The sequence below is a fragment of the Hydractinia symbiolongicarpus genome, chromosome 10 (genome assembly GCF_029227915.1).
Source record: "Hydractinia symbiolongicarpus strain clone_291-10 chromosome 10, HSymV2.1, whole genome shotgun sequence".
Lineage (NCBI taxonomy): Eukaryota > Metazoa > Cnidaria > Hydrozoa > Anthoathecata > Hydractiniidae > Hydractinia > Hydractinia symbiolongicarpus.
In genome coordinates, this window is record NC_079884.1 from 17,550,426 (window position 1) to 17,605,590 (window position 55,165).

General features: G+C 36.7%; 3 protein-coding genes and 1 long non-coding RNA gene across 4 annotated transcripts; 2 read left to right on the forward strand and 2 right to left on the reverse strand.

Moving 5' to 3' along the window:
- Window positions 1-4,262: 4,262 nt before the first annotated feature.
- Window positions 4,263-6,168, reverse strand: LOC130612918 (uncharacterized). Its single transcript, XM_057434250.1, has 2 exons — window positions 5,010-6,168; window positions 4,263-4,900 (listed from the first exon to the last, which is right to left on the reverse strand). Exons 1-2 carry the CDS (start codon window positions 6,166-6,168, stop codon window positions 4,263-4,265), a joined length of 1,797 nt encoding a protein of 598 aa, XP_057290233.1.
- A 16,876-nt stretch (window positions 6,169-23,044) lies between these two features.
- Window positions 23,045-24,547, reverse strand: LOC130612919 (uncharacterized). The gene has a single exon (XM_057434251.1). It carries the CDS (start codon window positions 24,545-24,547, stop codon window positions 23,045-23,047), a length of 1,503 nt encoding a protein of 500 aa, XP_057290234.1.
- A 6,444-nt stretch (window positions 24,548-30,991) lies between these two features.
- LOC130662746 (peptidyl-prolyl cis-trans isomerase-like 1) lies at window positions 30,992-46,545 on the forward strand. The gene is made up of 8 exons (XM_057461669.1): window positions 30,992-31,148; window positions 45,111-45,176; window positions 45,366-45,413; window positions 45,489-45,550; window positions 45,628-45,699; window positions 45,964-46,025; window positions 46,109-46,196; window positions 46,270-46,545. The coding sequence occupies exons 1-8, from the start codon at window positions 31,092-31,094 to the stop codon at window positions 46,319-46,321; spliced, it is 507 nt and encodes a 168-aa protein (XP_057317652.1). The 5' UTR covers window positions 30,992-31,091; the 3' UTR covers window positions 46,322-46,545.
- A 2,489-nt stretch (window positions 46,546-49,034) lies between these two features.
- On the forward strand, window positions 49,035-52,228 carry LOC130613069 (uncharacterized). The gene is made up of 2 exons (XR_008975588.1): window positions 49,035-49,536; window positions 50,432-52,228. It is a non-coding gene; the product is annotated as an uncharacterized LOC130613069 (long non-coding RNA).
- The last annotated feature ends 2,937 nt before the right edge of the window (window positions 52,229-55,165 follow it).

Sequence of the window (55,165 nt, forward strand, 5' to 3'; positions counted from 1 at the left end):
GAAGGGTAGCACGTCTGCCAAGTTGTACTCAGCCAGCCAGTCCAGCATAGTGACACAGCCGCGCTTGTAGAACTCCTCCCGGTATGCTTGGTACTCTTCAGGCGAGAGTGTGTTTTTCCCGTTGAGACTGCTATAAAAGTCTTCGTGTTCGACGGGGCCGACATGGTTCAGCTTGTTATGGACCGTTAACCACTCGTATGAGAACACGAGCTTTTATAGTCTACATTGCAGGGACTTGGACCAGCCATCATTACTTATGCCGTGGGCGAGACAGTTTTTGATGTCAAGAAATTTGAACTTTGATGTCGTGAGGAACATGTAGTCGTTATCCTTTTTAGCCACAGTGATCCTCTCGTTATCACCTTTGGCAATTCGCTCGACAAAATACCGCTTAATCAAGTTGATATCGTACTTGCCGCTTTTGAAGCCTGTCACAGCCACTTGGTTCACCCACTCGTTCCAGGTTTGTTGGGATTGGTTGGAGAGCATTTCAAAATCCTCTGGTTTCGGGTACAGTCTTTCGACTTCTTCGACGATGAGAGCTTGCCTCTGTTCTAGTTGTTCAACAAATTTCTCAACCAAGGTTTTCGGATATTCGTGCATAATGAACGTAGGATGTTCATTAAGACTATCGTTGATGGCGACACTCACTGGGATATGCTTTGAAAGGTATGTTAGATCGGCTGTTTGCTGTTAAGGTGCTAGGAGCGCCTCGAAGTCAAAAACAATAAAGTGGGGGTATGGCCGAAATTCCTTCCTGAAGAGCCTCTTGACTTTTGGTGGGTTCTCGCACTCCCAAGTGGTGACGAGGTTGTACCCCAGTTTTTGGATGTAGTCCTCCTTGAATCTGGTGAACTTGAAATTATTCATGTCCACGTTGGTCCGATGTGGTTGACGGAGGCATCCATGCCACTTGCAGCCGTGGTACTCATAAACTGTCTCTTCTGAGGTCCATAACCGTCGATCTTGTAGACCTCCTTACTACCCTCACGTATCACACGCTCTCCTCCATGCCCGCAGATTGCGTGATGTATGTGCCTTCCGGTTTGTTTAGACATTGCTTCTATCCATTGACACGCCGCGTAACTAAAGCCCTTATCAGGATAGAAAACCTTTTCCTATTTGGTCGATCTTTTTGTCTTTGCAAATGATTGTCGTCTTGACACCTTCGCGCTCGTTCTGCTTGTGCCGCGTGAGGTTGCAAGATTTTGTGAACCGTTGATTACACGCCTTGCATTCCCAATGTTGTGTCAAAATCTTCTTATGAAAAAACAGTGGTCATCCAACATACCAAGGTTGATCGTGTCTAACCCCTTCTTGTACTGATTCTGACCGTAAACGAGCCGCCATGGGGCCTTTTCTGAGTTCATCTTGGGTTCAAGGACTTTGATGTTGATCTTGAAGTGCTTAGCTATACCCTAGAGGTCCACCAGTTTTGTAGGGAGTACATTTTCACGCTTTACATTGGGGTCCTCGTAGTTCTCACGAGCCAGGGCAAGGAATTCTTGTGTGGTGCGCTTTTCACGCTACTTGCGCTCTCCTCTGTAGTGCACGGCTAGGCATCTCCAAAAGCACAAGCTGTCGGTTCTTTCATCTTTCTTGTCAAAGCTGTAGACGCACCTTTGCCGCACAACCAGTCTGGAAGAGGCCCACATCCAAGTAAAGGCTCCCTCGTAGAGATTAGCTTGAACACGATTTTGCCTTCATACGATCCTGGGGTCTCGATGGTTCTGTCGGGTGGTAGATAGCCTTTGGTCCAAAACTCCGCATCTTCCAGATCCAAACACTTCATCTTGCATTGATCTATGAAGGCTTCGATTTCTGCAATGCTCGATAACGACTTGGCGCTCTTGGAGTTGTGGTAATCGGACACGTCGCCACCACCTTTGTGAATATCACAGTTGAAACTGTAGACTACCGTGACTCTCATATCGATATGAGACGTGAATTTTTGCATGATCGCATCTGTCAGTGATTGGTTTAGATTCTTATTGAGCCGCCATGTCTTGACACGATTTCCGTCTTCTAACATCTGCGTGTCATGTTCATCGAATATGTGCTGAATATCTTAGACACCTTCTGGTTGGTTTCTCTCTTGCGGGAACAGGTGCTTGATATCTTCGATTCCCTGGTAATCCTCCCGTGCCTCTTGTTCTACAACATCATGAAGCGTTGCTGAAATTTGCTCCTTGAGGTTGTTATAATAAAAAGTAACAGTATCCCTCACAATCTTCAATCGATCGGCAAGAGCGTCGCGGGTAGCTGCTACTTGAGCTGATATGGTGTTATACAGTTTGCTAATTGCGTTCCTGAACCAACTCATATTGTTTTATTATAAGTACGCTCAATCAAAAAAGGTCATCGAGTAAGGGACTTTCCCCTACTTGCTTGCGGATGCTCGAGATTGTGTTGATGTCAGCATTATTCCCGCTAGTCGCTATTGCGCATGCGTACGCTTTTTATTGGTATTTCCGGAATTGTCGGGATTTGTCGGATTTATTGGATTTACCGGTTTTTGGAGGGTGGAGGCTGGGGTGGGGGTGGAGGTAGTGGAAGCGGGGTTTGAGGGGGTAAAGGTGTTTAAAGGAGGACAAACGTACTTATATTGACTCCCTACTGCCACTTGCTTTATCTTCAGAGCTTCATGCACCAAACCTCTTCGGATGTTTGGCACGATAACACAACGAATTAGCAGGCTGTCATCAAATATTTTGGTAGCGAGCGGAAATTCTTAGAACCCCCAGGGCCTCTTGTTTTATTAAATGTGTATGTAATGTAAATAAAAATTAGCAAAGGCGCTATTCTCGTGGTAATCCCTTACATGTTTCCGTTTTTTGAACATGTGACTTTGTGGTTATCATATGTTCGGTTTTTTGTTAATAATCCAATAACATTGGTGATATTGGTGTTAAGTTGTAGATACTAGCTAAATTGCGAGATCGTCAGTTGATTACTACCGTCATCAGAATTTTCAGCCCCGTCCGGGTATGGACTAATCAATAATTCCTCGTGGCAGCGGGCCATGCTTTAGCAAGCATTCTCTATTAGCTAGGAGTATCAAATGTTGTAAAGTAGGTAAATTTTACTCACCATTTCCGTTGCTAGCGTCAAATTCGCTTGAACTGAAGAAATCGTTAGTCTGCATGATGAAAATTTATTTGATTTAATAAAAAAACGTTATTTTGAATAGTGTTGCTACGTTCTTGTTTCTGTTGTAAGAGGTCGTTTTATGGCCATTCTCAGTCTTATATATTGCTTCGGTAGGGCCGTTTGAGGGTCGTTTTTATTTATTTATTTTTTATTTTTTATTGTTCAGTCTTGTAGTTGTCATAGAAACCGATGTTTAAACTGAATGTGCGCACAGATTTATAAACGCAATTTTATCTTCAAAGCGTTTCAAGGCAAGATAGTGCCCAGGTTTCTATCATTCGTGTATGCTTTCTTGAATCCACATGATATGCCTATCACTTATTACACAGGCTTTCTGTGTTGTTAAGATAGTATAAGTCGTTATTATCAGTATTTCATCATTACATCCAACCTCGTTTCCAGTGTTACGAATATTTATTTGTAATCTATATCAGCCTTGTATGAAAAGTTAAATTCTAGCCATATGGTTCAGTGTTAAAGTTGTATTTTCAGGAACCCTTTTATGGGTCGTAATTGTGTAATTTATTGATTGATTTATTTAAAGTGGATGAGTGTAGTTGTCATAGAATTGAGAGTTTTTTAGTCAAACCGAATGTGAGTGCAGATGGAAGATTTTGTCATGTTGTTATGGAAACGAGATTTTTTCTCCGTATCGTTTCACAGTAAGGTAGTACCAAGGTTGTAACAGCTAACTTCTGCACCCAGTTATCTCTGCTTACACAGTTATCAATATATTATATATACACATGCACGTATTATGTTCATTTTCACGCGTATGTGAGTTTGTTATTAAGTTTTTGGTCATAAATTACTTGGTTTTGTGTGTATTAATTAGTTTGTAAATTAATTTTACAACCCATTCCACAGGCTATGATATATATTTGGATATCAGACTAACAAATAAAATGGCAAAACGCTAGCATGCAGTATTTTGCTAAAATATCAAAAAACTGTTTTGGGTGTAACAATTTTTATTATGATATTAATAAACTGAATGTTATACAAATCGAATAAACGTAAAAATTATAAAAATTATATTGAAAGGCAGTGGTCAGCAGATCTCATCTTTGCTCTGATTAAATATTCCTGTATATTTTTATGCTTGGTGAAAGTCAAGAATGGTTTGGTTGGAAAACGAGTCGCAGAGCAGGGTCGCTCTCAATTATAAACCAATACTTGTGTAGTATTCGTTTAAGCGTTGTAAATTTTTCGTGGTAAGGTAAAAGAAAAGGTAGAATGTGTTTGTCTTTGTTTTGGTCTCTGTCAGCATCACCACTATTGTCAGCGGTTCTGAAATGTATTCGTTTTTTATTAAACTTGTGCGTAGAGTTAGAAAGTACGTCTGATTGCTTTAATTTGGCGATTTTCCCGAATATTTCATCAACAAGCCGACCTTTGTATCCTCTGGTCAGCAAAATACTTTTAAGTTCATCGAGCTCACATTTTAAAATGCTATCTTGACTTGTTATCATGCGATAGCGGAGTGCTTGCGAATAAATTATACCCCTTTTGGTATGGTGAGGGTGATACGACGTAAAATGTAATAGTGCTCTGCTGTCAGTTGGTTTTATAAATAATTTGGTTTTGAGTTTTCTCGAGCGTTTATCTAAATAGATAGTCGTATCCAAAAAACTAATTTCCTCTGTTGAATATTCATAGGTGAATTTTATTGTAGGGTGTATTGAATTTAGATATATGAAAAATTTGTGTAGTTCTTCTTCACTGTGTTCCCATATGAAGAATATGTCGTCTAGGAAACGAAGAAATATAGTGATTAAATTTGGAAACTTATCGAAAATAAACACCTGCCTAAAAAAGACCCAGGAATAATGATGCGTATGGTGGTGCCACCTTCGTACCCATGGCTGTGCCAAGTAACTGCAGATATATTTCATTTAGGAACATGAAATAGTTATTTTCCAGTATAAACGAAAACAACGTTCGTATTACATGTTCATTGGGTGTGAATGAAGGCAGTGTGTTTCTGTATTTTCTAATGAAATGAATACACGCATCAACTCCTTCTTGATGAGGGATATTGGTGTAAAGTGAGGATACGTCTGCTGATACAAGTAAAACGTGTTCATTTTGTGCCGGTATGGTTTGTAACCGTTGTATTAGATGTTTGGTGTCCTTTACATAGGATTTTAATTTTGGTAAGAGAGGTTGCAGGCAAAGATTTAAAAATTCTGAGATATTTTCAGTTATAGAGTTAACAGCTGAAACTATTGGTCGTCCTGGAATGCCATCCTTATGAATTTTTGGCAGTATGTAAAATAGGGGCATTTTAGTGTTTTCAGGTGGTGTTATAAATTTAGCCGTGTTTTTGTTTATGTTGTGGCGACATAGAGAAATTTCTATGAAACTGTTGATATTAGTTTTAAGGTCTTTGCTAGGGTCAGTTTTCATTTTTGCGTAATATTTGTTGTTGGAGAGGTGGTCATAAACTTTTCCAATGTAGTCATCTTTACTCATGATGACTACACGACCACCCTTATCAGCTTTTTTAATCACTATATTTCGGTTTTTTGATAATTTCAATAGACTTTTCCTTTCGCTACGAGTAAGATTACTCTGGCATCTCAACAGGGGAAATTTAGTGGTAAAATCGCATAAATCTCTTTTTACTAGGGCAAAAAAGTTTTGTAGGTTTTTATGTTGTGGTTCAGGTGCAAGCCAGTTAGATTTTCTATGGAGCTCATTGCGGGGGTGTGGTTTGTTAATAAAAAAATACCTTGTTGCCATACGATTGCGCAAGTTCGCAAAAGCATTTTTCACAGGCTGACAGGTGTTGACAGCTGAGGGTGTTGGGACGTACTTAAGTCCTTTATTGAGAACAGATATATCCGCATTGGATAAATTGAGGTGAGATAAATTTACAACTAGTGAGTTTAAAGTTTTCATTTTTATTTTTCTATAAAAACATTTTTTGACAACGTTTTTCCTTTGGTTAAAATTAATGTTCATGTTATAGTTTGTTGAGCATGTTTTTATGTTTTCCAATTGGTATCTTGTCATGGGTTGTGGTTTCGCTGATGAGGCGGTTAAAATATTGTGTTAGAAGATGGTGTAGTTTTTTTGCAACATCAGTTTGTATGTATTGTTTGTGAGATATGTACATCGAAATAAACAAGAGCGTTTATTTAAAAATATTCAATTAAAATTTGGTCACCACAACATGCGTTATACACATTTTTGTATGACAATAGCGAGGTTTTGCTGGTGCCCTTCTAATTGGAAAGACATTTCGGTACAATCACAGCGTGGTTTTGCTGATCTTTTTGGTGTTATTGAGTATAAAGTCATAAATACGTGTTAAACTAACATGTGGCTTATGATCGAAGCACATTTTGGTATGATCAATTTTTCAAAAAATAGATTTTTTGAAAAAAAAAAAATTCTGAAGATGTTGGTGAGGATACGAACTTTTTTAGCGTTAGCAAATAATAATAATAATAAAATAAACGTTTAGAAACGATAAGTATCTACATGAAACCACGTCCAGTCCTCATGTATTTCAGAATATAAATTATAATAGTGAGAAAATACAACAAAAAGTCAGAAAAACAAAAACATGTGAAAGTTTCCCACGCAGAGTTCAACATAAATGTGTATGTAATGTAAAAAAAATTAGCAAAGGCGCTATTCTCGTGGTAATCCCTTACATGTTTCCGTTTTTTGAACATGTGACTTTGTGGTTATCATATGTTCGGTTTTTTGTTAATAATCCAATAACATTGGTGATATTGGTGTTAAGTTGTAGATACTAGCTAAATTGCGAGATCGTCAGTTGATTACTACCGTCATCAGAATTTTCAGCCCCGTCCGGGTATGGACTAATCAATAATTCCTCGTGGTAGCGGGCCATGCTTTAGCAAGCATTCTCTATTAGCTAGGAGTATCAAATGTTGTAAAGTAGGTAAATTTTACTCACCATTTCCGTTGCTAGCGTCAAATTCGCTTGAACTGAAGAGATCGTTAGTCTGCATGATAAAATTTTTTTTATTTGATTTATGCGGGAACAGGTGCTTGATATCTTCGATTCCCTGGTAATCCTCCCGTGCCTCTTGTTCTACAACATCATGAAGCGTTGCTGAAATTTGCTCCTTGAGGTTGTTATAATAAAAAGTAACAGTATCCCTCACAATCTTCAATCAATCGGCAAGAGCGTCGTGGGTAGCTGCTACTTGAGCTGATATGGTGTTATACAGTTTGCTAATTGCGTTCCTGAACCAACTCATATTGTTTTATTATAAGTACGCTCAATCAAAAAAGGTCATCGAGTAAGGGACTTTCCCCTACTTGCTTGCGGATGCTCGAGATTGTGTTGATGTCAGCATTATTCCCGCTAGTCGCTATTGCGCATGCGTACGCTTTTTATTGGTATTTCCGGAATTGTCGGGATTTGTCGGATTTATTGGATTTACCGGTTTTTGGAGGCTGGGGTGGGGATGGAGGTAGTGGAAGCGGGGTTTGAGGGGGTAAAGGTGTTCAAAGGAGGACAAACGTACTTATATTGACTCCCTACTGCCACTTGCTTTATCTTCAGAGCTTCATGCACCAAACCTCTTCGGATGTTTGGCACGATAACACAACGAATTAGCAGGCTGTCATCAAATATTTTGGTAGCGAGCGGAAATTCTTAGAACCCCCAGGGCCTCTTGTTTTATTGCCTCCCCATAAGGGGCGGCTCTTAGTCCGCCAGTCGTGAATAAAAAAAATTTTTTTGCTGTGCGAAATCTTGCTTCTCGTGCTGTGTTACTTGATTTCGTGTAAACAAACTACTTAAGTAGTACAGCTTCGAAGTAGCACAAACTTTAAAATAAACGAATAGAACCTAAGAAAAATTAATTGTGTAGCTGTACTTAAAGGCCAGGTTTGTGACATCCAACTGTCATGGCGGCGACCAATAGATTTGAGTGAGTATCACTTTGTAACTGACAATGCGATGATGACAGTGATCTGGAAGAATCTTTTAATGATGACAACTTTATACATTCTTGCATTTCGTAGCTGTGAAAAACACTTTGTTGATAATGTTGATAGCTAGCTAGATCAATTTCCATGCTGGACTCATCATTTGAACACTGCTAAAAAGCCTACACTAGAGGTAGCTAGCTAATGTCTATGTAATGTAAGTAGCTGCAGTATTTTAATTGTTTTTCTTTAAGTGAAGTTCGGTAAAGTCCTGTAAAGTGGTCCCCTGAATTTCAGCTGTACGAAAAGAATGTGTAAGTTTGGATTTGGGAAAGAGAGAGCACTCCCACTTTTCCACATGTCCAATTAACGTTCGGCTAAACTTCGGAAAATGTACACACAAAAATTTAATAAAATACTAACTGCAACACAGTTACGCACTTACTCACTGAGTCCACTTAGAAATTCTCTTTTTTGTGTGTAGCCATTGCGTATTTGCGTGTTTGCTTTGCAGCTTTTATATGATGCTTGGAGATTTTTGTTCTCTTAAAAGTGAGTATCTGCATTTGCAGCTTTTACATGATAACTAAGATTTTTCTGTACAAATTCTAAAGCTGCTCCTGGCGTTCTTCACGAAACCACCCACCCACCATGAAAAATGTCCATTTAGCTTGCAGCAACAAAGGCTTATGGGGTTGTTTTACAAAAAGTAATTTAGCTTGCATGCTCAAAGAAAAAGGAGGCAGGGAGGTAGTCTTAAACCGTATCAAAGTGTACAAAGGGAAAAGGGGTCTTCGAAGGGCTTACATATCTACGCTTTAAAGTATTATTGCAGTTTTTTTCTGTATCTTTTCTGCAAAAAAATGCCTTGTTATTTCAACTTTAATAGCTTAGACCTGCTGTAGTTACCAATATTGTCCTTTTTTCAAGTGTTATAATTAATAATCATTAAGTTGATTTTTCGGGCAGGGGTGATCTGTACATTCGGGAAAAGGGTAAGTCGAGAGCAAAGCATAAAATGGAGTATAAGATTGACGATTTATAGTACATACACATTTTTAAATAGACCCATTATAGTAGTTGTTGCCAATTGCTTTTTGTCTGTTTTACCCGCATGTGCCTGGTTAATTCTTGAAATATAACTTCATTTTTGGATTGCTTATTTGATCAATTATATATTTTTTTAGAGTCAAAAAGAGGACAAATTTGATGGAGATCCTAACTGAAATAATAAAAGACGTACTTGTAAATGTTTAAAGAAAAAGTCATTCTCATACGTTACAACCAGTAAACCACAAGGTTTTTTGGTTGTAACATCAAATGAGCAACTGCTCCAGAAATGATGTCACGCTTCATTGCACAATATAGGGACTTTTCCGAAATCAAAAATCACCCCGAATCCCACAATTCCGATAAACTCCGGGAAATACCGATAAAATCCAACGCATGCGCAACAGCGACCAACGGGAGTATTGCTGACATCAACAAAAATAGAATTGAGTAAGGAAATTCCCTTACTCAAAATGTAACCGCACCAGAAAAATGATAGTCGAAATCGACCTATAAAAAACAATATGAGTTGGTTTAGAAATATTCCCGATGATATCCAGACCCAGGAAATGTGTAGCGCGGTGGTTGAAGAAATACCCTGGGGGCACTACAGTATGTTCCACACCATTTCAAGACCCAAGAAATGTGTACCAGAGCATTTCAAAAGGAGTCTCATATGTATGATTATGTGCCGGATCATTTTAGGACGGATTTCATGTATAACATATCTAAAGAGGGATATATTACCACATTTGTAAATATCCCGGGTCATTTAAAGACCTGGGAAATGTGTAACTGGATGGTTGAAAAATTGCCTTGGGCACTACAGTATGTTCCGGATCATTTCATAACTCAAGAAATGTGTACGATGGCGGTTCAAGCAGATCCTCTAGTGCTCCAGAATGTACCAGATCATTTCAAAACCCAAGAAATGTGTGCGGGGAAGTTGAACGGTATTACGTCCTATTTGAGTTTGCTCCCGAACGTTTCAAAACTCGGGAAATGTGCACCAGGGTACTTCAAGAGGATCCCAGAGAACTCGGGGATGTACGGGATCATTTAAAGACACGAGATATGTGCGTAATGGCTATTCAAGGGAGGGACTGGCTGCTGCAGTATGTTCTGGACTGGTTCATAACTCGGAAAATGAAAAAGGATTATATTTATCCCTCGCTGCTCGAAGCCTATCATCAGCGGAAAGCGGCTAGGATTAAGGATGATTTGCTTCCAATAGCATGGCATCCTGACAGGGCCGTAGACTGGTGTTTTTCAGAGGACGAAAAGGCAGACCTTGAGCTCTTGTGGAATAAATAAACAATGCGAGAACAATGTGATGAGTGTGAATGGGTACTCGACACCTATGACAGATGCTCCTGTGGACGAAGGTTCTTCATAAAAGGTAAGGTGCTATGCTGGTACTGCTGGTATGAGTATATTACCTATAATGGTGGAAGCTGTCCATGTGATGCTAGTTGAGGTTTTTTTTCTACAAATAAAAGGATGTTGAAATTTGGAGAGAAAACTGTAAAATCTGAAGATTTTTACACCAATTCGAAAGTACTAAATATTGAAGATATAAACATTGAAAACATCATAGTGAGTGATTCTATCCCAGCAAACAAAGGCAAGGATGAGCGCTTTGTGATTGGGTATCAAGATGATAACCCAGGACCGTTATTGATCCTGACCCCAGAAAATATCCGCTCCGGGGGTGTTTCTCAATACAGCGAAGGCTCCGCGCTAACAATGTCGTTTGATCTGGCAAGCTACCCTGAGTGGTTGGCTAAATACGAAGATATTTTGAAAAAAGTGGAGTCTCTAGAGGGGATTTGGTTCACCAATGCTAGCGTGAAAAAAGGGCGGTACCTCAACACCAAGCTCAAGATGTGGGATGGTAAAGCTAGAACAAAATTCCATAAGAAGATATCACTAAAAAGCTGTGAGTGTAAGGCCATCATCAACCTGGCGAGTATCTACAGGCAAGGACGCAACCACTACGCACAGACCATTCTGGAAGAGTGAAAATATAAAGAGGTTGAAGGATACAGCACTTTTTACTTCAATGACTCCGATGATGAAGAGGGTTTCACTATATTATAAGTGGCCCGTCGAGTTTATATGGTTGTCTTCAACCATAGAAACAAATATGAATGTTAGTGAACTGAAAAAAAAAAGCCAAAGCACTGGGTATTAAGGGGTACTCAACTATGAGCAAGGCCGACCTTTCCAAAGGAATTCGAAAGGTCAAATACAAGGATGCTTTAGCACAGACGGACGGTCCTTATTGGAACCTTGTTGTACTATCGCTTGGCAGAAAAATCTCGAACAATACATGAGAGAACCATCCGAAAACAGCGAACTATCATACACGATGGTGACCTGCTGATCGATGGCGATCAGGTGAAGTGGTTGGCATATCCTATTAGCATTTGATCTAGTGTGTTTGTTAAAACACACTAGACCATTGATATGCCACATACTCTTATGAATACGCGGGTGGTTCCTCTAAATACCGCTGACATACTGCGCAGATTGTATTTTTTTGAGCAGTTCATCTTTCGCCCCCTCACGTCCTATCGTTACAAGCTGCTATGGCTTCCGTTTATTGATAGAGTCCACGATTTTGCCTGTTCGTTGTCTAATCTGCTCCTTCAGCATCATATACTTCTGTTTTTCCTGTATGATTAGGCTGAACTCGTGTTCACTAATCACACCATTCTCCACGGCTCTCGAGATCAAATCAACGATAGAGTTGAGCTTGGTTTCCGCCAGTAATTTTATGCTTTCAGGCTTCTTACTTTTAGAGCCCAGTCTCTTCCCCGCATTCCGCTGACCAGTTTGCCCCAACCCTACGGCAATCGTAATTCCACCCATAGCCACGGCTAACGGTACGCTGATTCCAGATAGCATGCTACCAATGCCAACGCCTGGAGTTATCACAATTACCGCCAATAACCCGTGATCCATGTATCTAACCCACGTATCATGCATTTTGAATTTTTTAGCGAGCTTGTCACGTTCTTTAATCTCAGCCCGCAGGTATTGTTCCACTTCTTCGATTTTCTTCAGTCTGTAGACTTGTGAACTGTCCTCCTCCGTACCCCTGGAGGTGCAGAGGGCAAGCTCGGGTAAAGCTTAGCAATGTCAGTCATTTATTCTATGAGCAAATGCACTATGCATTTGTTCATAGAATAAATGACAGAATAAATTCCAACGAACGAAACGTTGTTATCGTGGTGATGCTCGTCCGTCAGCATGAACTCCGGTCTGTCTGTTGAACCTTTCAATGGAAGGTATACAGGAGTGTCAAAACTCCACGTCAACATGTCTCCCCATGCGTTTAGCTCTTTCGTGTGAAGCATAGCCAGTATCTTGGATTTTTTACCATCCAGCAAGCAATCATCCTCATGTAACTGAGGGCAAACAAGCTTCAGTCGCTGGTATACATCAGTCTTGTAGAATGAATCGTAGTCACCCTTCATACGGTATTTTTTACTGGGATGGTAGGGTAGACCCAAGAGCTCTTGCAGTTGTCGATGAATCACCACCGTGTACCCGTCATTGACACGGAGCCTGCAGAGTCCATTTTTCAGAACAAACAGCTTAATCTTGTCCTCTGCCTGAATGCTGACGATACTCGCCAAATCTTCGATCTTATACAATCCATTCATTATTTCAATTCGAGTAACCGTCTGATCGGGCCCTACCTTACGAATGGTAAACTCGTTGTTACTGTGGAGGTTCAACCACGTAGGTCGAATGCTGATCGATTTCAGGGCTATCCTCGTATCCTGCCCTAGGTATTCTTCAAATATTGTAGGTTTCTCTATATTTGTGACATACAGTTGCTTCATGTTTCTTTAAAGAAACATGAACATTTACTCGTATAACCCAAAAGCAAAGTATGTCCCTACACATGGGCGCTATCTCGAAAGGCTCAAGGGTGATGATCTCTCAATGCAAGATATCGTTGTTGATGCGAAGGGGTCCTCGTTCCAGGTGAAATTCCCCAATATCTTCATTGAGTACGAATTCCATTCCGGTGCGGTGCTGAATACCTGGCAAAGCCACCTTTTCAGCCTCTGGTCAACTCAGCTCAATTTTGCCACATATTGCGCAACTTCAGCCTGTGGTATTTCTATGCAACATCTGACCACATCCTTACCCCTGGTTCGCTCCGTTTACCGCTTCCACGTGTACTTCCAGATTCGTAGAATCCTTCAAGATCTTGAAGTGTCTCTACCGGGTTCTGATAGGTTTCGGCGCCTCAGCAACCCATTCAATAGGCAGACGTTCCGGCAATTAGCACGTGAATTTGGGTTAAGCGACAGCGATCGCAAGTGGAGGAACGAGGCCTTGTTCAGTAGCTGGCAAGCTATTCGCGATGACTATCCTGGCTCGGGTCCCAGTTATTTCGATGACGATTCATGGAGTCGATGGATTCTCGAAAAATCCCAAGGTCTCACGCGCATAGGTATACAGAAGCTTTCCCAAAGCGTAAGATTTTACGCTTACCTCATACTTCAGATCCAAGCTAACGCGAGGTCCTACATCATTGGCAATCAAGGTAGTTCGATCGATGCGCAGCGCCTCTACTTGACGACTTTTGAGGATCTGATCCTCCGGCCTAGTGACACGGGTGAGGAAATAAGGCGATTCCAAAATGTGCTCAAGTACGCGCGGTCCAAAGTCGACTTCTTGGTTGCTCATGGAGTGTATATGATTCCAAGCAACATGAGCCTTCTTATCGGGAGTGTCATGAATTTTACAAACAAGATACTCATCAGCAAGGGGTACTTCTCAATTGGTGTTAACCCGCAGATTAACGCTGGAAAGGGAATTAACCAACCCCTTGGCAGGATCTTGCAGTCGACGAATCATCAAGCATCAGGGTCTGACATAGAGGTCGTTAGTAACGACCCTCTTGGCAAAGCTCAAAAACATGATGATACCAAGGCCATCGTTATCACGTCGGGGATAGGATTGATTATCGAATATATTTGGTGGAAATAAGTCTAATCTGTTGATCAACAAATTAGACGTGAATTTACGACCTTTTTCCCCTCCTAGCCCCGACGTAAGCCATTACGATACCCACAGCACCTGCGATGGTCAGGTAGAGGTGTTTTGCTACATACTCTACGACGTTTGCCGCAACTTTGAAAAAGAATGATATAATACTGCCAATAATACCTGATCTCACTGTCGTAGAAGACCATCTTGCCATTCAAGTACTTGAGGTTACCACGTAACGTTTGAAGCTCAAGGGGGGGGGGGCGGATTCCGCCCCCCTACTGGTTTTTTGTTGATAACTTTTTTTTGCCTTATTTAGAATGCAGCAAACTTGGCGGCTTTTCCTAAAATTTATTTGAGCATGTTTCTAGAAAAAGAATTTTAATAATTCATGCAGCAAGTGGGTGTATTGACGGGTTTTTGAAGGGACATAAATCAAAAAAAAAAATTTTTCAAAAAGGTCATATATTGTACTTCATTAGACGCGAAATTTTATGCTCTTTTACGTTATGTGTCTTGATTTTTTTAAAAACAATCTTAAAAAAAGATTGCAGTCCTTTTTTGCGATATGTCAATGTCGATAATTGCTTGTGTAATTAAAAAATCGTCCATTTTTTTCTTGAGGTAATTAGGTAATTGTTCGCGCATTTGACACGTGTGCTCTCAGAAACAGCAAAGGCGGTAACGCGATCAAAATAGTTCAGATTTACCACGATTTATCCACGTGAACCTACTTTTTTCTGATAAATACGGTCCTGCATTTTTTAACGCAACGATGTCTAGGAACAGATTTAATTTTATATTTCAAAACCTGCGATTTGATGATTTTGCAACGAGACAAGAACGGTGGGAGAAAGATAGATTTGCGGCCATGAGAGAATTATTCGAATCGTTCAACGATAACTGCGCCAAAAATATGATACCAGAAGACTTTTTGTCGTTGGACGAGACATTGTATCCCATGAGGACACAAGTAGGTTTTAAACAATACAACCCGGATAAGCCTGCTAAATACGGAATTTTATTTAAATCTATCAACTGTGCCAGGTATCCGTACACATATCAAGCTCATGTGTATTGTGGAAAACCCAACAACATCGAGGAAAGCCACTACTATGTCTGCGGAACAGAAAACTATATAAAATACCTCGTGGAGAAATTACACAAAACAGTTTCTCTCTGTGGTCGAAACATCTCAATGGACAGATTGTATACGTCGATACCAATTGCGCGGTGGCTATTACAGAGAGGGATTACAATGGTTGGGACAATGCAGACCAATCGAGTAGGCATACCGGCGGAAATAAAAGGTTTGTCTCAAAGAGAACCTTTGAGTAGCGAAATTTATTTGGAAGAAAACGGAGACTTAAACATTTCCAGTTACGCCGTTGCAACTTCAAAAGGGAAAAAAATACGTTTTAATTTTGTCTACAATGAACCCAATTCTTGGAGTTACAAGGATGATGAGAAGAAAAAGCCAGCAATTTATAAGCTATATGATTTCACAAAAGGTGGAACTGATATTGTGGATCAAAAAGTTGGTACATACACAGTAAAACCGAAATCAAGAAGATGGAGCATATCGGCCTTATCTTATATCCTTGACACAATTAGAGTGAATGCCTCAACCATCATGGCTCTAAATCACAACAAAGATCCGAAAAGTTTTAACTCGTTCGATTTTGGAATGAAATTAGCTGAAGCACTGGTCAATCCTCAAATCGAAAGAAGAGATAAAAAGGGATTGCAGGTTGGCACTCTAAAAAAAATTGGGCTGGTAACCGGTAAAAGCGAAGCCTGTCCAAGACGATCACTAAATGACATGCTTCCTTCATCATCAGACACTCCACGAAGATGTCGGTTATGCATAAACGATTCGCACGGAAAAGAACAGAAGGCGGCTAAAGACAAATTAAAAAAAGTGAAATCAACATGCCAAAATTGCGGAGAAAATGCCTGCCGTGCACATTTGATGCAATTATGTCAGGGTTGCATCAGTTCCATATAAAAATATAACGAGAACATTTTATGTATATATTTTTTTTATTATGTATATATTTTTAAATGTTATGTATATTTTTTTATATATTATGTAGATATTTTTCCAGTTGTAAGAGGCATAGTTTTTTAAAAAAAGTTTTTAATACATCTCTTTTCAAAAGATATAGTACCTAAACGAATGTTGAAATTAACATTATTGCACAATTGAGACAACTAAAATCAGCATTATTGCATCATCTTGAGCATAATAAAGTAATAATAAAAATTTGATAACTAGATAATTCATAATTATACTCTAACAACGCTATAGAGTAACATTTTGCTCAATCCTCCACTTTATAAATATAAGAAAGTACATATAAGAATTTCATCATCTTCAGTATACTAATTATCACCAGCCAAAATACTTGAGTATGATACAGGTTTCTCGTTCTGTGTTAGAAAAGGATTGTAATTTACTTAAATATGATGTTTTCAAGAAAGAAATAACTTAATAAAGAAAAGATACAAAAATTAAGGGGTGCCTTCAAACTGACGATCTGATGACGTCATTCCACCTGCTAAAAATTTATAAATTTAATTCCTACATATGTATTAAAGTTTGAACTTCCTACATACGAAGTTTTATGATGACAGCACTCTTACTTCAAAAGTTATAGAGGGGGGGCGGAATCCGCCCCGCCCCCCCCCCCCGGTCATAACATGTCAGAAAAACCCCGGACCGAATAGGGTTAAACTCGTTGTAGTATCTCGCACTCGGCTCTCCCAGCTCCCCACTAAGAGCTTCGTAGAGGCTACCAACTTTTGATTTTAGCAGCTCCTGCCTTGCCGTGAGAGTCGTGGTGTCAGTGAGGCCACCTCGTGAAGGTGGTGCGGGCGTAGTGATTGATCCGGAAATATCCCCGGGTCGAATGATCTCACTCTCGCTACTAAACTCCTCAGGCTCGTCTGGAATGTCTTCTTCTGACGTAAAGTCATCTCCTTCATATATTGGATTAATCGGCATTTATTCAATCCTCTAAAACCTATAATAAATGTACGGAATTAAGCTAAATCCTCACAAGGAATTAAGGACAATGTTTGCTATGAAAGGCAAGAAACAGCGTGTCAAGGTGAGCCATGTCCCCTCAACAATCAATCAAAATGAGGACTTGTATGTGGACATACCAAACATGGGGCAGAACGATGTGATTTTCCCAGGCTCTCCCAAACTCCTCTTTGACTTGGAGCTTACGGGTACCAACACGAAACGCACCATCGTATCCAGCATTGGACCGACTCTAGTACAGAATCTTCGTATAAGCTTGAACGGGACTGAAATCCAGAACATCGCCGACTACAATATCTTTGCAACATACAAGGATCTATGGCTCCCAAAGAATGATCGGGATAACAATTTAATTCTCCAGGGCATAAATCCCAATGATGGTACAATCCGCGCCCTACAGGTGAAGGCTAGTGACCATGTTGCAAACGATGAAGAAAAAGCTATCGTGGTGGCTTACGGAAACACCTTTTGTATCCCTATTGGTAAAATGTTTGAACTCACGAAGGATCTACTATTTTATCCGGCAGGTCTACACGACAGGTTGCAGTTTTTACTGCACTTTGCACAGCACAGCGACGTAATTAAAGATGCTGGTACGGCAGCATCAGGGTCTATCGCAGCCAAGCCAGCCGATGCTGGGTACAAGATCAGTAACATATCACTGGAATTTGATAAAGTATTTACCGAAGAGCTTGCCAGCGCTATGATGTCAAGGTACAGGACGTTCGCTCTGCCGTATGAGCGTGTACTCCGCAGCAAGGTTATAACAATGAAAAAAGCTGATACCAGCTACAACCTCCAGATTGATACTCCGGCGAAGTCTTTGAAAGGCGTTTTACTACTATTTGTGGATCCCGGCAAGGTCAAAGCTTATGCAGGTGCCAACGAGGTCTTCTACAACCCCAAGATAGAGAAAACCTCGATTACTGTCGAGGGTGAACCTAACGAGCTCTATAGCCACGCCATGCTGCCGAAGGACCATCTGGAACAAATCTTTGAACTTTTCGGATCCCACGATAGCGAAGTGACCATTGGGCAGTTTTTCAGTGAAAGATACGCCCTGTTCATTGATTTCAGAGCGACAGCCGACGATACCCTACATGGTAGTGGGAGACCCCTGCAAAGGTTGTCAGACGGTATAACTCTCCACATGACGAAAAAAGCTGACGGAACTGGGAATATCAAATGTTATGTGTACCTACTCCAAGATGCGCAGTTGATTATTCTAGATGGTAGATTTCATAGTGTAGAGTACTAGAAGAGTCCAACGAAACTTGTTTTGGTAAGGCTGAGGTTTACCAAAAAAAATGATGGAAGAGAGCAAGAAATGTTCAAACTGCAATCGCTTTTTATCTTTGGACAATTTTAGGATCAACAAAGGACAACGGACGAAAATGTGCATTAAATGCATCGATAGTAAGAAGGCATCTTATGAACGAAACAAATGCAGCGAACATGGTAGGCGAAGATCCTACAGCAAAGACTGTAAGGGTGGAAGTATCTGCAACATGAAAGGCAAAGATCCACCTGTAAAGACTGTGGAGTTGGAGGCATCTGCAAGCATGAAAGGGTGAGATCCTTTTGTAAGGACTGTGGAGGTGGAGGTAGATGCAAGCATAAAAGGGTGAGATCCTACTGTAAGGACTGTAAGGGTGGAAGTATCTGCAAGCATGAAAAACAGAGATCAAGGTGCCCTATATGCTCACCTGCCGGACATATCGCTGAACATTTCTAAAGGCAACCGCTTCATCACAGAATAAACATGGCAACAGTCGGCGTCCTCGTTGCAGGCGCTGCTATAAATGCATTAGCGTTCAGCGGATCAAATTTTCTATTCAGCAAAGTCGGTGGCCATAGTGACAAAGAGCGCAAACGACACGATAAAGCTATCGAACAATTACAAGAAGCTTAAGCAGCTTGGGTATGTGACAGACAGAGCAAAATCAATTGGCATAACAAGCAGCGAGAGCTTAAGCGTCAAGCTGGCGAGAGTCTTAAGGAGCTTGATGAGGGTATGCTTTCCGACTGCTATGTGCCCTCGAAGCAACAACAAGACGGTGAGCTGACGTTCATCGTAGGGTCCTTGGCTCTGCTGGGTTTCGTCGTGTACAAGTATATATAAGGAACATTTTTGACATCTGATAAATGTCATAAGCACATATCATTCATACTCACTCCTGAGGAAGCAGGAAAGTTAACTCAAATCTCTGGACTGGTAGGAAAGCCATCAAACTACTCACTGAGCAGAGCGGAATTATTCACTGGCTAACTCGTCAACTCCTGTGGCTCAGACATATCAAAGGCCCCAAGCGCATCAATTATCCACATTTCACCATCACGAAACCCAACGAGATACATCAATTTGACTTGCTCTACATGCCCCATGACAAGCTGTATGGCAACACCTACAAATACATTTTAACGGGTATTGATGTAGCTTCGAGGTATAAGGTAGCGAGGCCCTTGAGAACGAAGAAAGCCAGCGAAGTCGCTGACATGCTCAAGGATATTTACAAAGACCGGCCTCTCAGTTATTCGAGTATATTCCAGTGTGACAACGGCAGCGAATTCAAATCGGAAGCGAGTAGGGTGCTAGAAAGCAAAGGTGTCGAAATAAAGCGTGCAACTACCAAATACCACCACACTCATGGCGTTCGTCGAAAGCTACAACAAGGTGCTCGTGGAGAGGCTCTTCAAGCCCCAAGATCCTCAAAAGCTTGCCTCGGACGAAACTAGTACCACATGGGTCAAACATTTATACACTATCGTGAAAAGTTTAAACAACACCAAGACTGTCATGATTGGTATGAAACTCTCGAAAGCGATCAAGCTCGATGATGTCCCACTCGCGAAAAGCGAGGAATATACTGAAGAAAAGTCTCTACCCGATGACGGCCTATATTTGTATCTCCTGCGTCCGGAGAAGAGCACGGTGATGCTAAAAGGCGCGCCACTGACGCTTGGTGGAGCAAAAAAATGTATAGACTGGACCGTATCGTAACTGGTACACGTCTCCTGTACTATTTGGCAGATGGGCCGGATCGAAGCTTTGTGGCGGAGGAATTGATGCTAATACCAGAGGATGTTGAACTACCCCCAGAGCATGTAAAAGAATGGTAAAATTCTCAAGTCCGAGGGCCACTTTATAGGTGTCGGTATAAAAACGGCACCTATCATTTTTGACCTTCCTTTACCCGGCATGGTATGCCGCCTTAACCATGTAGGTCGTGCTTCCGTAGTAACACTGTGTCTGTGTGGTCTTACTACGACAACTCATTTCATGACGTGAAATGGTCCTAATATTTCATCATATAGTAGATCAAGCAAAAGGCCAGATAAGTTCAATGGAACCCTTTCGTTATTTTTCTCCCTCTCCCGCATCACATTTAGCTCTTCATAAGTGGCCTCCATTTGCTCGTGGCATACCTTTAGCTGCTTTGTCAATTCGTAGTTTTCGCTCCCCAATTCCTTCATTGTTTCAAATACTCTTTTGGTTATAAGACATTTATTTATTTATATCAATTTAAAATTTCTGGGATGTTCCAGTCTGATCCAAAGGCAGGCATTCTTGGACTTTTTGAGTTGAGGATTGATCGATTCCCAGCCATCTATCTAATTCGTTTCCTCATCGATAAGCTTCATATCAGAGCGCTCCGAAGCGTAATACATGAACAGCTGTTTTTTCTGGCGACGAAGGTTCTTGGGCAGGGCAGTATAGGACTGCGTGAGTAACCATAAGCTGTGTTTCTTGTGCCTTCCACTAATAGCGAGTTCCAGTAAGGGTTGTCGGCGCTGATCTAGACTTTCGTCTGCGATCATGTCATCCACGATGAATAAGCTTTCTTCACCCGCCAGAGGCAACGACAGTTTTTCAAGCCAATCAAACAGTCGGTCCTTGGGTTCTATCATAAAGACATAGTCATCCTTCCAAAGCGAAGATCTTTCCAAGTAGGTTGTTTTCCAACGGAGAGTAGGGCACAGGATTACGATATTGTGGAAATGGTGCCTGTACTCGTTCTCCAGGAGATCGAGTACACGCTGTGTTTTCCCGCACGAGGTAGGGCCAGTAAAAATTGCTGTATGCGGGTCTTTTACTATCTCCAGCATTTATTCTATCTGGCGGTGGCAGATAGAACCTTGTACTTACTTCTTCGGGACTATACTCGCGGGAATCCATCCACCCTTTGCTCACTGCCACCTCACGGCTTCCCCGTCCCGCTGAAAAATAAGCGATCATCTTCATCACATCGCTGGTATCCAATTTAGTACTGGGACTCGAGATGTCAAGGAACCTTTTACCAACCATGGCATATGCAAATGTGAACCCAAGGTCCACGACTGTCTCATATAGAACATCAATTATCTTTTTTTGCAGGGGTGTAACGCTTGAACTCATTTATTATATATTATCGCATGTGAAAAAAGTCGAAATAGGGCTTGGCTTAAGGCTTTGAAAGTTGACGCTGCTCTGGTGCACGTGTTTCAGCAGGCTGTTGATCCGTCGAGGGCTTTTTGCGGAAAATATAATATGCCCCTCCCACACAGGCGAGTATAGCAACTAGACCTCCAGCGCCATAGATATATCCACTGTACAGAACTCACCCCGGAAGAGGCTTTGACTGTAGATTCTACCGCACCCTCTTGTTGCTTCAGATCTTTCTTCCTCTTTTTCATCAGTGAGGCCAACTTGTGACCCTGTGCGACTCTCCCCGGATGCTTTACTGGCTTTGTGATAACTCTCTCTTGTGGCTGTTCAATGCTCATTTCTTATATGTCATGAGACTTACAAAATCACTTTTTTTACATTAAGATAGAGGGATAGACCCTGTTCCTCTAGGATCTCCATGGTCTCTTTTATCCCCGTGAGTATGGCTTTTGGAGCGTTTAAATATCTGTCAAAGTACCGAAGGAACTCCCTAAACGTCATGGGTTCTTTCTTTGGTGGGGCTATTCCAAGCTTCCTCTGTTGGCGGTTCCATTCGGCCAATCTCTTACCTGCCGCAACCCTTCCCGGGTGCTTTTGTGTACTTCAACAACTTTCTCGACGATCTCGGTTTGTTGTTGGTTGATAGTAATACTACACGCGTTGCTCATCTTTTTGTTGCTCTTCATCAACCTTTCCTTCAACTACCATGGACGTTGAGAGTTGTGTATGACTAATCGTGTGCGCAGCAATAAGCAGGGGTGTCAATAGCTTTCCAAAAGCGGAATATAGCAGTATCCCCAAGTCAGCCATACTATCCCTGATGATGGGTCCTCCTCGATATCTTGTCTCAAGTCTTCGGGACTATCGATAGACACCATGTTGTTGACAGCTTTGGTGTACATGCTTATGGCATGAGTTGACAGTGCCCTGGCAGTCTTCTCTCCCTTCTCCTGAATCTCGCGCTGAATGTACTCAGAGTACACCATATCGATAACTTCGTCTGATGCTTTATCAGTATAGGCTTCTGTACACTTTTTCGGCTAGAGGTGTACCTTACCCTTACGTGCATCTTTCAAAGCCTGGCGCTTGTTTTCATGTTGCTCAAACGCTTCTGCTGGGGTGTCTACAACATCGAATATCTCAACGAGATTTGACATTCTATTTATTACACGTCGATATCGGAAGAATATATAAGCCAGCAGAGCGTACGGTAGTAGCACGGCGATTAATAACAAGGATTCCATCATTTATTTACCGCTAAACGATAATGACCCCTGGCGAGCGCTGTGATCTGGTCCGCTTGCACTATCCGTTTGTCATCTAGCCTATTGAATGCCAACTTATTCACTTCCTGCGTGTAGATTTGATGCCCCTTATTCTGGATACAGACCCAGGCTTTGTATATGTCAACACCATCCTTTAGGCAGCGCTGGTAGTCTTCAAAGGTGATGGATTTCTTTGTGACACACTTTTTTACATACACCTTTAGCTTTGGGATCACCACCCTCTTTAGTTAAGGCTTTGTATGCATAAGCTTTCGGTCTCAAGGTGATGAATTCCGTCATGATCTTACCGCTTAGCTCATCCTTCAACAAGCCCACGACTTTTTTGTTTTTGCCAATGGGGGGAGGGAGAGGTCTGCTGTCATCTTTGCTATAGGCAATCGTGTCAAAACGTGTCTCTACATCTTCGGCAATATCGCGGTAAAGATCCTCTGTTCTAATGTGATAGCTGAAGGAATCGGTATCCATATAGCAAATCCGCAGCTTGCTACCATAATTGGGCTGCATATAGTCGTAGTGGAACTCGTACATGATGGTCTTTGACTGATCTAAAATAGCTTGACCAACATACACGGGCTTGTTCATCTTAATTCCCATTCTTCCCATTTCAACACCCATGTGGTTCTCACTGAAGTAGTTCCCGCCCCTAAAGTTTGGTTGCATGACGAGCTTCGTATAGGCAGCTTCATTCGTGACTAGCTTTATGTTCCGATGATTGCGTATATTTTCTATTGCCTTTCCAAAGACCGATAAAATCATAGTCTTGTAGAAGTCCGTCTGGATCTCGTTTTTGGAGGCCTTTCTAAGCCTTGTGTTATGATCTATATAGTCCCTCAGCCAGGGCTTTTGATTAAACTTGTGCACTTTCTTGAGCCCGAGCCCGTGTTTCAGGGCTTGATGAAGAGCCCCGATATGTACCACGTATTTCCGCTTATGTTCAAGATTTGGTATCAGTTTCTCGACCCTGTGAACCACCTTGCGCTCCGGCAGTAAAGGCAGCTCGTTGTGCTTGTCGTGTAGGATCTTTGGGTAATCGGTGTCAATCTCTAACAAATATCCATGCTTGTTGTCAGCGACCAATTTCTCAATCTTCTTCTCTGTAAAGGTTTCAACGTTCAATAGCCATTTGAACCCATGCGTGGGTAGGTCTTGACGCATGGCCCAACCATAGAGGTTGTTGGCGTCAAGGTACTGTAAGTATGACGACTCAATCTCCGGGACATATTGATCCCCCATATACTTGTTATTTGCTATTGCGTAGCGGTGCACTGCTTGAGTTATACCACCTTGAATACCTTTTTCAAACATCAGTAGCATATCAGGATCCGTTAGAAGCTCCAGCTTGATCTTGGTGTATTTCAACGCTGCTTTCCATGCCAGGCCTGGTGCGCTGTAGAAATGGGCAGGATCGAGCTTGTATTGATCCAGGTACACGTTTCGAAAGCTGTGGAAGATGTCAGTCAATATCAGGACATGCGCGACGAGGTATATATCATGGTAGTCACCCTTGTTGACCTCAGCACCTTTTGGATTGATGACATTCCAGACTTTTTGAGCGTGTTCGTAGTCTTCATCGCTAATCACCTTCATCTTCAACTTGCTATAGAAGGCCTTTTTGGGAGGTAACTCCGTCTCCTTGAATCGTTGCCAGCTATTCATGTATTTGTAGGGCTAGACACCTTTTCTGCGCATGAGTTTAAAGGTGTCATCAGTGAAATACCAACGGAGATTTTTGCACTGTTCATCATCGAGGTTGCTTGCCAATTACTCCAAGCTTGATGACATGAATTGACAGCTGCCTATGAATCTGATTTCGATTTTCTTGTACGTTTTATCATTATCGTTCCCCATGCCTGCAATGGGTACGGTGATTTTTACATTGAAGGAGATATACTTTTCAGCGATGCAACCAATGTCCTGGGTATCATACTTCTCCCCCAATTCGGGAATGAACAAGTGGGCGTCGTACCCTGAAAGATTGTGGAAGATCACTGGCACGTGGCTGGGTATCTTGTAGTTGAAATTGCATGTGTTGTGCGCGGCACCTCTGTATAGACCCGTGTAGTGACAGTGGTCTAGAACCTTGTGGTTCTTCCGGTCATCGTCAAACGGTTTCATGCGGATGTGACATGTCTTTGCCGCTTCATGTTCTCTTTGTAGCACCTCCATTAGGGGCAGCATGTCATGCTGTGGGAAGGTAGCGTAGAGCCGCTTAACTTCATACTCCAGGTGCTGAACGAACATCTTCACACAGTTCTTGCCACGATATCTATACAAGGGATCTGGTACATCCCCATAGGCGAAGGTACTTTACGTACACCACCCACACGGTACGTGCTTATTCAGCTTTTTTGTCTTGGTCTCCCTCGCATTATCTTTCCTTGGGATCAACAGGCTCTCGAAATCTGCATAGATGGCGAAGGGTACTTTGAATTGTTGCTGACCATCCTTGCAGTATAGCTACTTTCCCTTTTTGCTTGGCATCGTGATCTTAACCGCTTCGTTGTCTTTGCAGTAGGCATAATGCTTGTCTCGCGATTCGATTGTTGGAAAGGCCTGGAGACAGTTTATACAGAAGTGCATTTTTGACGTATTTTTCGATGTCCCAATACCCAATAGCCGTGAGAGATTTTTGACGGCTATATAGTGTGTCCTCTTATCATCCGTGAGGAGTAGCAGATTAACCTGTTTATCGCGTTCGTTGTGTGTCGATCGGAGCAGGATATTGATCTTCTTCCCCGTCACGTACAAGACGTTCACCGCGATGTCTGGGTTGTTCTTCTCTGTGATATCCTTGATGCTTGTAGGAAACTTGATGTCCTGCCAGTTATACTCCTCCGCAAATGGTCGAAGCTTGCTTATACGTTCTGGATTATATTTTATTTCCTCATGATGTAGCGCTGCTATGATGCTCCACTTGAAACACTCTTCATCGTTGTTCTGTGGATTAATTATGTCCTTCATAGTGGCTATCCACTTGGGTGCTTCGATATACGGGGAACCCCTCGTCAGCTTGAGCTTGTGGAAGTCCACGTCGATATGTAGGATGCAACCAATCGTGAAGCCACTTTTGGGCAGCGCTGGGTTCTCCACATGCGTTTTGACTTGAGCAAACATCGTATCTAGCACCTCGTCCACGACGGTACCCTGAAAGACCGGTGTGATGTTGCTATGGAAAACCTTATCAACTTCGATAAACTCGTTAGTACCCTCCTCTGGCTTCTTCCATAAAATTCAGAGGGAGCACTGCACCTTAGCAGACCCCATGTCTTTAACCTGGTTCTCAACCAGGGTTTTCACATGTGATCGCACCATCCCCAGGTACCCATCAATATCCGTACCGTCTGTGCCAGGGATGCGGAAGCTTCGGAAGGTTTTATGGTGAGCATGTTTATGTTCATGGGGCGTGAAGTCTTGCTCCGATTGCTCCTTACCTTCAGTATGATCCTCCTATGCCTCTTCTTCAACTTCATTGCTCATACAACCACCACAAAAATGCTATATCTGAACATCTAAAAAATATTGGTAACGGTCTTGATGTTTTGTCCGTAAATTATGACAACATATTACTATTAGGAGATTTTAATGCGGAAATTAACGAAAATAGCATGACAGAATTTGCTGAACTCTACAACCTTAAGTGCCTCGTGAAGGGCCCCACATGCTTTAAAAACCCTGATAACCCATCGTGTATTGATCTTTTTCTCACAAATCGATATAACTATTTTCAAAACACCAGCACATTGGAAACAGGTCTCTCCGATTTCCATAAAATGGCAATCACTGTAATGAAAATATATTTTCAAAAACAAAAATCTCATATCATCAAATATAGGAATTACAAAAACTTTTTAAATGAACGTTTTTGTTATGAGCTAACATGTCGACTTCAAAATATAGAAAAATCGAAAAAAAAGATAGATGATGAGTTAGAAAATTTCATGAATGTGCAAAATCAGTCCTTAACAAAATTGCGCCATTAAAAAAAAATACGTAATAGCAAACCAATCACCGTTCATAAATAGGACCCTGCATAAGCCTGTTATGAAAAGAAGTAGGCTTAGAAATAAATACTTAAAAAATAGAACAGAAGAAAATAGATTAGCTTTTAATCAACAAAGAAATATTTGTGTCACACTATTTCGAAAAGAAAAATATGATTATTACAACAATCTAAATGTTAAAAAAATTACCGATAATAAGACATTTTGGAAAACTATAAAACCTTTCTTGTCTGATAAAGGACCATCGACCCAAATTATAACACTGATAGAAAAAGAAGAAATCATATCGGATGATAAAAAGGTTGCAAACATTTTCAACACTTTCTTCACGAATATTGTAAAAAATCTTACAATATCTGACACAATCCTTGTAATTTGCTCAAACGTAGATGACCCTGTTTTGAAGGCTATTAAACGATATGAAAACCATCCAAGTATACTGAATATAAAAAAACATTGGTGATTACAATCCTGGTTTTTCCTTCAATCATGTAGAAAAAGCTGAAATCAGGAGAGAGATACGAAATTTGAATATTCATAAGGCATGCCAAGAGACTGATATACCAACAAAAATAATTAAAGAAAACGAAGATCAGTATTTAGAAATTTTACATTTCTCTGTTAACTCTGCAATTGATCTGTGTAAATACCCAGAATTTTTGAAAAGGGCAGATGTGACACCACTTTTTAAAGAAAAAGACAGATCTGACAAATCAAACTACAGACCTATAAGCATTCTTAGTAACCTTTCAAAAATCTTTGAGAGATGTCTGTATCGTCAGATTGAAGATTATTTTAACCGATACTTAAGTAGGTTTCAGTGTGGATTTAGAAAAGGCTACAGTGCTCAGCACTGTGTCACTGTTATGCTTGAAAAATGGAAAAAAGGCTGTTGATGAAGGTAAAGCATGTGGAGCCCTTCTGACTGATTTATCTAAAGCATTTGACTGTCTCCTATATGATTTACTGATCGCAAAACTTCATGCATGTGGATTTGACATGTATTCCCTACGCCTAATTATAAGTTATGTGAGTGGAAGATTTCAAAGAGTAAAGATAAAAAATTCGTATAGCTCATGGCTTGAAATATTGTTTGGCGTTCCGCAAGGATCTATTCTAGGCCCGTTACTTTTTAACATATTTATCTGCAATCTTTTCTCAGTTGAATTTGATTTTAATGACATTGAATTTGCGAGCTATGCAGACGACACAACACCATATGTTATCGGTAATGACTCAAAGGAAGTCGTTACTAAACTTCAAAACATGTCTGAAAATGTGTTTACATGGTTTGACAATAATGCAATGAAAGCAAATGATGACAAGTGTCATTTGCTTTTAAGCGATAATGAAATATTAAGTACACAGATAGGCAACTCAGTAATAAAAGGCAGCACTCATAGACGCCTACTTGGAGTCATTATCGATAACAAACTTAAATTTGATCTGCATGTGTCTAAACTCTGTGCAAAAGCGAGTCAGAAACTAAATGCGCTTACAAGGATGACATCTTTTATGAACTTTAATAAGAAGAAACTATTAATGAATTCCTTTGTAATTTCGCATATCAATTACTGCCCTCTAGTTTGGATGTTTCACAACAGAGCTCTAAACAATCGTATTAATCGAATACATGAAAAAGCACTGTGGATAGTCTATAGCGACAGTTCTTCTTCCTTCGCAGACCTCCTTCATAAGGACAGCTCTGTTACGGTACACCAACGAAACCTACAATCTCTTGCAACTGAGATGTACAAAATAAAAAACGACATGGCTCCAGAAATAATGCAAGATATTTTTCCTGTTTATAATCCAAAATACAATCTAAGAAATAATCGAGAATTTACTGGCCGTAATGCTAAATCAGTTTACTATGGTACAGAAACTTTATCCTTTATCGGTTACAAAATCTGGCAACAAATTCCGGTAAGAATCAAAGAAATGTCATCCTAGCAATCCTTTAAATCCCAAATTAAAAAGTGGGTACCAAACTGCTCCTGCAGACTATGTAAAAAATACATCCCACAAATTGGTTTTATATGACTCGCGGATGTACTCTCGCTAATTTCATATTTGCTTATACACTCACTTAATTTATACAACCACAAATGTTAAAAAATTGTATATATCTAAAAATATTTTATGCCTTATATTTATACTGTATATTTTAAAATCTTTCTTTTCAAGTTGACATTAACTAGCTTTTATTAGCTATATATGTATTTATACTTAGTCAACTATAAATAAATGAATAATAATAATAATAATAATAATTCATCAATCAAGGTCTTCTTGGCTCCATCATAAAGGGCAAGGATGCGATTTTTGCCGATGTATATATGTCTTGCACCGGCTTTCTAATACTCTCTGGTACATAGTTCACAAGCCGGTCAAACCACTCCCGCAGCTTACTCTTGACTACTGGACATGTCCTCGCCATCTCTTGGCGTTCAAAATCATTCATGGCTTCGGTTCAATCTTATCTCTTAATTGGACGCGTTTTTACCATCTCTTGACGCTCGAATATATCTAGAGCGCGTCTGGTGCGAATGCTTCAGTTCTCGAAGTAGGAGCAGGTTGGGGAGGCGCCTCTAATAAAGTAACAAAATCGACTTTTCGTAGCTGGTAATATCCCCTGAGTCCGTGGGCCTTTGCCTCATCGCGTAGTTGTTTCACGGTATGTGTATTCATTTATTATGTATATTTTTAGAATTCAACTATCATTTTTCTGGTGCGGTCCTTGAGTATGGGTCTTTCCCTTACTCAATTCATTTTTGTTGATGCCAGCAATATTCCCGTTGGTTTAGTGTTTATCAGATTTGTGGGATTCCGGGTGATTTCTGATTTCGGGAATATCCCTATATTGTGCAATGAAGCGTGACATCATTTCTGGAGTAGTTGCTCATTTGATGTATGATGTGCGTGCGCGAATGCACCAGAACATACATTTTACTATCTCTACATGAACCGATGCATATATCAATAGATTTTGTTTTTGCAGATTTAGTAGTTTGTTTAGCAGATTTTATAGATTATGCCTTTAAATTTTTTAACCTATAAATTTGATTTAAAAATATTAAAGCTGCAGGTCTACTATTATGGTAACCGTTGGCCTGATTTTTTTTATATTTTTATGTTGTATCATATGCGTTTGCCTGAACAAAGTGTTATTTTGTCCTAAAATCTTATTTTTTGATGGGATTTTTTAATTAAATATAAAATTTTATTTTAAATGGTTAACAGACTGCATTTTAAACATTTCGAATGTATCAATTGTGCATACAAAACAGTATAAATATAATCTAATTTATAGTGAGGTAAAATGTAGCAAGAAATTCAGCCATATTTCACTGTATATATACTGTGCAAAATAATTCTTTAAAAAACTTAACTGGAATATTTTGCTATTCTTTCAATTAGTTATAGATTGTTTTCTGCTCTTGAAAAAATCCACTAGAAACAAAATCGAATGTGCATGTAACTTGCAGATTTAAACGTAGCATAGAAGCTTGCGGAGGTAGGATGTGCACATGTGATCGGATAAAACGCACTGCGTATCCTTTCATTGTGCACTTCGCGTATTGGTTCAACCTCGACCCCAGGGTTTATAAAAAGAGAACCAGCCCTGGGGTCAAGGTTGGTGTTGGGGCTAATCATCGCTTTGAAAAATAAGGGGTGCATTTGTAACAGCTTTGAAAGAACAACTATCGTATCATGGTAAGGCCGTCATCAAAAATATGTTGTGTTCGCGTCCTCCGACCGACTCCCTTTCGGTAATAAAAACCCGAGTCGGTAAGTCGGAAAAAGACCGGGAAAAATTTCGCGAGATATTTTTTAAAAATAAATTGTTTTTCGCCAAACTAATTTATGCAAAATTGGCAAAAATTCGCGAAAATTAATTCCTTTAGGGCACTCCTGTGGCTACTGACAGTTTTATAGGGCGGCGAAAAATGGTCTAGCGCTATGCTGTCTTGGACCTGGGAACGAATTTGCTTGCTCCGATCTGAAAATTCCGGGAAAAAATACGCCCGACCGCCCGACCGACTCATTCTCGCAGGGTCTTCAGGACGCGAACACAACATATTTTTGATGGTGGTCTAACAAGGGCGGCAAGTAGTTGCAACTATATACTAGTATTGTGAAATTGTGATAAATATCAGACTTGATAGTTAACGATTCGACGAGATTCGAGATTCAAAATGGCGGTTCCACCTGATGATTGGCGTCCACAGTATGTTACCCTCGAAACATCTATGGTTAGAGCATATTTACCACTACCAATTTTTTTGGCTACATTTCCAACAGCTGTACAATTTTTACTTCTTATCGCTATATTTTTTCTTCCCCAAAAGAGCAGTATATGTCAGTGTTTTCTTTAGACTGTCCCAGATGTAATTTTATGCATGCCTTACCTACGTTAAGAGCTCTGTAGGAATAATTTAGAACCCAACGACAGAGAGAATTATGTAAAGCTGTACATGGGGAAGATGAAACATTCCAGATTCTCATTCCCAAGCTTTTACTGTCGTTTAGCACATATGACATCCTAAAGTTAGGATGAAAGAGGAATTATTCCATCTGAAAAAATGATGAAACATTCCAACGCCCATTACTCAAGATCTATGGTAGTTACGTCTTTGAAAATTTGTACCGGAATAGCGAAGTACTACGTCTTTTAGCTCAATCCAAAATAAAGCTATGAAGAGCACCGTAGGAAGAGATATTCCAAGTGCAAATAAAAATAAGTCTCTCTGTAAATTACCATAGAGGTTGTTATTATTTATTTCTGCTCTCCAAACTTTATGTATTAACCTTGTAATACATTTTATTGTAAGAAAAGGGTTACAGTGATTCTTGAAGACTTTGCGGAATAGAATATTCCACAAAATTTTTGCACTGTTTGTTACATTAACAATACAAGCATCAATGCATGAGCAAGTGATTTCAGGTTCATTCCCATTTGTCATTGTTTTAAAGTAAAGTAAATGTTCGACGTAGACACCCATACATAAATCTAGCAGATAATGCATATATACGAGCATTTACGGAAGAAATATTCCAATATTTAAGAAAAATACAACAATATATAAACCTAACCATTATTCATAGTGGGGGACACTATAATTACAACTGTTATATATATTAATCTTTAAACCATCATTATTGAACCTGCCTTTCAGCTAAACACTTTCAGAGCACTTATTGATGAAATATTCCATAAACAAGAATGCTGTGAAAATTTTTGAACAAAATGTTTGCAGAAAATTGTACATGCAATAACTCCAGTAAATTTCAGAAGTTTTAAGTTATTTTAAATGATTTGCAAACAAAATGCCATATATATCCATTTCATTGTTTTTAAAGTCCCAAAGTATGATATAAACAAGGAGCCTTCTCGGAAGAATTATTTATTAAGAGTTTGCTCCTGATGAAGTTTTTTATACTTATGTAGACATTATCGATGATCTTTACTTAAATGTTCAGTATTTTAGGAGTTTGATTCAAAAAGCTAACTCTTACATGTAGATATTATTTCAGTGCAGACTGTTTTATCTCGGTACGCTCTTATATATAAATCCCAGATTTATCTCTGAGATCATTAAGTTAAATCAGGAAATATCCAAGTAAACTCTGAATTTTTCTTTGAGAATCAATGACTCTTTAAACCAAATTGTTGTCTGTTTTTTGCTTACATGATTTTATTTTTTTCATTTCTGTTTTGCTCTTTGTTACAAGACTTACATTTTTTATATTAGTAGCTGCTTAGCTCTTTTGTTAACGATGTTTTACAAGTTGTATGACTGAGTATGACTGTGCTTATCTTACGTTCATATTCTGTAAATGATTGTTATATCATCAAAAGCCATATTTTGGAATAATTCTTCATTTTGATGCTCCAAAATCAATTTCTCTATTCATTCTTATCAAACTAGAAGTTATTATGGTCTCATACAAGTCAAAAATTCATTTTAAAAAGGAGTAAATCAAGTAATCAAGCTAGAAATATTTTGTGCTTTGACCCAAACTTCTGCAGGAATCTTTAATCCTAAGGTGCTCCTGGAATTGAATTTCAGAAATTAAGGCAAGATTATCATTAACACACAAACTTGTCCAAAACGAGCATCTAAAGATATCAGGGACAATGCACAAAAACAGTCATTTTGGAATACTGCTTCCTTAAGAGCTCCTAACATTGTGGTCACATATTTTAAAGGCAGAATGACAAGATGTCCGAAAATTTCTAGTCTGAGTGTCAAATTTTGACAAAATTATATCAAAATATTTGTTTTTTCAAAATTTTGAAATTACATTTAGGGACAGTCTAAAAAAAACACTGACATATAGTATGTCAGGAAAAAAAGAACTTTATTGCTATATCGTCTTCATTATAATTTTATTTATATTCTGATTAGCTAGATAGCTAGCTATAATATATACTATTGCAAATTCCCCAATACCCATAGCCGGCTAAGTTAATAAATTTATCCTTTCTTAGTTTATAAAAAGGCTTCAATATGAAACTATTGTTATTGACATCAATAATTATAGACCTATTTCTATTCTTCCAGTTGCAATGAAAGTTTTTGAAAAGGTGATCGATTCACTACCAAATGACTTCTTTCTAACGGATAACAATATTTTGACCCAGAGCAATCTGGTTCTCATAAATTGTATATACTCAACATCCACTGCTGTGACACAAGTTTCAGATTGTATATTAGAGGAACTGGGGAAAAATAAATATGTTGGGGCAGTACTAATAGATTTTAAAAAAGCGTTTGATACTGTAGATCTTTGCTCAGGGATCATATGGTGTCCCACAAGGATCTGTCCTTGGCCCTTTACTTTTTCTTGTGTACATTAATGACCTGAAATCGGCCATTACAACTTTCTTTTTTCATTTTTATGCCAATGAAACAATAATCATTTGCAGTTGTGACTCGACCCAAGAACTGAAATTTTCTTTAGAGCAGGATTTAAAAGATGTAAGTAACTGGCTCAAGTTAAATAAACTCAATATAAATATAGTAAGACAGAAGTTATATTTTTTGGTAATAAGTCCAGATTAAAATCTTGCAATGATGTAGCTATTCGTTATGATGTGGCATTCCTTTGGTATCTAAAAGCAAAGTGGAGTATCTTGGTGTGGTTTTTGATAACAATTTGAGCTGGAAAAATCAGATAAAAAGTCTTGTCGGTAAATCTTATCACAAACTTAGTAAAATAAGATACATCAGTTCCAACTTGACATCTGACACCAAAATTTTTATTAGTTAATGCTCTTGTTATGCCTTATTTATACTACTGTTCTTCTGCATGTTGCAATGCTAACAAGTTTGTATTGAATAAAGCAGATAAGTTGTACAAGAATATAAGCACATTTATAAATAAACCGTATATTAAATTGGAGAATTTACTAAATTTTAATCTTGACATTACTATTTTTAAATCCATCCATAAAACAGCCCCAAGTTATTTAAGTGAAAAAGTTGCACTTGTAGAATCTAGTCACAGTCACAACACTCGAGCTGCTTCAGACTATATGTTAACCATGCATCCAAATGGGTCCAGTTTTTTTAGGAGATCCTTTAAATTCCGATCACCTAGGCTCTGGAACAGTCTTCCTTCTGAGTTAAGAACTTTGCAGAGTTTGTTACAATTCAAGGAGGCTTTTAGTAAACATTTCAAGCTAAGGTCTTAATCTTAATCTGATTTTTCTTATATAATTTTACTAATAGTTTTTTATTCTATAATGTTTTTATTGTTAATAATCAATAAACTATTTTTAACCTATCTGTTTAAAAATTATTACTCCCACAATATATATAATGATATTTACAAATCTTCAGTGGCCCCCAGTGGAAAGAATTGTACTTGCTGTCTAAAAGTAAAGTAGTTTTTTGGGCATGCCACTAAAAATATTATTATTATTGTTGTTGTTGTTGTTGTTGTTGTTATCCTGAATATTTATACAGGATATAGCCACTGTTATCAATGTGGGTCCTGTGTACGGAATGTATACATTCCGTACACGGCAATGGACCTTATGATTATGAAGCAAACTCCATAACCACAAGGCCACATGCCACTATTGACCCATTTCACCACTTTCTAACATTGATAAGATTTTTGAAAAACTCTATCGCTTATATAAATTTTTATTCTCTAACAAAACTATTTATGATAATCAGTTTGGTTTTAGAAAGAAATTTTCCACCTCCCAAAGTTTCATGGTATCTTGGATTGTGAGTATTATGACTCCAACTTCTTTAACAAACTTCCTTATCTTTAAACAGTATTATATCTTTGTTTCATCTCAACATAAGTTCTTTTAACTTACACTTTGATAGTCTTGAACTTTTCTTGAAGAGTCTTAAACTTAATTTTGGTATTATAGCCCTCTCTGAAACATGAATTCTTTCTACAGCTTTCTTCAATCCTTCCCATCAAGGCTATCACTGTTTTCATACCCAAACTGAAGCTACCCATGGGGGAACTCTGTTTTTCATTAAAAATAATTTTAGCTCTTTTAAAAGACCTGACCTCAACGATTTAATGTATTCACATAAATTATATACTGGAATCAACTTTTGCAGAAATTATTATTAAAAATCATCGTAATATTATAGTTGGTTATTTATAAACATCATTTCCTTTCTAGGCCCTTTGTTAGACAAGGTTTGCAAAGAAAATAAACTACTTGTTCTTTTGAGTTACTTTATTAATACTAGTAAATACTAGTAAAATCCAAATATTGACAGATTTGTTGACACTTTAGGTAATTATATACCTTTTAATTCCTTATATTACGCTGCCAACACGAGTATGTCGAACATCAAAAACTCTGATTGATAACATTTTTATTTCTCCCCATAACATGAAATCTTTTTCTGGTAAGTTCACTATTGGCATATCAGACCATCTCTCTCAATTTACTGTTTTACAAAAATATCATTCAAAATTTTTACAAGGATTGGAAAAAAGTTTGACAGTATCAATTTTAAACAAATATTTAATTTAAATGACTGGGAAAAGGTGCTAAATGTTAACAATAAAAGTCCTAGCCTTTCTTTTGATTTGATAGATCTGTGCACACCCACAAGAAAGTTGTCCAAAAAACAGGCTAAAAATAATATAAACCATGGATAAGCAAAGGAATTAAAAATCCATACTCAAAAGAGATTCTTTATTAAAAAAAATTATAAATACAGGTAGAAGTACCATAGAATACCAATACCAGTCTTTGCTTTTTGCAGTGTAGAAGTTGCAAAAACACCAAAGAGAAGTTTTTTGTGCTTTTCAAACCAAGTAGGATATGAGCATACTTTTGTAACAAAAAAGTGTTTATATATTTTTATTTTTACAAAATATTATCTTCACCTTCTGTAGAAATTTGTTTTAAAAAATATGTTTTTTTGTTAAGATCCTCTCTATTTTGAGTACACTTCAATATGAATCTGCAATGTAGGGTTTTTTTTCATAGTCATATAAGTATTATCAAGAAGTAACTTGACACAAACACAGAACATCTTTTAAATAACTTGACACAAACACAGAACATCTTTTGGAGAAATATTTGGTGAAAGAAGGGTTCCAAGCCACTGCTATTCTGCGGTACTCAAATCTAAGATTTTTCTAAATTTGGTCTACAATTTATCTATGATATAAAAGGATAAAACTTATTTTACCAAAAAAAAACACACTACTTGCAATATCCAACCCCGAGAAGACTATATTTTGGTACAATATGATAGCAAAACTATCATATAATCACTCTAACTAAACACAGGAATGATTCAATAAACCGTTTAGAATAACTGGTATTTTTCGGTACCTGCCACTGGTATTTTGTAGTGCATTTGGGTATCTAAATTTAACCCAACTCGAAAATATTTTTATAGAAAATTATTCAATACTGAAACCCTATGCCAAATTTCAGATTCATTCCATATTTAATTGTCCCATTAGATCAGATTTTCTACACTGGTATTTTGCGGTACCTGGGGATTTTTTTGTGCAATTTCAAAGTAAAAAAAAAATATTGAAACAGGGATTTTTCCATCGTCCCTTATACCTATTTGGTATGGGCTTTTTTGACCCTTTTAAGTATGGGGGGGGGGGCATAAAGTGCCCGTGGGCTGTAACTTTTGTTAAGTTTCGTTTTAAGTGACGAAACTTGATACAAAGAAGCATCAATATGTTGTGGCTTAATTAGTGACAAATATTTAGGTTGACATGTCATCACAGGAAGTGATGACGTTATAATGAGACAATGGTAGAAGAAAGTATGTCTTTTTTAGAAATTCTCGTATTTGTATCTTTTTTAAAACTATTTACAGTACTAGTCATTAAAAAAGTATGAGAATGTAAGATATTATTAGAAAGATTATTTCAATAGCTACTCAATAAAGAAAATTTGGATTGACATGGGAGAAAGTGACCTATGACGTCATCATATGAGAAATAGAGAAATAGGAAATTACAAATATTCCGGTCTGTAAATTACCAATATTCTGGTCTGCAAATTACACAGTATACATGTCAATATTGTATGATTACTTTTTGTCACTGTCACATACATAATCCCATATTCATACAACTGGTTATTTTAGAAAGCATTTGATTTTAGCACTACAGTAAAAAAGTTAATATGACCACCTGTCAAACAGGAAAAAGTGACATTGACAGGACAATTCTTGGAGAAAAAATTTTTTATTTTCCGAAAGGATCAATTTCAAAAATAGTGTGACATTTTCTGAAAGTGCCAAAATGAGTTTCAGTATCAAATGGAACACATCTTGCCCTATTTACTTCAAATTTTAGTATGTTGGTCTTATGGTGATTACCACCCTCAAATGACATTTTGATTTCCAAAAAACGTGGTAGTTTTGAGGTTACCATCAATAATATAGGTCTTCCTTGTGATAGCAAATACTTGAGAAATAGTGGGGCTGCCAAATTGAATTTTTTTTCATGTAAACTAGATAGCCCGAAGTCCTACATTATCCAAAAAGGTGCAAGAAATTTTATCATATATGTGCTGTTTTCGAGGTTACAATCTACTGAAACAAAAAAAATTAGAGTTATTTTCATATTAGTGATTCAAGGTATTTTCCTCATAAATATGTACAAAACATCTACTTAAAATATCTTTTGGAGCATTTCAATAGGTGTTGTTGAAGGAAATGTGTTGATTTTAAGGTTACCCACGGTACAATTCTGTGTTTAAATCAGATAAAACAGAAAAATCTGTGAACTATGTGTAATCTTGAAACATTGCTTCACTACAAGTTGTATAAAATTGATGACATTGTTCAGTAATTTGAAAATTAAGATAAGTGTGGTATTTATGAGGTTACTATTGAAGTTTGGGTTTCTTATCACCTCAGGCAAACAAATTAACACATCACAATTCGAGTATATCTTGAAAACTAGGTAACCTCAAAATGTGCTTCCTTTTTTAAAAGTTGCCCATTTTTATACACCAAATGTACCTACCTTTGGTTAACAGTAACCTCAAAATTACACTTTGTAGAGAATGACAAATGATGACATGTTGAAATGTCACAACCCCCCCCCCCCCCTTAATTTTTGAAACTGATCAAAGTCCAATAAAAGTTAGGAAAAGTCACAAAATTTCAAGTAATTTCATCCAGTATTGAAAAAGTTATTAGACTTTGAAAATGCCGCGGGCACTTTATGCCCCCCCCTCCCATACCAAATAGGGTTAAAGTTAGTAAAGTTAACCCAATTTTTAAACACAAAGGCTTAAACCAAGATGTAAACAAATTATCACTCTACTTTCAAATATAGATAAAATTTTTGAAAAACTATTAGTTCATAAAAGGCTTAGATCCTTTTTAATAGACAATTTGGTTTTTGAAGTATGCATTCTACTAATCATGCTCTGATTACTTTAACCGATTTATTTATTTATTATTTATTATTTATTCGCGAATATTTATACAGGATAAAAAACTTCAGTTTCTAAATACATATTTACAAAATATTTTATAAAAAGAAACTGTTATCAGTGTTTGTCCTGTTATAAGCCTAAAAATAAAACATAAAGTTATACGTAAGGCACTTGATGATGGGCCGTTTTCTTGTGATGTGTTCATAGATCTCTAAAAAGCTTTAGATACTTTTAGTAATATACTACTTCGAAAGCTGAAACTATATGATATAAGGGGTATTGCTTATAATTGTTTCAGATCTTACCTTACTGAAAGATCTCAATTCGTAAATTAACGAGAAAAAAAAAAATTATTTTAAGGAAGGTTCTATGTGGTGTACCTCAATTTTCTGTGTTAGGACCCTTACTTTTTATCATCTATATTAATGATCTTTCTAATGCCATTATTTTTAGTAAAACTACATTATTTGCTGATGATAGATGTCTACTTTTTTCAAGTCCCTCTCTAAAAAAGATCAACAAATGTGTCAATATTGATCTGAAGAGGCTCTTTAAATGGTTATGTAAAGTATCCTTAAATGTTTCAAAAACTGAGGTTATCCTGTTTCATAGTCAAAGTAAAAAAAAAAAAAATCTAAATCTTAGTCTAAAGCTTAATGGCAAACCTTTAAATTTAAGTGAGTCAGTAAGATACCTTGGAATTATATTAGACTGTTTCTTCACTTGGAGTCCTCATTATACAAAATATATCTGCTAAACTTCGAAATGCTTATGGTATTATCTCCAAACTACGTTATTTTCTTTCTATAAATCTACTCTTTTTTGTATCTATTATGCTCTTTTTGATTCTTAATAAAGATATGCTTGGCAGGTTTTGGCCCGAAACCCTAATCCCAAGACCAACAGAACTTTCCTTCTTCAAAGACAATGTGTGGCTTTTTACATTTTTTGATTTTAATGCACACACTTCTTATTTAATGAACTTCGCATTCTAAAGCTTGCTGAGCTTATTAAATGCTTAAATGTTTTAACGATTTATTAAATCTTAAACAGGTAAAATTCTTCTCTTAATAATACTTTTGATCTCAGATACTACTCTAATACTCACATCACTAGGGGGAAATCAAGGTGTTTTATTAGCTAAAACTCACTGATTCTATTGTTGATCAGTCAGTTGTTTACTGGAAAGAGCTGCAGTCTCTGTGTCCTGACAGATCTGGCTATTTTATCAAAATCTAATCTAACTAAATTACAAAATAACATCTTCCTAAATAATTACATTGCCTAATTTTATCACAAATGTTTCACTTGTTTTTTATTGTTAGTTATTTAGGACATTATTTATCTACTAAGCACTGGTGGCCTCCTTCAGAATAGTCTTCGACTAATAGGTGTTTCTCCTATCAATTGGTCATTTTTTGACAAATATTTATTATTATTTATTTAGTTTTACATTGTACATGACTTATTGATAAATAAATACTTTTACTACTACTACTCCTAACTAATAACATGCTGCCCATCAGTAGTAAATCGCACAAACAACTCGCCAAGCCTATAAATATACTCACTCTACTCCAATCTCGGACTTCTCAAGTTTCCCAACATGCTCTCTATGCAAAATATTATTTTTCTACACAATTAGCTTTTAATGACCTTCCTAAAGGTCCTGATAGATGGTAAACTATTTTTTAAAGTATTCCATAAAGTTACTGAAAATAAAAAAATAAAACATAATAGTTTATCGTGTATATATTGTTTTATAAACTATATATTCAAAAATTATAAAAAAAAAGAAAAAAAAGGTTTACTTTAGTTAATTAGTTTTGATTTTATTCTAAATATTTTATCAAAGTTCAAAGAATGCCCACAACACACCTTGCACAAACAAAATCGCAGAAAGCAAGACGAAATGTTTTTAATAAACTTCATGTGGTAAAGACATGTGTTTAAAGCAGTTCCTAAAACGTGGTTGCCTGTTCAAAAATGAGATAAGGGTGAATCAGAAAATCAATGTGCTAATTGAGCTTTCGGGGAAGCATAAATGCCTGTACAAATCGATGCATTTGATCGCGCATGCTAAAGCAATTGATAAATTAATCGAGGCTCTGATAAAAATAACATAGAAGCTAACGCTAAGTTTGAGATAAATTATTGAAATTGCGCATCTATTTGGTGCTGAGCAATGTATTACGAAAGCTCTAAAGAAGTAAGTACCTCATTCTCACTAATAGCCATTTATTAATCTAAGCTCTTAAACCGTGAGTTTATACGGTCCATACTTACTTTTCTTTCTTTCAGAATTCAATGTTTCGGTATAAACGATAAAAGACGAAATATAAATCATAAATCAAACACTCCAAAATTTTCTCATGATCAACAAGGACTTTTGAAATTATCTTTTGTTTTTTCAACATCATTTGGTGAAAAGTCTATCAGATTTCACTCTTTATAGTCATGGAATGAGTTGCAAAAATCTCTTCCTTTCCGACTTCTTAGTAGAATAAGCTGTGAGATCAAACCAATTCTGTTTTTGAGCATTTCCTAAACTAAATTTGATTTTATTTTGTAATTTTATGTTTGCTTTGATTTTTGAGCTGCTTTTCTTGGTGAATTCCTTATGACTAAATTTATTTACATGAACTCCTACCTTTGTGTTGTATTTGTCCCAGTCCTGTCTTTGTACTTTGCATATTGTGATGTCCTGTCCATAGGTGAACACCACTTTCAGATACAATTTGCTTTGTGGTTATCTCTTTTCAATACACTTCATCAAATATTACAACAATATTTATAAAATCATAAAACCTTTTCATTTTTTATCTTAATTTTCGTCTTCTATAATTATGTATTTTTAGTCAATTGATAAATAAATTATTACTTACTTATAATGTTACTTACTTATAATACTATCTTCCCATTTGCCTTTAACGTCATCATAATACTATTTTTAGAGTGTAATACTATCATTTCAAATACAATACTATTCTATGTTTTTTAATACTACTCTTATATAATATATAATAACATTTTTATATACAATTACGCTCTATATACGTCCTAATCACATGATTCAATTTTAATTTTCTGCCAAAGATTGCATGAAAAAGAAACGAACTTGGTACATTAAGGATAGATAGATAGATGACAGACAGACAGACGGACGGACGGACGGACGGACGGACGGACGGACGGACGGACGGACGGACGGACGGACGGACGGACGGACGGACGGACGGACGGACGGACGGATGGCTTATATGGAGAGTCCTAGAGTATTTAATGCTCATTTTGAGCTCTACAGACCCAATTAGTAGGGCCGGCGCTCTACTAGACAACTCCCGGCAACATCCAACGGCCCACACAGTGTGCCATCTCACCAATTTCCCTCATATGGCTTGGGTTAACCCGGGGCTATGGTAACATTCACTTGACCATCAGTAATTACAACTTTAATCATATTGGTTAATTCAGACATAAAGAAAAAAAGAAAACTGCTCACGTAACGAAAAACAAAAACACCAAAACTTTACAACATTTTCTTAGGCTTTACACAATACTTATCATATGCTTAAAATGACCAATTTTCAGCTTACGGATGCTTATTAGTGTCGTGCTTATAAAAAAACATGTAGTTTTTGTTGTTCACAAGATCAGGTTTTCAGGCGCTTATGTTTAGTAATTAATTGTAAGAATCTCAAAATTAACACTTTTGTGCTAAATTTGAGATTAGCACCTTTAGCTTAATGAACTTCGTTGTTCAAATTGCATGCTTGTAAGCCACTGAGAAAAAGAGCACTGTTAAAATTTCTACTTATTTTTTCTTAAGGTCTATTAACATAACAAAGTTAGGCATGTGATCAGAGTTTTTGAAATATAGTTTTTTAAAACCCTGATTAACAAAGTATTATAAAATATCAACATAGTATACAATACGAAGTTAGTATAATAAAAATTGTGAAAAATAGTATTATAATAGCAAGGTAGTTTTATAAGAAATACAACAGTGATAAAGTTCCTTTTTGTATATAGCTAAGGATTCTTAAACGAGGTTGGTATGCTATACCACAGTGGCTATTTATACTTATTTTTTCTCTATTCGTACGTGGCTTTCACCTTGAAGGAACTCTCACGTACAACAACTTTTTTTTTTTACGCAAGCATTTCTAATGTTGCTAAGAGAATTATTTTGTTATTTTTCGATTTATTGCTCTATTCTATATCAACAAGTCTTTTAGATGATTCAGGACACAGGTTACTTTTGAGGAGTTCTTTTTCGAAGTGTTTGTTTATTGGTCATTCTATTGGCTGTAAATTTTCCGTGTGGTCTGTACTGAAAATATAATGAAAGACAGAAAAACAGGCTATTGCTATCTAGAGAAAACTGAATCATTTGCTCGCTGCAAAACAAAAAAAGTAAAACCCTGATTGGCTGAGATGCAAGTACTGTAACCATCAGTTATTGTACTAGCAGCATTCGCGCCAATGGTGACACGTCACGTTACTTGCCCGAGCTAAGGTACGAATCTGGGGGAATGTTTTGACACTTGAGAAAAAAAAGACCTAACTGTTGTAAACAACTTGAAGAAATATATTGACATGTAGTGATCAGTTCACATACGCGTTGTCGAGAAATGATATTTTGTTATGCCATAGATTTATACGCTAATACTAAAGGCTTACTTCAAATGAAAAACATTGGTAAAAATCAGTATTTTTGCACAACGAATATGTTTCACAGAGCGTTCATTTTACCCTCCCGTCTCAGTTTTTGTGTTGAGTAAGACGTTAGCGCCACGCTATAATGTGTTGAAGAGAAACAAGAAGCGCCGGGGACAAAGTATTAGGCTAGCTTTAATTTTCTTGCAAATTGTGAAATGCTTCGCATCGTTTTTTTTTAAGTTCTAGTTTTATACTCCATCTCCTTTTCCTGCCGCATACAAAGTATAATTTTATTACGGTCATAATATATTTCACTTAAAACTTGTATCTGTTGGGAACTAAAGAAAAATGTTTACCAGTAAAGGATAACCGTGAAAACTTTTAATAATATATAAATTGGTGCTAACAAAAATAAAATCTTACGTACAAATAGATGAATCGCCTCTTTGTTTTTAACACGCTTTTTTACATAAGAATACCAAAATTCTAACCAGGCTGGTAACTCCTCAAAATTAGCCTAAAAACCTGACAACATTAAATTGCCAATGGTAGAATCATTTGCGTCGACGTCGACAATAAGTTGCCTGCGCGAGAAATTAAAGGGTCTGCAGTTTTAAATACTTTTTTTATTACGTTGCATCAGCCTTACCTACCCTTTAAATGTTTTTTCTCTTTTAGTAAAAAAATGCAAGTCAGGCTGTTAGTATGGAAAACTTAAAATAAAGGAATATGTAATGGTAACAAAAAATAAAGTAAATAAAATAACTTCTATCTTAATCACCAGCGAAACTGCCCGCTTGCCGAGATCTCGCCTATGTTATTAAAACTCGCCAATTATTTCTATTTTTTTTGAAAAACTAGTGCAAAGTAGATTTCTATTTTTATCTCTCAGCACAATTTCCTAAATGACACAGTTTGGATTTCGAAAGCCTTTTACGACAGAAACTGCAGTATCTCTGATTTTATTCTAAGATCTTGACTTTGTTTGTGCTGTGCTCAATGGTCTTGAAATAGCTTTTGATACCGTTGATTATAAAATTTTGTTAAAAAATACTATATCGTTTTGGCATAAATATGCTATGTATGTTATAAGCATAAAGTTTAGCTGCGATGAGAAATTGAATATGCTTATAAAAAATATTTTTTTATAAATTAGCGTGTAAACAGCACAACATACTGACGTACGACCTCGAATAAAAAAAATATTCATTGACATGTTTAGGTTCCAAGATACATGTAATTATGAGTTCATATGGTTTTCAGGCTAAATTGGTTGACCGTAGAAGTGAAATCCCTTTTTAAAAAAATATTGTACCACTACTTATAATTCAAAAGAGACGTTAAAAATAGTATTATGTGTCAATTTTACTTGTTGCATCGCTAAATTCTAAAAGAAGTCTAAATTTCACATTCAGACATATTGTAAGAAAATGAATAGAATCATTTGAAAGAGAATAGAGAATTGTTTAATAAAATAGTATGCTTTTCTACTCTACTACTTCCCATTAAAGAAAAAAAATTTATGAGTAGATAAAAAAATATGTGAACTCTTTAGCAAAGATCGTTTTGTGACTAAGTACTTCTAGGACCTGCAAGATTTCTTTTTCTGAACTGATTTCAAACTGCCTGTTTTTTTCAGGGAAATATTCAAATCGAACTATACTGGGAACATACACCACGAACATGTCGAAATTTTGCTGAACTGGTGAGAACATAATTTGGGGTCACCAAGAATTTTATCTAAGCGGCCTTTTTTAGTCTTTTCTATTTTTAACTTATTATTATTATAGTTCAAGGTTGTCACAAAACCTAAAAAACCTTAATAATGCTGATATCTTGAACATAAAAGTCTTGGACAAGCATTAAAAAGCCCAGTACTATAAATTACCTTTAGGCGAGAAGAGGCTATTACGACAAAACAAAGTTTCATCGAGTTATACCGGTATAAATTCCAGTATTTTTTCCTCCTTTGTAGAATATTACACGTTAAATTTTAATGCCCTGTTATTAACTTTAGAATTTCATGATTCAAACTGGTGATCCTAGTGGTACAGGAAAAGGAGGATCATCGATTTATGGGTATTATTCCCTGTATTTACTTTTTAAAAAGTTATTATAAATCACGTATTATCGCAACAGCAGGCCATTTCTTTTAGTCCAATGTTTGAAGACGAGATTCACCCCCATTTGAAGCACACTGGTGCAGGTGTTTTATCCATGGCTAACAGGTTAATAATTTGTTTAAGTGTTGCTTTATTTTAAAAACAAGTTCACCAGGGTAGAATTACTACCAAAAGAGTGAGATTCTTGTAAATAGTATTGTTACAATCTAGACGAAACTTATTCCATTACCACATTCGATGCTGTACTGTGTACCGGTTTAGTTAGTTATAAGTGTTAGAAAGCTACATGGAATAAAAACTTTAAAAACAACTAAAATTAAGGTTTTCTTTTCAGTTCTAGCGTAAACTTGAGTTTTTTTTTTTTATTAGCGGTCCAAACTCAAATGGAAGTCAGTTTTTTATCACTCTGGCACCTTGTCAATGGTTAGATGGTAAATAGTTCCTTTAAACTTTTCTGGAGATTGTCAGGTGTTGTGCTTTCTCTAGAATTTTATTTTATATCATGCCGTTCCAGGTAAACATAGCATATTTGGACGAGTGTGTAAAGGAATGCAAGTGGTGAAGAAAATTGGAAATGTTCAAACAGATATATCAACCGATAGGTACAATGATTTTAAAGTATTCCAAATGTATGTAGCGCAATGCCAATTTTTATAAGTTTGGAAATTACTTTAGACCAACTGAAGACGTCCTCATCATAGAGGCGCTGTGTTCTCGCACTCGATAAGAAGTGTCGGCATAATACTTGAAACGGTTGATAGATTGGAAGAAAGCAAAATGACGAGGATGCGATAAACTTTATGCGGGTGATTAATGCGGGTGAATATCCTCGCACAAAAATTTCCCTGAATGGATGGATTACAACACTTTACTAATGGCAGTTGTTATAAGAGAAAATTCTAAAAAGATTCAAAAAATCATTTTAACGAAAAGAATCTGCAAATCTGAAAACACATGCTTTTTATTAGTTTAAATAATCTTTCCTTTTTCCACAATACCTTATGCAATCGTGGACAAAATTAACGAAACTAACGAAGGTTTTTTGCGCACACATGGGTCAGATAGAGAGCAATTAAAATTTGTTAGTTTTCTTTTGCCATTTAGAGAATGGCCTGACAAGGGTAAATTACCCGAGTCTGGGATGTGTGGAGAGTGGTCGTACCAGTGGATGACTCTCACTGGTACTCTGCCGCGGGGACAGGATAGAAATCGAAGTCGTGATATATATTATAAAAAATGAGCGCCTCCAAGGTAGGACGGCTGTGGACCATCGGGTTAACTCCTAGTTGGAGTTCTTAAACCCGGAAATTCGATTAGAACAGCCCAAGATGGACTGAGTGATCGCTTCTCAGACCAAGTGTGTGATCTTAGCCATTTGGCCGCCGAGAATGATATCGCTGACGTCAGCACCCATTACCAGGTACCGACTCTAATATAACAACAACCAATGTAATCACTTGTGGCGGCTAAATTTGCAATTAGAAGTCTTGTATCGTTATATTTTCTCCATGATGGTCGTTTAACCACATACTACTAATTTTTGGCGCTGCTTATTTTCTTGAGCTCCGCAGTTGTAATTTGTTACCTAACGCTGTATACCTTATCGGCCCTTTATACGTCAGCCTAGCAACTTAGTTGTTTTTTCCAAAAAAATCGCTTACCTATTTTCCCAGAAATATCAAAGTAAAAAGAAATTTTACAAACAACAGTTCTCGATATTCTGAAAAGGATTCTCGCAAATGTGTGCTTTTCTGAAACCAGCGAGAACGAGATGACAGATAAATTTATTTTGAGCAGCAGGTTGGAGAAATACGGCAGCAGGAAGAATAAGATGAAGCAGACGAAGAACGTTTATTGATGTCGAGCCGGACGATTAGAAGAATGGTTATCAGGGCTAAAAAGCAATACACCTTTAATGAGATATAAAAGGCAGCAGCAGGCAAAAATTCCTGGGTGGAGCAGTATTAGAATAGCTCGTTTGAATATGGTGTTCGCTAGCCCGCGCAAGACATTCGAACAAAGTTTTTTTTCCAATAGATTCCTTGACTTTTAAAAGGAAACTTTGAAACAAGTTCATACAGGGTTCCCACACCTTCTCATAACTCCTCAATTCTCCTAAAATGTCCTCAATTTTTTTGAAATTTAGGTTTAAATTTCATTTATATATGCTGCTAGTTTTTATATTATTTATTTTAAATCACCACAACCTGTGGTTGTTGTGGCCTGCGCAAACAATACTTTTTTTCTTGTGTTTGTATTTGAAGCAAAGTTTGTTAGTTATCTTTTTAGTTATCTTAGTTTTTTCTTCCTAAATCTCCTCAATTTTGTTAACAAAAGCTCCTCAAAAATTACAAAAATCTTCTCAAAAGTCCTCAAATCTCAAATTTTGTTTTAAAGAAAGGGTGAGAACCCTGTTATACGCGTTTACATTTTTCCTGAGTAGTTGAATTTAAGCAGTTATGTACAGTCCAACGTAAATAATGCACGCGTATCAAATAAGTAAGTTAACCCTGTTCGGTCCGGGGGGGGCGGATTCCGCCCCCCCTGACGGTTTTTTTTTAATAACTCCTGATTGCTTTGTTATATGGCTATGATGCTTACTGAGTTTCAACATTTATCTATTAGACACCTGCATGCTAATTTTTTAGGTCCCATACCCTTCAGAGGCTTTGATATTGGCCATTACTCGAAACTACCCCTAAAAATCTCTATGAAATCCTTATAATGGGGAAAATATAATAACTCCTGTTAGGATTATCCTTAGAACTTGAAACTTGCAACACAACTTTGTTTCATCAAGAAGAATCATTTTGAATAATTTGAACACGTGACTAATCCGATTTCCCGATTTTGTCGGATTTTACCCGAAAATCGGAAAAAAACGGATTTTCGGGAATTTTTTGGCAATTTTTCATCCGATTCATGTAAAAACCGGAAGATATGTTAAATAGCTTTTATTTAGCTTTTAGAAACTTCAAACAGAATGTAAAAATTCGCTCTAGAACAAAAGTAATTATATTTTAAGCAGATAGTGGCATTTTTAACAAATTTCAAGCTTTTGATGACGTCACAGAAAATGTGCTGACGCAAGCAAATTTTTTTTGGCGCCATTTTGTTCCTTTTATGACGTACTATAAGTGTGCCAAGTTTGATTCAATTTGAACAACCCTATGAAAAGTTATTGAGGGGGGGCGGAATCCGCCCCCCCCCCGGTCATAGTATGTTCGAAAAACCCCGGACCGAATAGGGTTAAGGTTACTGTAAAGGAAACAATTTTTTTTTTAGGTTTCTTCAAAAAATTCTTGACATATAGAAAAAAAAAATTTCTTTCGAATGACATATTTTATATTCCATGAAATTCAGAAGTGTTATATCCTTCACACCTTCGAGAAAATATGTGCAAAATGAGTTGAGCATATTATTTGTAAACATTATGCATGATATGGAACTCCCGTATAATTATATGCATAATTGCCGCCCCATAAGGGGCGGTTCTTAGTCCGCCAGGCGTGAATGAAAAGATTTTTTTGCTGAGCGAAATCTTGCGTTTCGTGCTGTGCTACTTGATTTCGTGTAAACAAACTACTTAAGTAGTACAGCTTCGAAGTAGCACAAACTTTAAAATAAACGAATAGAACCTAAGAAAAATTAATTGTGAAGCTGTACTTAAAAGCCAGGTTTCTGACATCAAACTGTCATGGCGGCGACCAATAGATTTGAGTGAGTATCACTGTGTAACTGGCAATGCGATGATGACAGTGATCTGGAAGAATCTTTTAATGATGACAACCTTATACATTCTTGCATTACATAGCTGTGAAAAATACTTTGTTGATAATGTTGATAGCTAGCTAGATCAATTTCCATGATGGTGGACTCATCATTTGCATACTGCTTAAAAAGCCTACACCCTGGAATTAGCTAGCTATATGTCTATGTAATGTAAGTAACTGCAGCATTATAATTGTTTTTCTTTATGTAAAGTTCTGTAAAGTAGTCACCCCTGAAATTCAGCTGTGCAAAAAGAGTGTGTAAGTTTGGATTTGGGAAAGAGAGAACACTCGCATTTTTCCAAACGTCCAATTGACGTTCGGCTAAACTTCAGAAAATGTACACAAAAAAATTCAATCAAATATAAACTGCAACACAGTTACACACTTACTCACTGAGTCCACTTGGAAATTCTCATTCTTTGTGTGTAGCTAGAATTGCGTATTTGCAGCTTCGTTATGATAACCAAGATTTTTCTGCACAAATTCTACAGTTGCTCCTGGCGTTCTTCACGAAACCGACCACCCACCCACCATGACAAACATCCATGTAGCTTTGTAGCAACAAAGGTTTATGAGCTCGTTCACATAAACTAATGTAGCTAGCATGCTCAAAGAAGAAGGAGGCGGAGAGGTAGTCTAAAAGCGTATCAAAGTGTACAAGGGGAAGGGGTCTTCAAAGGGCTTACATATCTATATACGCTTTAAAAATTATTGCGGTTTTTTTAGGTATCTTTTCTGCAAAAAAAATGCCTGGTTATTTCAACTTTAACACCTTAGACCTGCCACAGTTACCAATTGTCCTTTTAACAAGTAACGTGTTATAATTAATAGTCATTAAGTTGATTTTTCAAAGAGGGGTGATCTGTAACTCGCGAAAGGGGTAAGTCGAAAGCCAAGCATACAATGGAGTATAAGATTTGTAGTATGTACGCATTTTTGAATAGACCCATTATATAGTTGTTGACAAGTGATTTTTGTCTGTTTTACCCACATGTGACTGGTTAATCCTTAAACTATAACTTCATTTTTGGATTGCTTATTTGATCAATTATATATTTTTTTAGAATCAAAAGAAGGATAAATTTAATGGAGATCCTAACTCGAAATATAAAGGACGTACTTGTAAATGAATAAAGGAAAAGTCCTTCTGATACGTTACAACCAGTAAACCACAATGTTTTTTAGCTTAAAGTTGCAGAAAAACTTGCCACCATGAACATGAACTGATGCATATATCTATAGATTTTGTTTTTGCAGATTTTATAGATTATGCCTTTCAATTTTTTAACCTATAAATTTGATTTAAAAATAATAATGCTGCAGGTCTATAGTAGACCTGGAGTTTTAATATTTTTAAAGTAATCGTTGGCCTGATTTTTTTTTATATTTTTATTTTGTATAATATATACTTTTACATTTTTTATGCGTGTGTCTGAACAAAGTGTTATTTTGTCCTAAAATCTTATTTTTTGATTGGGATTTTTTAATTTCTTTTTTAAATGAATATTTGTAAAGTTTTATTTTAAATGCTTCACAGACTGCATTTGAAACATTTTGACAGTATCAATTGTGCATGAAAACAGTATAAATATAATCCAATTTATAGTGAGGTAGAACGTAGCAAAAAATTCAGCCGTATCACTGTATATAATACTGTGCGAAATAATTCTTTAAAAAACTTAACTGGAAATATTTTCTTATTCTTTCCGGATCTTAATAGTTATAGACTGTTTGCTGCTCTTGAAAAAATCCACTAGAAACAAAATCAAATGTGCATGTAACTTCCAGATTTAAACCTAGCATGCAGAGTTAGAATGTGCACACGTGATAAGATAAAACGCACTGATTATCCTTTCATTGTGCACTTCGCCTGTTGGTGCAACCTCAACCCCAGGGTTTATAAAAAGAGAACGAGCCCTGGGGTCAAGGTTGGTGTTGGGGCTAATCATCGCTTTGGAAAATAAGGGGTGGCATATGCATCAGCTTTGAAAGAACAACTGTGGTATCATGGTAAACAAGGGCGGCAAGTAGTTGCAACTATATACTAGTAATATTTTTTAGATAGTTTACTTTCACCATCGATAAATATATAAATGTTGTCGTATAAAAAATCATTAAAAAAAATTAAAGTTAAGGAGTATTCCAACCTCGTCCCCAGGGTCTTGTGACCCCTGAGCCGTTATTACGGAGTGGCCAACAATGACCCTGGAACAGGCAGGTCATGTGACAAAAAATGCCCAGATATACTGGGCATTTTTTAAAAACCAAAGATAATGAGATGCAAATTTGGCGCTCGCCTTCCAAGCCAGATGGCGGGCGAAAAAAGACACAACGTTAAAGAAACTATTTTGTTGATAAAAGCAAAATTGTCAGAATATTACTGACGTAACGTCTATTAATCTCGCTTAGCTTGATTGTTCAATATTGGCGAAGGGCTTTTAGTTTAGAAAATGTTTTGAAAGTTTGTTTCCATTAAAATTCATGAGCTCTAGCTAGCTAGCTGGGCTGTGCTGGAATGTCACGTTAGCTGCCTAGCTAGCTAACGTGACATCCTGAGACAGCTTTACTCAACCAAATATTTATAAAGGACATGTTAAATGGCTATTATTTTCTAAGTGGGTGATTTTGTTAAGAACACGGTACAAGTTGTAGGAGAAGATCTGGGGACTCTAGTTGCACACAGATTTTCTAATATGCACAACAAATTTTTGCTATTTTTTAAAATCAAAACTAAGAATGACAGGTTGTAGTGCTAAATTTATGGATTATTTTTGCAGATTCATATTTAGAGATTTTGCAAAATCTTATTTTGTAAAAGGGACAATATTTGATATCATTAAACTATATAAATAATAGGTTCAGTTAAAGCTGGTTTATTATATACGTGCAGGGTAATAATTCCAAAAATGCCATTTGTACTTGCCACAATATGTAAAAATATGCTGGTGGAGCATAATCAATCACTGGCCTAAAATAAAAATAGGACATTTATTGGCGTTAGAAGAATTAATTTGTTCAAAAACCTTACTTGTTTGTTCATATTTGTTCAAGATTTAGAAGTTTTGTTACAAAACCCTTATCGGCCTCATTTGAATTACTCAAATTCTGAAACCTAGAAAGTGTAGCTAATACAAAATCATTCTTTATATCTATCCTTAAGTATATAGGTGAATAGGAATAAAATTTGTTATATGACAAATTTGTAAGAGCTTTCTTCATTTAAAAGGCAGTGCCTATATATATATATATATATATATATATATATATATATATATATATATATATATGTATATATATATATATATATATATATATATATATATATATATATATATATATATGTATATATATATATATATATATATATATATATATATATATATATATATATATATATATATATATATATATATATATATATATATATATATATATATATATATATATATATATATATATATATATATATATATATATATATATATATATATATATATATATATATATATATATATATATATATATATATATATATATATATATATATATATATATATATATATATATATATATATATATATATATATATATATATATATATATATATATATATATATATATATATATATATATATATATATATATATATATATATATATATATATATATATATATATATATATATATATATATATATATATATATATATATATATATATATATATATATATATATATATATATATATATATATATATATATATATATATATATATATATATATATATATATATATATATATATATATATATATATATATATATATATATATATATATATATATATATATATATATATATATATATATATATATATATATATATATATATATATATATATATTCAGTTTGGTATAACAGCTTTTTAACCTAGCCAGTATTATTCATTTTTATGTCAAAGTTGTGTCTATGTAGCTCTCCTTAGCTACCTCTGGATAAAAAGTAAAAGAAGCCAATTGCATTGTTTGGCTCCAACACAATTCTTAATTTTTATGCTAAATAAATGCAGTTAGGCAGCTATCACTTTTATTACTGTTATGAAAACTTATGCTGCAAAATAAAATTGCGGAGTATTTTTTTAACTGAACAGGATATTGGCAGGCAGTTTCCTGACTTTTTTTCAACCGAAGTTGCGATAAAGTTTCTTTAAAAATGGTGTTACGCCAATATACGTTTGTGCGACACGGTTTACCTGTATTAAAGCGCTCAGTCCAGTGTTAATAACAGCTGTTTCCTGTGTTTCTGTTTAACCGAATTTGTAATAACGTTTTTTTCAGAAAAGGCTATTACGCCTATATGGATATGTCACATTATTGTTTACCTGTACTAAGCACTCAGCTTGGAGTAACCTTTTTTTTCAAATTTCACTGGAAACATTTTCCGAAAAATAATAAAGGTTGGCCAACTGTTTATGCTATGATGGGGTAAGAACGAATAACAATATGTGTTTTTATTTCATCTTAAAATGTGCAATTTTTGGGAAAAAAACACCATGAATTGTGTTCACTTTACCTAATTTACTACATACTATATACCTGTACTTAAGTGTTTTACCTGAATGTGTGGCACAGTTGACGGTTCTTATTAATCACTCATTCTGGTGTTTAACGCAGGGTAACACAGTTACTTGTGGCTTAACCCGGCGTTTTAAGAGAGTGTCCTGTGTCATAATCAATTTGTTAACGTTTATTGCAACTTAATCTGCAAAAAAACATAATATTGACTATTTTTTTATTGCTATGACGGGGTAACAACGGGTTGTAAACTGTGCTAAAAGGGTATTAAGCATAAACACATGTGCAACACGGTTTACCTGTACTAACTGCTCAGTCCAGTGTTTCGGTTAAACCGAAGTGGCGATAAAATTTTTTTGGAAAAAGGTGTTGTACCTACATATATGCGCAACATTGTGTACCTGTACTAAGCACGCTGCTCGTAGTAACCTTCATTTTTAAACTTTCACCGACATTTGTATACCTGTACTAGTCTTACATTTTTCCACCATTTATTTTAAGCAAAGTCTAATTTTTGTAAGGTGCCAAGTTAACATGCAACTTTTAATTAGTTCTACTTTTTTAATCCTGTCTTCAGTTGCTGGACAATCCATGATAATAACACGAGGAATCTTCTGCCATATACGAATAGTTTCAAAGTTTATGTTTGACGCTGAGCAAATTCTAATCAAAGCAAGCCAGTTTGTCATGCTTTGCAAACTTTTTCTGCAATTGGAGCGTCGAAGTAGGTGAACAAAGAATATTGTTCCGTTACAAAATCTATTTCATCTGACAGGATACTGGTAACAAAGTTATTTGTTGCAAGCCTGCTATAGGTAACCAACCTGGTTTTGGGTTTCCATGCATACAAAAGATTCTGCTGTAAAATGTCAACGCCTTTATTTCCAGTTCAGAAATTAACTCTACAACTCTATGCCATCCACCTTGCGGTCAAATACAAAACCATTAAAGTTCATTTTGCTAGAGTCCAATAGGAGAGCGTTATTAATGGTCTAATACAGCGTAAATCATGAATAGACTAACATACACTACGAGCGTTAACACAGTACTTTTTATTTCTTGAGCAGCGTAAAACATGGCCTAAGTGGCGTTACACCAAATGGGCCGATAGGGTACTAGCATGTCAAATTTTACTTTTGTCATGAACAAGTTCGTTTTCGCTAAAATACCGTGACGTGGATTTAATTTGACTAATGGGTTAAATTAGATTTCTGACGTGGATCAAAT

Bases quoted from the DNA above. Each gene is read 5' to 3' on its own strand.
- LOC130612919 (XM_057434251.1), bottom strand. From the start codon at position 24,547: ATGAATAGCTGGCAACGATTCAAGGAGACGGAGTTACCTCCCAAAAAG.
- LOC130662746 (XM_057461669.1), top strand. From the start codon at position 31,092: ATGGCGGTTCCACCTGATGATTGGCGTCCACAGTATGTTACCCTCGAA. The intron at 45,177-45,365 runs GTGAGAACATAA...AATTACCTTTAG, and splicing joins GTCGAAATTTTGCTGAACTG to GCGAGAAGAGGCTATTACGA. The intron at 46,197-46,269 runs GTACAATGATTT...AAATTACTTTAG, and splicing joins ACAGATATATCAACCGATAG to ACCAACTGAAGACGTCCTCA.
- LOC130612918 (XM_057434250.1), bottom strand. From the start codon at position 6,168: ATGACAAGATACCAATTGGAAAACATAAAAACATGCTCAACAAACTAT. The intron at 4,901-5,009 runs GTACGAAGGTGG...TTCGTTTCCTAG, and splicing joins GTTACTTGGCACAGCCATGG to ACGACATATTCTTCATATGG.